At 42.3% G+C, this 72,089-nt stretch overlaps 1 protein-coding gene across 3 annotated transcripts; it reads left to right on the top strand.

Moving 5' to 3' along the window:
- Positions 1-24,480: 24,480 nt before the first annotated feature.
- PAQR8 (progestin and adipoQ receptor family member 8) lies at positions 24,481-71,353 on the top strand. 3 transcript variants are annotated; one of them, XR_009245204.1, is made up of 4 exons: positions 24,484-24,586; positions 36,655-36,701; positions 69,239-70,722; positions 70,827-71,353. XR_009245204.1 is itself a non-coding variant. In XM_058662226.1 (3 exons), the coding sequence occupies exons 2-3, from the start codon at positions 36,697-36,699 to the stop codon at positions 70,356-70,358; spliced, it is 1,125 nt and encodes a 374-aa protein (XP_058518209.1). In that variant the 5' UTR covers positions 24,484-24,586; positions 36,655-36,696; the 3' UTR covers positions 70,359-71,353. The 3 variants fall into 3 exon arrangements, 2 of the variants coding, with proteins under 2 accessions (XP_058518210.1, XP_058518209.1); XM_058662226.1 differs by having other exon boundaries at positions 69,239-71,353; XM_058662227.1 differs by lacking the exon at positions 36,655-36,701 and having other exon boundaries at positions 24,481-24,586; positions 69,239-71,353.
- Positions 71,354-72,089: the final 736 nt, after the last annotated feature.

The following is a 72,089-nucleotide window of genomic DNA, read 5'->3' as shown; positions in this document are numbered from 1 at the left end:
ATTCTGTAGGTCTCAGCCAAGAACACTGTAACTGAAACATAAAAGATGCAGCAGAACAATACTTGGGCATCTGACCTAAGAAAGCCCTCTCAGTCACTTAGTGGGATTGATGTCTAGATTCAGTTCAAAGTCCACTTGGCTTGCTAAGTTAAGGAGAAAATTAATCATGATGCTGGGCACAATCTTTACCAAAATTCTTCCAAAACCAAAGTATATATTTGAGAAGCACAGAGAGATGACTGAGACAGAGAGAGAAAGCTCCCACCTGCTTGCTCACTCAAATTTCTGCACAACGTAGGGGCAGTGGCCAACAGATAATGAACCCAATACAGATTTCCCAAATGTATGGCCAGAATCCAGTCACTTAAGCCACCATCATAGCCTCCCAGTGTCTGTATTATCAGGAATATAGGGTGGAGAATAAGTGAAATATTGAAAGCAGGCACTGATATGTGATGTGGACATTTTAACTGGAATATAATCAATAGGCAAAATGGCCATCCAGTCACCCTCTGAGGGCTTGCTTGGAGGAAAGAAGGAGACAGAACTCATGTAGAGAGACAAAGAGAAGGTGGGGGGGATGAGTAATCATGTTGTACATGTAACTTTGATGTACAACAGCTCTTTCTGATGGGTACTTTAAAATAACCACATATCCTTCCAAGCTGTGGCAGCCAGTACCTGAGTTTGAGTAGCATTTTTGTCGTTCACACTGAAAGAATCCCAGGTAATAAGCTTTCTCTCTTGCCCTCCTAATACCTGCAGTAAATTTTTCTACTCTATTTCTCACTAGCTGCTGCCTCTCATCCCTCTCATTCCTTTTATGCTTTTGATTGTTATTATTTCCCTCCTGGACTCCCTAGGGCACCCGGAGGAAGGCAGCTTTGGATCTGAATTTCTCATGTTGACATCACAGCCTAGTCCTGACACTTTTTCATCATCTTCTGCTATGGTGTTTCTTAGACTTTTCACTTTTTTATCATCACTCACAATAAGAAATATAATGTATATAGTATATATATTTTGTGTGTGGAAATTTTATTTTTAAAACTTTATTTATTTATTTATTTGAAAGGCAGAGTTACAGAGCCAAGAAGAGAGAGAGAGAGAGAGAGAGAGAGAGAGAGAGAACTTCCCATCTGTTGGTTTATTTTCCAAATGGCAACAAGGTTCAGTCCAAAGCCAGAAGGCAGGAGCTTATTCTGGGTCTCCCACATAGGAACAGAGGTCCAAGCACTTGGGCCATCCTCTGCTGTATCCCCAGGCACATCAATAAGGAAGCTGAATTGAAAGTAGAGCAGCCAGGACTTGAATCAAGATCTGTATATATAAATAGACATTTTTAATGTTATATTCAACTGAGCAAAAATATTGAGAACTTTTACTGTACCTTGAAATGCACCATAGTAATAAGCTTTCACATCTTTTTTTCCTTAATACCAATAATTAGTTATTTAATGACTTGGATGGAATATTTTGGGAAGTTTCCCTTTTTCTTTATATCTATATATGACAACGGAATAAAGTATGTGGTATATTCAATATAGTCAATATACTTATTGCTTCAAAATTTTTCACAAAAAGAGCTCCTTTTTAAAATCAAAGGAAGTCAGTAAAGAATGTTCTGTTGAATTGCTTGAAAGGTAACAGGTCCTTGTCCTTGAAAGAGAATTAGTTGACTATAAAGGAAATTTGCAATAATATTTATATATTTTTTGCCAAGTTGGCTTGCCAACCATCAATATTCTCAGCACTCTTCATCTCTGTTTTGAACACTTTTCTCTCAGTCTTTAATATCTTGTATCATTTTTCACATAGGCTATGCCAAGTTCAAGCTACTGTTCTCTTTTTACTTCTTTTTCAACTTTTTATTTTGACATACTTGTAGATTCATATGCGTACATTTATAAGAACCAGTAGCAATCAGATCTCAGAAATGCGTCATTCAGTTCCCCTCAATTGTAGCATGTCGCATAATTTTAGCACAGTATCATAAGCAGGAAATTGATACTTTGTTCAGAACCCAGCAGCTTGAGGTGTACCGTGTGTGTGTTTACTTCTATTTAGTATATTACATACTTCTAGTATGGTCAGGATTTAGAAAAGCTTCTTCACAGGAATACCTCACACTGACCTTTAAAACCATGGCCATCCCCTGTACTTCTTCCACACTAACCCTTGATATCCACCAATCTGCTTTCCATACATAATATTTCTATTTCAGTGATATTACATAAATTCAAAAATCACATTTTGAAATTAGTTTTCTCACTCAGTATGATTCCTTTGAGATTCATGAAAACTCTTGCTTGCAGCAATATTTCTTTTTCATTACTGGGTAATGTTTCCTAATTAAATGACATGTGGGTTGTTTCTAGTTTTGAGTTTTCAATTAATAAAACTGCTTTGAATATTTCTGCAATGATAAGTGCTTGATGCAGTCATTCGGCCTTGCTTGGGACATTCTATATTAGAGCACCCGAGTTCAAGTTTCTGCTCCCCATGCCAGCTTTGTACTGATGCACATCCTGGAATGTATTGTCATCTCAGTTTGTTGAGTTCCTGCCACCCATGTGAGAGACCTGGGTTGAGTTCCTGGCTTCCAGATTTGGCATGTCCCAGCCCTGTCTGTGGGCATGTCAGTGCCCCAGTGACATCATTCCTGTGTATCCTACTTTACTCCTGAAGAACCTGATCATACCAACTTGGTTAGCTGATCAGAGGCAAAGTGACTTTTGAGGTCACCAACTCCTGCACTGAGAATCTACCACTGTGTCCCATAGTTTTTAAAATCAGAGTGGCACCCAGCCAGCTGTAGGTTTTGACCACACATAACTGACCACTGACTTGGGAGGCAAGAAATAGAAGCAGAAAGGGCAGGCAAAGACAGATTCCTTGCTTTGTCTTTACCACTCACAGTACCATACTGTGTAGGCAGTATTTCTGAGGCACACAAACCTAGTTCTGTCACAAAGGCTACAATTTTCCATTCTGTGTAGAGCAAGGTGATTGTTAGTTGTTGTTTGACTGTCTCAAATATATCAGGACTGACATTGCTGTGATTCCATCATAGTCTGAAACATTTGCAAAGTCAGTAGGGAGGAAAAATAGAAGGGACCCTGGTTGTCTCCTTTACTAGCAGAAGTTCTTCCTCAGTTATATCCAAAAGATTTTCTTTAAATTACTTGTGCCAGAACCAAGTCTGTTACTTTATGCTCATCTACTGCCTCTCAAAATAGTGCTCTGCATGCCAATGATAGGAGCAGATTGGCATCGTCTTTTCTAGGGAGTTGGTATAGAGAAAAGTCTTATCTCTTTACTAGTGATTCCTACCAGTCTTGTAGAAAACACCAGTCTGGTTTGTGCTACATTTCCATTCCTATGGCCAACAGGATAAGAAACTTTGATTGGCCAGGATTCACTTTGTAAGTCAGGGGATGTGATTGCCACATGAAGGAAAGTATGTCCTGAATAAAAAGATGGCCACGAGAAACAAATATGACCCCAGAAGGCAGTTAGTACACTTTCGCTGGTTAAAGCATGATTATGAGGTCATTAAACATATATCTAATATGTTTTTATGTTTTTAAATGCTGCTATTCTGGCAGCATTCTGGGAAGAATGCAAAATAGCTGATAATATTTATGTTCAAGAATTATGTAGCCAAGGATAGACAGTTCAATATAGTTATTATACTAACAAATAGAAAATATTTAATATGTAGCATAGATAAATCTATGAGATGCTGAATGATAGACTCAAAAGTAAGTCAGCAGTACATTTTGAATAAACGAACTGAAATGGAAAAAAAATCGAATGATGTATGGACAGGTGCAGTGATAGCTGTGATGGAGGTAAGATTAAAATATAAAGTCCTTCTCTTAGACAGACTGATTAAACTTCCTGAGCTTTTCCAGCTTGGAGTTTTAGAATGTACCCCTAGATGAAAGGCATTCCATCCTGGCAGACATGGGAAGTGCCTACAGACTGTGATCACGTTCCCTTGGCACACCCCAAAGCATCTGGCTACACTTTAGGCATTTGTTCCTGGCGGGAGGCACATTATCTTCAACCTGGTTGGCACTCACCCAATGAAACAACTGTTGTAAAGCCAACCAGCGATGCAGGACATACTTGATGGCTCAAGGCAATTTTAGGCTTCCTTATATTCCTTTACTAAGTTTAGATTTGGCTAAGGGATGCTGAAGGTGACACTTGAAACCACACTAAAATGAGAAGGTAGTTGCTAACTAGTCACAATTAGGTGGAACTGTCAGATGAAGAAGGTTGTAGGGCATGGAAAGAGTAGAAAATCTTCTCACTTTGTCCTTGAAAGTTAACTGTTGTTTTCATTTAATAATTACTGAATTATGGGGCAGCTGTTGTAACATGGTGGATTAAGCCATCACTGTTTCCTTTGTGGGAACCAGTTTGAGTCTCAGCTGGTCCACTTCTGATCCTGCTTTCTGATAATATGAAAGCAGCAGAGGATGGCCCAAGTTCTTGCACCCTTGAACTATTGTGGGAAACTTGGATGAAGCTCCTGACTTAGATGCCCCAGCCATACTGGCCTTTGTAGCCATTTGGGGAATGAACCAGCAGATTTCTCTCTCATGCGCGCGCTCTCTCTCTCTCTAATATTGTCTTTCAAATAAATGAAATTAATCTTTAAAAGTAAACTATAAAATAATAATTATGAAATTAAACCACCAAACTAAAGTATGCATCAATTTTTACTAGTCAACCATAGTGAAAATCTCTTAGCAAGTCAATAAGAATTGAGTAAAGGGCCACACACTCTTCCTGAAATGAATTGATGCTCTTCTTAGTAGTGACAGTAATCTGAGCAAATAGTACAAGCACTAATTAACATTTCTTCTGCTGTTAAATAATGTAAGAATCTTCCATATTTGTTTTATTTAATTTTAAAGGTTTATATATTTTTACTTGAGATTTACAGATAGAAGGAGGAGAGACAGAGAAAGAGCTTCCATCCACTAGTTCGCTCCCCAAATGACCACACAACCAACCTGAGCCAGTCTGAAGCCAGGAGCCAGGAGCCAGGAAACTCTTCTCAGTCTCCCTCTTCTGGGTGCAGGGTTTGAAGAATCTAGGCTTAGTTGCCCTCTCAGGCCATAACTAGGAATAGCATTGGAAATGCAGCAGCTAGGATACAAACTCGTGTCCATATGGAATGCTGGTGCTTGCAGATAGAGGATTAGTCTGTTGAGCCACAGTGCCAGCCTAGTACCTTCCATATTTGTACGAATCGTGGGTGTCAGATTGTTCCTTTAACAGAAATAACCCTGGAGTAAATCTGGGGAGACCAAGAGTCTTCACTCAGACACATTTGAGTCATATCAGCTTTAGCTTCCTGGATCTCAGTTTCCTCATCTGTCACATAATGAAACAATTTCTAAGATATTTTCCAACTCTACCTTAAGAAATCTTTATGTCTATATTAAAAGCATAATGAATGCTGTTTTATTTACTCTTTTAGTTATTAGTAACAGAAACTCACTTGAACTCATTAACACTGAAAGGAATTATTTGTAAGAAACTCTTGTGCAATTAATGACCCATTAGTAAATTTTTTTTATTCAAAATCTAATGATGTCCCTCCATCCCATGATATTGGTGGGAACTTGTTGGACTAAGTATATGCAGTTGTATAGGTTAGGTTTGAGCTGCAGGGATGGTATCTAGAACATTCAACGGTTGCTCTAGCTAAGCATCACCTTGGGTAAAAGAAGGAGGAAGTTGGTAGAAGGAGGGGAAGGGGTTTAAGTAAGAGACTAAAACAGAATTACCTCTTCTCCTTTCTGATTCTTTTTTCTGCATAATAAGATTTTTCGTGCCCTAATTCAATAATTCAGCACCTAAACATCGCTGGGGACTTACTTAAGAGCAGAGATGCAGTCATCCTGCATGAATGAAAACCAGGGCCCTGAGTATCCCAAAGATTAAGTCCATGCTTACAGCTTCTCTTCTCTTTAAGACTACCTCATTGTTTTTTTTTTTTTATTGTCTGCTCAGAATGAATTTATCTGGTTTTAAATTTTGCATGCTGTTGTTATTCAAAATATCACAGAGACAAGAGTTGAGCCAAACCCAAAGTCCTCACAAAGGGCATCTAATTGGCAAAGCCTGAGTCAGGTGCTCTTATCTGAACAACCTAATTGTGACGAGGGAGGCATACTCATATCAGAAAAAAATAGCTGCTGGATTCCATTGTTATTACCAAGTGGATGATGGCACAGGAGTCTTATTGAAAAAATGTCACAATTGGAATGCTGTAGACAGCAACCACTAAGAATGGACATCACCCATAAGCAACCTGCTGGTCCTATTGCTGGACCTTTACATTCTAGCTGGATGTCAGCCTTGGATGGGAAAGAAAGAGGATTATTTCCTAGAAAATGCAGAGTAATTATTGTGGATTTGGCTGTTGACCCATGAGAAGTATTTCACAGAGTCTAAGGGGGAAAATAGTCAAACTTATTTTTAAAAATTTTAATAATGTTCCTTAAAACTTTAGAAATTAAAGGGGTTAGGTGCCATTTTGTTTTCTATTTTAATTGTAAGAATTTCATATAGCAATGTACTAAGTATGTATTACAAACTATAAAAGAAAAATACAGCAAGAGATACAACCTAGACTTTGTCCCTCAAGATTTTGAGAAACAAGGCATGGGAAAAATTTATAGCACTGGACATTTAATGATGTAGCACACACCATGAGGGCTTTAGGAGTCAGAGAAAAGAGAGATTCCTGTAGGTGGGAACAGCTGGGGACACCTCAAGGATACTTTCTACAGCTCCTTTCACATTAAGGTTTTCCAAGTTTCTTATAGATTCATGAAGGGCTCCACCATCTGAACTTTGAAGAATGTATTCAAAGGTGAGGGAGGAAAGGTGGGAATGCAAAAAACTTAGCTAATGATCAAGTATCCATTTCTGAATGAAGTACTGCCACTTTCTACAGCATGGACGAACCTTCTGGACATCTGGAGCGTGAACCACTGTATGGAAGATTCTTAACATCCGCATGTCTTTTTCTTTCTATGTTCCTTTGCTTTTTAAAAGGTTTCTTAATGTATTTGAAAGTTAGCATACAAAAGAAACAGGCCTTTCATTCCCCCAAAATGTCCCCAGTAGCTATGGGGCTGAGCCAGGCAGAAGCCAGGAAATTCCATCTACGTCTCCCATGTGGATGGCAGGGACCCAAGTATTGGAGTTATCATCTGCAAATTAGCAAGGAGCTGAATGGAGAACAGAACAACCTGGACTCGATCCAGCATTCCATCATGGAACGCTAGTGTCTCAAGCTGCGGCTTAATCGTCTGCATCACAAAACAAGCAACCCACCTCCCAAATGTTGTAAAATTCTAATAGAAATCTTAGGACTTTCAAACCATAGCAGTAAGAAATATAACACCTGAGAGCAATAACATACTATCCTTCAGGACAGAGCCTGATAAAAACAAGTTCTTGTTAGAATGAAGGAAATTGGTCCCTCTTCCCTTCCTGACTACAGGAAAATCTTTATATACTGTAAGTTCCTTCCTAGGTTGCCAAAGTCTTTCATTGCATGACTATTGCTTACTTCTCGAGTCTCATGCCATGTTGTGGTTCTTCCCATTTGGAAGGATAGATTTACTTTTCTTCAGTCTCCCCCAGTCTCCATGGTATACACATCACCAAACTGAGGATGCACCACAATCCAGAGAAATTCAACATTTTTCCTTTCCTTTTTTGAATTGATTTAAATTCAGGGAAAAAATGAGTGAGCAAGACAGACAGAAAGACAGGCAGACACATACACATATGCAGAATGAGAACTAGGAAGTTCCTGCCCAGTGATTTACTCTCCAATTGTGCTATGACCAGGGCTGAGTCTGGCAGCAGCCAAGAACTGGGAGTACTGACCACATGGCTGGTGCAAGATGTCCCACATGGGTGGCAGAGACACAGCTATGTGATACATCCCTTGCTGCCTCCTAAGGGCATTAATAGAAAGCTGAAGTTGGGAGCTAAAACCAGGACTCAAACCCAGGCACTTTGGTATGGTTCCCAGGCATCTTAATGGCTAGGACAAAGGCCCATCCCCAGATTTTCTTTAAATATAATAATTTGTAAATGCTTAGCCTGCACGTAGATAAATCAGACTACATTAAGACCTGAGATTTTTTGATACTTGACCCTGGGATCAGTTCATGAGCTCTAGCCTCCCATCTACTTTGCTGAATCCCCTGATGTAGTCCAGCTGCCAAAAATGCATGGAATTGAGTGATTTAGAACCTACCAAACATTGAGCACAAGAGGCAGACACTGGAAAGAGGTAAAGGAGGAAATAAAGAAATGGGGCATGAGGGATTAGACAGAAAGAAGCCAAAGAGGAGAGCTGACTGTTTTGCTATTGCTATACAAACTGCAAACTGCATGGCCACTGTGAGATGTTAAAATCTTGGTGCTAATAAGAGGAACTGTGATGGGGAAGGGAGGCTGAAACAGAGAAGAGGAATAGCTCCCAAATATCTCTCTTCCTGAGGATTTAATCTGAGTCAGAACGTGCACATAGAGCCGAGCAGAGGATGTGTTTACTTTCTTATTCATACTCTGTGGGTATGGTTAAGTGACTAACGTTACAACTGTTTGGTTACATACTGTACTCTCGTTCTTCCATGCTGAGGGGAGTAGGCAGGGGCTGCGCTGTATGTGTCCCAACATTGTACATCATCATTGCAAGTGTTGTGCTGTTCTGAACCTCTGTACTTTTGGTCCTGCAGTTTGCTCAGCCTGGAAACTTTCCTTTTCCACTTCTCTGTACATTAAACTCAGCCTTCGTGACTCACCTCAGAGCTGTTGCTGACCCCTCCCACAAGAAAAAGCTGGGTAGAGAGCTTTTTTTTTTTTTTTAGAGAACTAAGCGCCTGCCTTCAGCTTTTCTGTAACAGCCCCAGTAGTTCTCTTCTGGCCCTTTGTAACACTGTGTTGTTATTATTTGTTTACATATATCATCACTAGGTAGTGGGGCTGAGGACATCATTGTGTTCATCTCTACTCTCAGGTCTTAGCGAAGCACTCTTAGTACCTAGGTGATTTTCAATAAATATTCTCTGAGTAGATGCAAAAATTAATAATAAACCATTTTGTATTGAGTAATGGGAATGTGTTTCTTTGTCCCCAGACTAAGTCTTGTTAAGTGTCTCACAGCATCCCAATAAGATACTCTCTTGTGACCTAAACAATTGACTGGTCTTCTTGTCAGAAATGTGGAGGCATCAGGAGAAATGGGATTTGTCTAAAGAGAAAAGTACAGAGATGTAAAACAACCAGCTCCCACCCTGCTGCAAAGTTTGCTCAATCTTAACAAAATTGGATCAGTTAGCTGGCACAGTTCTCTTCTAGCCCTGATTTATTAGATGAGACAGGGATGTCAACTGTACTGTCAAAGAGGATCTTGGTAGAGTGAGAGGTCAGATGCAAAACAGCTGGTAGAAGAAGAATATGTGCCCATTAGTGACTGTTAAGAGAGGAGACCCATTGTCTATATACTCAGAGACCCCTCCAAGAACTTAGGGTTCCTGAAAATCTGAGCATGCTGAGGTCCCTCCTACTGAACAGTAACAGAGAAGATCTAACAGTAATGAATACGTGTAGCAGGTTGCTTCTTTTAACATCTAATTTAGAAAGGGAATAAAGATTCTTGTTTGTTGTTCCTGTGAGCTCAGAAGCACATCACCATCACATTTACCTTCATTACTTTTTTGTCCTATAATAAGCTATAATTAATATAACCCACTACAATTGAATGCAGATACAAAGCAATGAACGATAGCCATTAACTTCCGTATTTATTTTGTTAGGTTTATTTTGAAAAATGGTGACAAAAAATTTAAAAAAATGACATGGAGATTATGAATAACTTTCATGTACTATATATATATATATATATATGTATATATATATATATATATGATCACACATATATAGGATCACAATGCATGCTAACCTGCTGCTTTCTTTCTCTTTAAGATTTTTATTTATTATTATTGTAAAGGCAGATATACAGACAGAAGGATAGATAGAAAGATCTCCCATCCGCTGGTTCACTTCCAAGTGACCGCAACAGCTGAAGCTGAACCTATTTGAAGCTAGGAGCCTAGAGCTTCCTCTGGGTCTCCCACACAGTACAGGGTCCTAAGGCTTTGGGCCATCTTCAGGTGTTTTCACAGTCCATAAGCAGGGAGCTGGATGGGAAGTGGAGCAGCCAGAACACAAACCCACACCCATATGGAATCCCAGCGGATACTGGGTGAGGATTTAGTCACTAGGCTATCACAGTCGGCCCAACCCACTGCTTTCTAAACCCCATTAATTACAGATTAAATTTATCTCTGTGTCAATATGTCTCCCTAATTTTTAAAAATTGTATAATAGTCTACTACCTGCAAAGACCCTAGTCCTTAGTCATTGCTACCTAAATGCAAGAACTATTTGCCTTGTGAGCTTCCTGCTGAAACATCCCTTTGTTATTGCCAGAATTCTAAGGCTCTGATCCAAATCCCCAGGCTGTCAAGTGATGTTTAGAGGCTCTCAAAGTACTTGCATTAAAAGATCCAATAAAGTTGTGTCCCTACTCTTGGAGTTTTTTCTTGCAATCAGGGCCCAAGAGCACCAAGGGGTGAGGAGATGGTGTTCTTCAGCTGCAAGAACCACCAGGGACAGTCTGGTAGGGCATGTCTGTTTATCGTAAAACAAGCACAAACTTATATAGAATAGGAAAGGGGAAGGCAGAAGGGTGTCTCCCAACAGTCCTCCCACCCAATGATGGCACTTTAATTGGCTAAAGGGCCAATTTAGACCCTCCAGTCATGTCACAGGTCATGTAGGCTGAGTGATAAGCTGTGGGTCATGTCCACCAGGTAGCAAGCAGAGATCCAGAGGAAGTCTCCCACATTCCATACCTGGAGTGACCTCCAAGGTCCATCCTGGATGTTCCCAGATCCAGAGGAATCCCAGTTGGTAGGAAGGGCTACAGAGAAATCTAATTTAATTGAAACAGAGAGTGAAGGAGACTTTTACTGTAGTTGGGACTCCTTCAGTAGGTCAGGTTCTTGCTACTCATCTTCCTTCCATTTAATTTGATCTGACACTTTAAAAAAATGGAATGTGCTATTACTGTAGCACAACCCACTAGGGACCCATAATCACTGCAGCTCATGCTTTTTCCTTCTCAGGTGTAAAGGCCTACTTCTCCTTCATTGCTTTTTCTTGTCTTCATCCCTGGAGCACAGTCCCTTCTAGTCCATTTTTTTCTTGACTCTTTTTTTTTAAAGATTTGTTCATCTTATTTGAAAGAATTACAAAGAGAGACAGAGAAAAACAGAAAGAGATAGGTTATCTGCTGGTTTACTTCTCAAATGACCACAATGGCCAGGGCTAGGCTAGGCTGAAACCAGCAGCCAGGGACTCAGTTGGGTTTCCCACATGGGTGACAGGGGTTCAACTTCAGGTCATCCTCCACTGCCTTCCCAGGCATATCAACTGGGACTTGGTTCTGAAATAGAGCAGCTAGGACTTGAACCAGTGCTCCTGTTTCAGGTGGCAGCTTAACCCACTATGCTGCAATCTTGGCCCCCTTTTATCCATTTCCAAATCATTCTGGCATCCTCTAGGGTTCTCAAATAAATGATCACAAACTCTAAGACAAAGTCCCAATGTGCTAAGCATTTATTTTACTTGGTTCAGTCATTCAGCAAATTTTTGGATTTACTTGAAGGAGTGACAGAGAGGAGGAAGGAAGAGAGAGATAGAGAGAGAGAGAGAGAGATTGTCCAGCTGCTAGTTTATTCCCCCAAATGGCCACAATAGCCATGGCAGGAGCCAACTCAAAGCTGGGAGTTCAGAACTCCCTCCAGGTCTCCCACATGGCTGACAGAGGCCAAGCACTTGGGACTGTCTCTGCTGCCTTCCAAGATGCCTTAGCAGGAAACTGAATTGAAAGGAGAGCATATTCTGCCAGCTCTACCTTCAGATCAGAGATGGTCTCCCCAGGAAACTATTGAATTTATCTGGACAATAAGATGCTGAACTGTATGCTTGGTATATGTTTGCAACGAAAGAATCTTGACTTAATTTGAACTGTAATACTGCAACAAGGTGGAGGAATCCACCATGGGGGGGAGGGCATGGGGATGGGTTGGGGGGAATCCCAGAGCCTATGAAACTGTGTCACATAATGCAACATAATTAATAATAAAAAAAGAGAGCAGTCACATTTGAAGCAGCCCTCCAATGTCAAAATCAAAAATTATGCTTAACCCACTGCACCACAAAGCTGGTCACTAAGCAAATATTTTTTGTGTCCATATTATACACTGTGTCATATGGACATGAAAGTGAGTATTATATACACCAACCTTATTCTTTAGAAGCTTTCAGTCTACTATAGAAGCCAAAGGAGTAGAAAAAATTACAATGGTTCAATTACACAAAAGGAGTCAGCACAAGTTGCTAGAAAGTCACTCTTGATCAAACCCACAACTTCAAGCCTAACCCAGCACTCAAGTCCCCAAGAAACACCGATTTATCTGTTTCTGTCCCAATGCCTGGGCTGTCATTCAGGAAATTTTTAGATTTATTTGAAGGAGTGACAGAGAGAAGGAGGAAGGAAGAGAGAAAGGGAGGGAAGAGGAAGAGAGAGAGAATAGAGGTCTCTTCTATTCTGAGGCCTTCCAGGTGAACACAGGTCTGTCACTCACCCTCCTAGAGTAAAAACAGGCATAATAAACATGAGCTGAATTAAGCTGGTCAGATGTTACATTGATTTTTTTCTTTTTTAATTATTAAAACTCTGAAACCAAGCCAGAATCTAGCATGAATAATGCAGTTGTTACTGGTCTTGTCCCAGATTACTGTTTTCATCTCTCCATCCTATTTAAAGGAACTGCGAGCCAAGATAAATCTCACTGAGACAGGCTTCAAATAAAGAGTTGTAGACAGAACTCTTCGTCACTTCAGGGGAGTCTTATTCCTTCCTATACAAAAGAATCTGGCCTGTGCCTTTATTAATTAACTTAATGTAGGTGATAGATGATAGACTAAAAGGAGTCGTGGGAATTTGTGCACATCTAGTCAGCCATCATCACACTAGATAGGTTTGTGGCAAATTCTAGAGCTCCAAGCCTGTTTTCCATCCTAGGTGAATTCACATGGGTCTTTCTGTCTCTCTAATGACCTAATTACGTCATTATTTTTACAAAAAGCAAAGTTAGTGATATGGAGAGACACAAGAGGGCAAGAGAGAATCTTCTGTCACTGGTTCCATTTTGGGAACTGGCCAAAGCCATGGGTGGCAGGATCCTAAATACTTTGCCACGTTCCTCTGCTTACCCAGAGCTGGTCAGAAATGGAGCAGCCAGGACTTGCACAGGAGCTCATGTGGGATTATTGATGTCACAGGATGGGGCCTAATGTGCTATGCCACAACACCTGCCCCTTTCTCTGCTCTTAAGACTGGGAAATTATCCATCAGATTCTTCTTTTGGAATAAAGTAAAGATAAAATTGGAGATAAGCAGAGTGACAAATGTTTGCATCTCAAAATTTTTGGCTTCAGTTTGAAGTTCAAATCTTTCTGATTTTCTGAATTCTCAGGGATTGTCCACTTGCCTCTTTCACCCAGGACATGGTGACCAAGCATCAGGAGCAAAGTTGAGTTCCAGAAACCAAATTGTTGGGACCTTTTAAGAAGGGAGCAACCAGAGCCATTTACTCTGAGACTTTTGAGCTGCAGATGTGTCTGTTGAAATACAAAGGAAGGTTTCATAGTTTAAAATCTATTTTCATTTGCCATTACATTACTATGATCTAACCTATGTACTGTTTTTTTCTACATGTAGATTTTGTTTAGGAGCAGTGTGAAAATTAAAACACACGCCAAATGTTGCTGGAGCTTAGGAATTCATATTGTTTTATTGATAAAAGACAAGGTTCCTGGCTGGTCATTATATCATTCATCCTTGCAGGTTTTGTGTAAAACTCTTCAACCAGGAAATGTTTACATCAGAGAATGGAGATGAAATGCAAGGCCTGGCAACCTCAAATCTGTCCACACTTACTAAACACCCAGAAGCAATTTCTGCATCTTCTCTCTTCATCTATATGTGTTGATGTGTTTATTGAATTATCAATTGTTTACTACTTAAAAATGAAAAATGCAGTGGGAAGTGCAGGAAACTCCAGATGAAAACCAAATTATCTGAGTGGCTGTTTGGGCTGGCAGTGTAGATATCTCTTGGGGCACCTACATTCCATGTCAGAGTACCTGCATTTGAGTTCCAGCTCCACTCCTAATGTCAACTTCCACCTAATGTGCACCCTGAGAGGCAAGAGGTGAGAACTCTAGTATTTGGGCCCCTGGAACCCACACAGGAAACCCAGGTTGAGTTCCCCAACTGTGGCTTCAGCCTGCCCCACCCCTAGCTACTGTGGGCATTTTAGGAAGGAACCAGCACATGGGAGATCTGCCTCATCCTCTTTTTGTTCTCTTTCAAGTGAACAAAATAGATGAATACATTTTTAAATTAAAAAATGCGTTAGCAAGCATCTATCTTTATTAAATGAAATGAAAGGCAATAAATACAGAAAACAATTCTTCTTCTTTAAAGATTATCTTATTTGAAAGACCAAGTGACATCCCACACAGAAAGAGTTGAGAGAGAGAGATTCCATCTACCCATTTACTCCCTAAATAGTTGCAACAGCCAGAGCTGGTCTAACCAGAAGCCTGGAGCCAGGAATTCCATCCAGAACCCCCACGCAGGTGGCAGAAGTGTGATCTACAGCTTTCTCAGGCAGATTAGCAAGGAGCTGGATCAGAAGCAGAGCAGCTGACACTCCAGCCATCACTCTGATACCAAATGCCAGTGTCAGCAGCAGCAGCTTAACGTGCTATACCACAATGCAGGCCTCTAATTAACTGTTTAATTATAGTTCTTTAGCATCCTATATTTGAAATTAGTGAAGTTAGTTTCAGAGTCTGCATACTGCTGCCAAAGGAGTCTAAGCAGAAAAACTAAGTATGTGTGGCTACATGCTGACAGAATGTCAAGGAATGGGTAGCTTTTATTTAGCATTAAGAAATACAGATAGTCAGGCTTTCCCAAATCATTCCCATATAATCAACTGGAACAGGATACCTTTTTCTCAGTCAGGGAAGTGCTGGAACAAAGATCCTAAAAACAATCACTTAACTAAAGTTCTTGCCTTTTTGCTGATGTTTATCCAGACCTCATTATGCAGCAAGTAGAATGCTAAATGTGTAATGTGTATCATTTCATTTCATTTTAGCAGCACCCAGATGAAGTGGGCAGCTATTGTTCACACATTATATATGTGGATCCTGAAGCCCAATAAAATAGATCTGTTCACCAAAGGCTCAAAGTGGTGGCCCTGGGTCTCAGACTTTTAGGGCCACACTTTCAACCACTGTGTGAAGACCCTTTTCAGTCCTTTTCTTCTGCCCTAATAGTGAATACATTAAAGGCCCTCAGTCCTTGTATAGGATGTGAAAACACAGCAGTAATACCTGCAGCTTTGAAACGATTTTACTTGTTAAGTGAGTATTCACAGGTGAATGTTGTGGATCTTTTCAAATCTGTATATGTAAGGAAAAAATCTATGGGAAAAAAAAATCTATGGGAAAAAATCTTGAAAAAATCTGTGGGAAAATCAAAAGATAAGTATTTGGGCCAAAAAAATTGTGAAATTCTTGCATTTTGTCATAGCTTGCATTTCCATGAATTTTTTTCAAAAATCTATCTTCAGGATTTATTTGAAAGGCAATTACAAAAAGCAAGACCAAAAGCAAGGATGAGAATGAGTGTCTTCCATTTCCTAGCTCACTCTCCAAATAGCTATAATGGCCGGGGCTAGGCTAAACAGAAGCCAAGAGTCTGAAACTTCATCTGAGTTTCTCAGAGGAGTGGCAGGAACCACTTGGGACAATTTCTTTTGTTTTCACTGGAACATTGGCAAGGAGTTGGTTCTGAAGCAGAGCAGTTGGGACTCCCTCACATAGGATCCTGGCACTGCAAGGTGAAGCTTAATATACTGTGCAACTGCTGGCTCCTACATGAGCATTTTTTGGAATATTTGTTTATTTATTTGTTAAAGATTTATTTATTTTTATTGGAAAGGCAGATCTACAGAGATAAGGAGCCATAGACAGAAAGATCTTCCATCTACTGCTTCACTCCCCAAGTGGCCACAGTGGCTAGATTTGATACTCACTTAACTGATCTGAAGCCAGGAGCTTTTTCCAGGTCTCCTATGTGGATGCAGGGTCCCAAGGCTTTGGACCATCTGACACTGCTTCTTAGGTCATAAGCAGAGAGCTGGATAGGAAGTGAATCAGCCAGGACAGAAACCGGTGCCCATATGGGATACTAGCACTTAAAGAGGAAGGATTAGCAAATTGAGCCATTGTGCTGTGCTCGTTTATTTATTTGAAGAAGTGTGACAAAGAGGGAGAGACAGAAAAAAAGAGATCATTTGTCAGCTCATTCATTCCCCCAAAGTATGTCATAACCAGTACTGTGCCAGGGTGAAACCAAGACTCAGGAACTCCATTCAAGGTCTCCCACATAGGTAGCAGCTATCCAAGTGCTTGGTTAGTATCTGCTGTGTCCCAGGTGCATTTGCCAGGAATCTCAATCAGAAGGGAAGCAGTCAGAACTCAAACTGGAACTCCTATATGGGATGCAGGCATTCCCAGCACTCACTTAACTTGCTGTGCCACAATGCTCACCCCTCCGAGAGGTATTTCAAAAACTGGAGTATATTCCAGGCAAATGATGTTAACTATGCCATGTTTGCCTTTCTCCATGTTACTGTAAGGCTAACAGTCCTTACTCTTTCACCACTTCACATAAATATATTGAGTTTAGTAAGATGATGTCATCATATGCACTATGAGCTTCTTGGAAAAGCAATGCTATGTAAACACAAAGTAGAAGTTTTATAAAAACAGTGTCAGTGTGGTATGTATACAACATAAAATAGGCCAAGCTATTTCATTAGAGATTGGGGCAAAATAGCTCCTTAACTTTGTATCCTACACTTCACTCATTTTATATACCATCCTTAAGTGTGGCTTTCCAGGACACTTAATAAAAAGAGATGATTCCTGAAAGAATGTTGATTGAATCAAAAGTTCAGCATTCTCCTTTATTAACAAAGCACTGCATGTTCAAGTTCTTTCATGCTTCCAGCTTTTAGGAAAATAGGCAGGTATTTGGCCTAGTAGTTAAGACATCAGGTAGGGTGTCCATGTCCCATGCTGATGTGTCTGGGCTCAAGTTCCAACCGATCCTCCCAAATTTAGCTTCCTACTGGTGCATATTCTGGGAGGCAGCCAGTGATGGTTAAGTAATTGGGACCCTGCTATCTGAATGGAGGCTTGACTTGAAGTCTCCACTCCCACCTTCAGCCTGGCCCTGGCTTACCCTAGCTATTGTGGGCATTTGGACATTGGGCCAAAAAGATGGGAGCTTTGTGTGTTTCTTTGCCTCTCAAAAAAAATTTTTTTAAATATTGCCAGATTCATGTATTATATAGATGGAAGTTGACTATGCATTGTTTAGAAAAATATTTTTTATTGGAAAGGCAGATTTACAGCAAGGAGAGATAAAGAGAGAAAGGTCTTCCATCTGCATGTTCACTTCCCAAATGATCTCAACAGCCAGGGCTCAGCCAATCTTAACCCAGCAGTCAGGAGCTCCCTCTGGGTCCCCTATAAGGGTATGGGCCCCAAGGCTTTGTGCATCCTCTACTGGTTTTCCAGGCTATAAGCAGGGAGCTGGATCAGAAGTAGAGTGACCAGGATACAAACTGGTACTTGATATGTGATGCCAGTGCTTGCAGGCAGAAAATTAGCCAGTTGAGCCATTGCGCTACCCCCAAACTGGGGCATTTTTTATACTGAAGGAATTCATCAAGAACTCAAAAGGTTCTTTGGATGTTTTAAAAAATAAATTATTTATTGGGTCTGGCGCAGTGGCCTAGCAGTAAAATCCTTGCCTTTTACTCGCTGAGATCCCATATGGAAGCCAGTTCCAATCCCAGCAGCTTCACTTCCCATCCAGCTCCCTGTTTGTGGCCTGGGAAAGCAGTCGAGGATGGCCCAAAGCCTTGGGACCGTGCACCTGGAGGAAGTTCCTGGCTCCTGGCTTCAGATTGGCGCAGCACCAGCCGTTGCGGTCACTTGGGGAGTGAACCATTGGATGGAAGATCTTCCTCTCTGTCTCTCCTCCTCAGTGTATATCTGACTTTGCAATAAAAATAAATAAATCTGTAAAAGAATTATTTATTTGAAAGACAGGATCACAGAGAAAGAGAGAGAGATCTTCCATCCACTGGTTCATTCTTCAAATGATAATAGCCAGGGCGAAGCAAGGCTAAAGCCAGAAGCCAAGGACTTTTTCTGGGTCTGTCTTATGGGCACCAGGGAACAGTTGCAGGGATCTGGACTAAAAGAACAGAGCAGGGGCCAGCGTTTGCAAAGTAGATAAAACCACCACCTGTGAAGTCATTTTCCTAAAAGCTGGAAGCATCCCATTCCAACCCAACTCCCTGCTAATGCATCTGGGAGAGCAGTGGAGAATGGTCCAAAAGCTTGAGGCCCCACAGCCACGTGAGAGACCGTGAGAGACCCAGAAGAAATTTCTGGTTCCTGTGCCCAGTCCTGGAAGACATGAAAGAATATCCTGGCTCCTGACTTTGCTCTGGCCCAATCCTGGCTGTTACGGTCATTTGGTAAGTGAACCAACAGACGGCAGATCTCTCTCTCTTTCTCACTTTGGAAGTCTTCCTTTCAAATAAACAATCTTTTTTTAATTTTTAAAAAAACATTTAAAAATTATTGAAAAAAATGGTCAATACCGTTCACACAGTTGAGAGGGATGCATGCCCATGTAGGCCCTTGATTTGGGTGGAGAGGATCAGGCATGGAAGAAGGCAGGTGGGACACATGCTTCAGTTTTTTTCTCCTGTGTCCATGGGCAGGTGGGGTGAAAGTCCTTTGATGATGCCCTAGAGACTCTGAGGCAGAGAAGAGTGTTCCAAGGATGTAACCTGAGCTGGATGGGAAGCAGGGCTGCCAGGATTAGAACCAGTGCCCATATAGAATCCCAGTGCATGCAAGGCAAGGACTTTAGTTATTAGGCTACCATGTTGGGCCACTGGAGTGGTTTGATAGTTCTGAGAAGTTGTTGGATTCATTGCAGCAGGATGGAAAAAATCCTTTCAAGGTCTACTGGTTTACAAAGTTCACCTTAGTACATCCACACATCCAGGAAAATGCTGCAAAACTTGTCCGGAATTATCCAACCTGTTCTACTTTCTATCCTCTGATGAGGCAGCTGATGTCCCCTACTGGTCTAGATGAGATGGCTGTGATGTCCCCTGTATACATCTGGATATGCAGTCCACTGCACAGGCATCAGCAACTGAGGAGGTTCAGTCCCAATAAGTGTATTAAAAGGTCAGACCACACATCTTGTGATCTTCCCTGTGGTTAGTGTCTGAGTCCAGTGGTCCTGTCAGAGAATTCCCCAAGAAATCTCACCTGTGGTGACCTCAGACTTGACTCTTAATGTTCATTGGTCAGTGCAGGCTCAAGTTCAGTTCATCACCTGCACCAGTCAATGCACATTCTGGTGGATGCAACTTGGTCAGTTCTGTCCCAGCTCCATATTGCACATGAACCCGCAGGTGCTATGGACCAGCTTAGCCAGCTCACTACAGACCTGGTCCTCACACATACCAGCAGATGCTGAGGTCTAGTTGGGTTGATCCCTAATAACCCCCACCAGGCCCACTACCCAACCGCAGTTTGCAAATGTGCCAGCCTCTTTTGTGATTTAGCCCAGCCCAGCCCACATCCCATCTGGTTTTCATGCACACTCTTAGCTCACCCAACTCACCCCCAGACCCAGTCCTCACATATGTTAACAGAAACTGTCACCTTCCCAACCTGACCTGCCCTAATCCCTGCTTCTCAGATTCACCAGCAGTAGGTACAGCCTAGCAGGAAAGTTCCCACCATTCCCCTGCCAGTTATGTTCTCAGCACTGAATCTTGTGCCTTGTCAGGGGGTACTGAGGGCTACCCTGACATGACTCGCACCCAGTCCTGGCACTTGCCAGTTGGTGCTATAGCTTAATTCAGCTGGCCTACAACCATTCTAGCTCATGTGTGTGCCACTAGAGGAAGCAGCGTAGCTCAACCTGGACCACTTCAAGACTGGCACACCCCCAGTCCCAGCTCTTACGCTCATCAGTGAAAGCAGCAGCTCAGCAAGGAATTCCCTGAAGTTCTCCTACCTGGCCTACTTCCAGCACCTTGTCTTGTGTGTATAAGCTGGTGCTGTGGCCCAGTCTGAGATTGCCCACCCCATCTTGGCATTCACCAACAGGTGCTACAGCTCAGCTTAACTTGACTTTACCTCAGTCCTAACTCATGCCAGTGAGTGTAGCAACCTAGCCCAGATGGTAGATGTCACAGTTCAAAACAGCCTAGCCTGCACCCTGTCTTGCTCTCAATCCTCTGCTGTCCCTAGCAGAGGAGTTCCTCAAGTTTCTCTGCCAGGCCTGCTCCAAGCAATGGATCTTGCATGTGCTGATGGGTGCTGCTGCCCAGAATGACATTGCCAGCCCCCAGTCTTGGCACTCACTGGTGGGTACTGCAGTCAAGCTCAACTGGCATACCCATTCTGACTCACTGGTGCGTGTTACAGAATAGGCCAGCCTGACCCACCCCCAGATCGGCTCTTATCTTATGTGACCCGGAGGAAGCTGCAGCCTAGCCTGGCCTGTCCCACACACATTCTGGCTCTTGTGAGTACCAGTGGATGCTGCAACCCAGTCCTGTCTGGCTTGCTCCCAGACCCAGCCCACATACATGTTGATGGGTGCTGCATCCTTGCAAGCCTGGTCATCCCACAGCCCTTACTCTTGCAATCACCAGTGGGAGCTGCAGCCCAGCAAGGGAGTCCCCTAGAGTTCCCCTATCAGGCCTGTTCCAAGCCTTTGATCTTACATGTGCTGGTGAGTGCCTCTTCCCATCCTGGCATGGCCCGCCTGTAGGCTCAGCTCTTACTGGCAGGTATTGCAGCCCAGCTTAGCTTGCCATGGCCCACACTCTGTCCTGTCTCTTGTGCATGCCAGAGGTTACTAAGGCCTGGTCTAGCCCAGCCCACACAAATGTTGGCAGTGCTGTAGACTTGCCTGGCCTAGCCCACCCCCAACCCAGCTCCTTTGTGCCCCCAGAGGGAGTTGTGGACTAATAGGACGTTCCCCGAATTCCCCCACCAGGCTTGCTCCCAGCCCTGGATCTCATGCATGCTAATGGAAGCAGTGGTCCTACTTAGCCTGATTTTCCCTCAGTCCAAGTCCTGGTATGTGCTTGTGGGTATGTGCTGGCATGTTCTGCAGCCTGGCCCCATCCAGCCTTCTCTCAGACCCAGTCCCAGCGAGTGTCAGGTATGTTTCTACCAGGTGAGTTTTGTGGTTTAGCCTGGCTCAGCCCTTCACTGCCCCAGCTCTCTTCATAAATTGCCGAGTGCTGCAGAGTGCTGCAATCCCACAGAGGTGAACCCACAATTCCCCTACAGAATCTACCCCCGAGATCTGCCTCTTTTGTGTTCTGGTGGGTACCTGATATGGCTACCCACTGACATTCATGGGCGGGTGCTGTGGCCTAACTCAGCTAGGCATATCCCCCAGCCCCAGCTTTTGCAAGTGCCAGCAGGTGGCAGGTGATGCTATTTAACTCAGCCCAGCTTTCCCACATGGATGGGTACCTTAGCCTGACCCAGACATGCCCTACAGTTTCCCTTCTTTAAACCACTCTGTCTCAGTCGCTTGCCTACTTGTGAGTGCAGTGGCCCAGTCTGTGTAAGATCCCAGAAATCATTCCTCCCCTGTCAAACATGCCCTCAGCCACTCCCACTCTAATACCTCCCCAGACCCCTTTCTCTGGGCAATCTGCGGCACCCCCACACTACTACTTAAGGTCTAGGGTAGTGTTTCACAGCCTGGAGTTTCCTGCTTTTCCTACTGTCTTTAAAAAAAAAAAAGAAAGAAAACGAAATGGAAATAGTAATAGACAACTATGCTAGCATACTGGTATAGTTCATACAAATTTGGCATTAACCAGGCTCAGAATGCCCACCAGCTATTGGCTGCTTTTCTCCCAGAATTGGAACACTTGCCTAGGTACCAGGCAACCCAGGCAGTTGCCTACAGCTGGCGCACACACAGACATACAGAATTGTAACACTTGCCTAAGTACCAGGCAACCCAGGCAGTTGCCTACAGCTCACACACACACACACACACACACACACACACACACACAGAAGAGAACAGCTGGACTCACTCGAACCAGCAGTCTGATACGGGATGAAATGGCACTGTGTTATACCCAGCCCCTCTAGGATGCTTTTTCCCAGGCATTGAAACATGACTTTAAAACTGAAGTAGGCTAGAAACTCATAGCAGAAAATGGGAGAAGCTAGCTTGAGGCCAGCATAGTTCTAAAAGGAAACCACCATTCTTATCTAGTTACTCCTGACAGCAGAGAGAACATGGTGCCACATGTAAACAGACCCAGCACAGATAACAATGCCTAACGCACGTTACAGTTCTTAGCACATTCACACCTGCCCTTTAGATAAAGAGGGAGAAGAAAGGAACCCATAACACTGAGAAAGGATTAAGGGCTTTATTAGTTGCCTCATAAGGCTATTCATATTTCCCGTGGAATAAGCCTTGGGGAAGAAAAATCTGCAAGAACCATCAGCACTGCCCAGGCTCAGCAGTTCCTGCGTGACACTCTGGTTGGACTGAGCCTGTGGGTGGAACTTCAGTTTGCTGATCTGTAGTTTTATTTCTAGAAGGACTCAGAGCAGGGCAAGAGGGGAGCTTACACCTGTTCTCAATCATCTCTGTTGTACAATTGTGATCTCTGGACTGAAAAATAAATGCCTGCTAACATTGAGGGTCTGCATCTGTAAGAATGCAGAATTCCCTGACATCTCTGCCATCAGCCTGCAATGATTTCCCACCAGTATCTGTGCGCTGGTGACACTGTGTGGGGAAAAGCAGAGGCCCTGAGAACAGCCCGTGGTGCTTTCTTGCTTCTAAGTCTGCCTGCCATGGGACCGCTCCAGTCTCCACACTTCACTTACACACTAGCAATCCTCCTAGATAACCTACTTTCTTGGCTTCATGATGTTCTGCTGAACATAAACAAAATAACGTATTCCAGAATGTTTTGAAAAGTGAAAACATTTGGCAAGTGTGAGATGGTTTAGACATGCTTGCTGAAACAGGGAGTACAGAGGAAACACTACTGGGAATTAATGAAGCAGAATTAGGCCTGATTAGGATGAAGCAGACGGACCTCTCACAGCAACGCTGGTACAGGCCTGATGACTTCTTCTCTTGTTTATCAATAGGCCCCTATTTCAAGCATATGTTTCCCATGGCAAAATACCTGGAGTATCACGGATAAAGAACAAGTTGGGTAACTGTTGCCAGCGCCTACCAGAGTGCTGTGGATTGGCCGTATAGGGCTATATAATGTAGCCTGTAGCAGTTAGGTGCAGGAACAAGGGCAGGGAATCGGAAGCACTTTACAGCTTGATTTTTTTCTTGGAGAACCTTCCAGGAAAGTTCATCTGACAACACTGTACTCAGATAGGACCAGACCACCATGGTTGCCAGACACCAGTCTGAGCACACTTTTAAATGATGTTTGTGGCTGAGCAGAAAAGGCCCTTCAGTACCTTGGATGTACTCTGCAAGCAGCAAGGACCCTCTCATGCCCCCTTTTGTACAAGCTGGACCCGTCCCCAACCCTTTCTGTTTCTTAGGGAGGCACAGTTTTTTAGGTAACTATACCGTCCCACTGTCTCCTAAAGTAAATAGGGTTTTCTCCTCTCTAGCTCCAGCTTGAGAGGGTTTGGGGCACGCCCCAATGCAGCCAACAGGCAAAAGCGTGTTTCTTCAATAAAGAGGAGTGTCTGCGGGACGCCCAACCACGACAGACACATAAGTCTGGCACAGGTGTACTTCAGGAATAGGAAAGTGTGTGTCCAAGGGTAGGTTACAACGTGATGGACTACATGGACATGATCCGGAGCGTTCACAGGACGGTGGGCAGACAAGTGTCTCATTCCCCTCCCCTCCAGAGAGACTGGGTAAATGAGCCCCTGGCGTGGAATTTTTCCCATAGCACTCGCTGGGTGTTTCGATGCAGCTGACGGTGCGTGTGGGGGAGCGGTGCGCGATTCGGGGCCCGCGCGTGGAAGGACTAGGCGTCAGCGGCGAGCGCGGCCTTGGTGCGCGCGGGTCTACGCATCCCGCCCCGCGGCCGGGAAGGGGCGGAGCCGGGCGTCCCCCGCCCCGGCGGTCCCCTCCTCCGACCGAGCTCGCTGCGGTCACAGCGGCGGGCGGGAGGCGCGCAGCCGGCAGCCGGAGCTGGGAGTGCGCACCCGGGCTCGGCCGCCTCCGTGGGTGAGTCCCAGTCGCGGGAGGACGGGATGGGGCGGGCTTGGCATCTGGGGCTCGATGTTGAGGTGCCCCCGAGGTTCAAGGTAGGGAGGAGGGCATGGTGAGGACGCGACTGCTGGGGAGCCCCGGAACCGATCCTGCTCGGGGAGGGTGCAGAATTGCAGTGTGGAGGAAACCTAGCCCGAGGACGGGGCGGAGGGGGCGCGTTGGGGAAAGTGAGGGTCAGGGCCCCGATGTTAAAGGGTAGTCTCCATAACAGAATCCGAGACTGGACGGCGGGTCAGGACTGTGATGTTGGGAAGCCCTGTGGCTCTGAAGGAGTGTGTGTGTGTGTGTGTGTGTGTGTGTCCGGCCGCGATGTTGGGGAGCTCCTGCGACTGAGTCTGGAGAGACAGGATAGGCATCAAGACCGCAATGTTGGGGCCCCCGGAGCTCAGACAGCGGAAGGATCGGTCCGGAGGTGGCTCCCTGCCGGCATTCTTGGGGCGCCCTCCGCAGGACAGCGAAGGGAAACCGGGAGGAAGCCCCTGGCGGGAGGGGGAGCCCGAGGGAGGGGAACCCCGGGAAGAGCCGGGAGAGGCTGGCGACTTTTCCCTAGAGATGGCAGGAGCTCCTCCGATAGGGTGGGCTCTGAGAGCAGAGGTTGGGGCGCTCTGAATGCCGCGGCAGGGATCAGAGGTGGCAGGTGGGCTGGGACACTGCCTCAACCATGGGAACGCTGCCCCTTAGGTGTAATGGGCTAGCCTCCATTCGGGAGCAAACCTGGGCAATCACCCTTCAACCCTCAGAGATCCCAGGGAGTGTTCGGAACCAGCCGTAGGAGTACACCTTGCTGATCTGGTGTTGGGCACCTGGAGGGCAGCTGTGGCCACTGAGCTAACCCACGATCCCGGTGGGCTCTTTATCTTGCCCTAAAAGTCGCGTCATTTTTCTGAACTAAATTAAAAGTGATTCTAACCAGGGACCCAAGATGAGTAAAGCTAGGCTAAAAAGAATAGTTGTGGGGCGAGAAAGTGTGTGTGTGTGTGTGTGTGTGTGTGGTTTTTAATTGTATCATTTAATTAAAAAAAACACACTTATTTGAGAGGTAAAGAGTCCTAAATTCCGTGGTTCACTCCTGAAATGTCTTGGAGCTAGAACTCAACCAGGTCTCCCATGAGGGTGGCAGGGACCCAACTGACCCAGGCATTGCATGTTGCCTAGTAGGGTGCGTACTCCTAGGAAGTCAGGATGAGGAGCAGAGCTAGAACTGGAATTCAGGAACCTGTGTGGGATGGGGCATCCCCTGAGGCACCCCCTAGGTCATTCTTCGATCTATAGTACTGTTTACTGCTGCTGTAAGCTGTGAGAGGCAGAATGAAAACAGAAAGAAAACACAGATCAAAAACGACGATAGGTACATGGCACCCCACAGTCGAATATTACACAGTTCAAGGTTATTTGTATCAATCAACGCTCCCGTTGCTGAAGTTAATGGCAAGCTCCCTGCATGGAAGGTAGTAGACTGACCTTGATTCCCTTTTAAGATCATGCCCCAACTGCTGCACACTTGACCAATGCAACCAGGAGAGAGTCAGATTGAACAGGGCTTCAGTGGGTGGGTTTCCAAGCAAGTATTTAAACAACAAAACAATGAGTGGAGCAGTCTGAGTGTTTTTGGTTTGCATTTATTTCTGTTGTTTGTCCCTGGTATGTGACTCCTGTATTAATTGTCGCGCATATATATATATATATATTAAGGTTAATTTAAAATTAAATCTTAAGATACACTTATTTCCATTTGAAAGAAAGATTTTACAGAGAAGGAGAGAGAGAGCTTTCAATTCGCCGATTCACTCCCCAAATGACCACAAGGGCCAGAGCTGAGCTGATCTAAGGCTGGAAGCCAGCAGCCTCCCCTGCGTCTCCCACTTGGATACTAGGACGTAAGGACGTGGAGCATCCCCCCACTGCTTTCCCAGGCCATAAGCAGAGAACTGGATCAGATGTGGATCAGCCATGTCACAAACCGGCGCTCAAAGGGATGCCAGCACCACAGGGCAGAGGACTTGCCCTCTGTGCTGGCTCCATATTTATATTAACTTATCACTGCATTGTAAATTGTGCATAGCAATGAATTTAATTTGGAAAACTCAGGGCATGAAAATCGTACTAAATGGATTTCTCCATTTGCACATCTTGGGAGAGTGGGGGGAGAATGCCTTCTTACCCTTACCTTCTGGAGCGTGCATACAGGCCCATCATCTAACACTGAGATTTGAACTTCCTTTCAGGAAGTTCAACTTGCTTTTTCTTTTTTTCCCTTTCATGGGAAGGAAATATCTTCAATTGTGCAAGCTAATGGCACAGTGGTTGTTTTTTTTTTTTAATTTTATAAGTATCATTTCAGGACAACCTTTTCTCATTAAGGGTGTATACACTTTATGGAGTGGGCAGGGGCCAGCACTAAAATCTGCAGCAGCCTATTCATTCACTTGGACATAAAGCTAGCTGATGCTGCCAATGCTTTATCCAAATATTGAAATAAATATGCCAGTATTTATACACTCAAGTGAGTGTCTTACATCTTTAGAAGCACCGCCTTGGCAGGCTGTGTGGTAGTTCTGGTGGCGCAGTCGGACGCTGAGTAGCTGGAGTGGCGCAACAGACTGGCCAGCTCCCTCGGTGATAGCAGACCAGTGACAGCAGACCCTCCTCAGCTACAGAGAGCTATGCATGAGCCAACCTGACTAAAGTACAGCACTGACAACACCTTGAAAATGCAGCAGCTCTACAGGGACATCCAGGAGAGGAATGGTAATATGTGTTCAGGACTGGGACTTAACTGATCTGGAGTGTGACTATCCTTTTCATGTTAGTGCTGTGAGTTGTGTGTAAGACAGTTGATCCCCTCACTTCGTTGTTAATACCTTATGGCATCCTAGGCTGAAGAAATCAAGTCTTTTTTTTTTCCTTTCCTGATCAGCTTTGACAAGTCATGTCTGTCACTGTGGACTTTTCTGGAAAGCAAAACAAACACAAGACTGGTATTCACACCAAGAAAGCAAAGCAGAAAACTCCTACATCCTAAATGTAGGTAATGTAGGTAATATCTGGTGCATTACTATATGATAAGATTTATATAGAGGGAAGGAGAAGAGAGTTCTTTTTGGAAATTCGTGTGAACTTTGGGATTCCTGGGCACATAGTTTGAAAAATTAATGGACTATATCCCTTTTGAAGGGATGTATTTCTGTTTTATTTCGTGATACATACAGTAGAAAGCATCAGACAGACATGGCTTTAGTCTTGATCTCTCTGTGGTGTTAGGCAAATGGTTTCCCCTCTTGCAACTTACAATGAAGATACTAGTCGACTCCAGGGAGGGGCTGTGATAAAAATTAAAAAGGCTTGTAGCTGTAGAACATCAAGTTCAGTGCTCCACACACGATGAGTACTCAATAGTGGTTAGCTGTTTCTGTTAGTAATTGATAATTTATATTACAGTTGGTTTGAGGTCAGGCACAATTCACAATTTTTCAGGTAATGATATTCCCTACAGCTGGCTTTGCTGAATTTCTGAACAAGAGCTTGTTTTACGCTCGTGGCCTTTTTTTTTTTTTTTTTTTTTGAAGGGTTTTTAAATGGTAATCTTAAAAACAACCATGGTTACTTATTTTTAATTCAAACTTTTTGAAAACTGAGTATGCTTGTTATGACTGTGTATTAGGTATAATAGTTAGGTTTTGTACTGAAAATCTGAAGAAAAAAAGAGTTGAAAGCCTTTCTTCTAAGTTTTCTCCTTGATGCAATGAAAATATTATTCTAGCAAAATGCTACAGTTCTCTTGGCACACATTGAAAGGGGTGATTCTGGGAAACATTCCTTTCAGTTCAAATGTGAGTTTTGCTCCAATTTGTTTTTTAAACAATAGGAAAGAATAGCCCCATGCTACGTTGTTACCTCTTTTGTAAATGTAGACATTAAATTTTTTTTTTTTTTGCATTTGGGAGATGAGAAGATAGTTTTAAGTCTAATGGTTAGGGATTGTGTGATTAGATAGGATCTCATGAAATGTGTGCCAATTCATGAGCATTCTCTGTATATTGGATGAGCTAGTGCTGGGGACACAAAGGGTGCCAAGATACAGGCTGCACCCTCTGGAAGTTCACTGGAAGTTCATTATTTGCTGTCCTGATTGTGCATTAGCAAAAGTTTCTTCCCCTAAGGGCTCACAGGGCTAAGGATTAATAAGGATTTCCCTGCATGCCTTTTCCCCTCAATTTCTTGGAGAAGGTTAAATAGGTAGATCTGTTAATCATGTTCCTATTTTTGAAGTTGATGAACTTCAGCAGTAGGTTCTGATGTACACTCCCTTGCTATGGAAAGAGGTAATAGCTGTAAAATTACTTAATTGAGTTGTAAAGTGATTTATAACTGGAGGAGAGGATGATATTAATGTTGTGTCACACTTTCAGGTTGAGTTAAGTTATTCCTTCCCTCTTCTGAGTGGAAGTTTGTATGCTTATAAAGTCCTGGGAAATAGTAATTTGTGTAGTGGCTTAGTTAATGAGCAGGGGAAATTGATTTTGCCTCTCTTCCCCATAGGGGACTTTTGACAATGTCTGGAACATTTTTGATTGCTCTTTCTTGGGATTGTGAAGGGCGCCCAGTGTTGTGGTACACTGCACATTCATCTACTGTTTGCCACACCAGCCTCCCATTTTGGAGTTCCTAGTTCAGTGTCTGCTATATTCTATTCTTTTTAAAGATTTATTTATTTTTATTAGAAAGGTGGTTATACAGAGAGGAGGAGAGACAGAGGAAGATCTTCTGTCCAATGGTTCACTCCCCAAGTGAGCACAATGGCTGGAGCTGCGCCAACCCGAAGCCAGGAGCCAGGAGCTCTTTCGGGTTTCCCATGCGGGTGCAGGGTCCCAAGTCTTTGGGCCATCCTTGATTGCTTTCCCAGGCCACAAGCAAGGAGCTGGATGGGAAGTGGAGCTGCCAGGATTAGAACTGGCACCCATATGGGATCCTGGCACATTCAGTGTGAGGACTTTAGCTGCTATGTCACGCTGCCGGGCCCCTGCTACTCTATTTCTGATCAAACTTCATGCCAATACACTTGGGAAAGCAGCAGATAATAGCTCAAGTATTTAGAGCCTGGCCACCCTTGTGGGAGACCTGAATAGTGTTTCTAACTCCTGACTTTGGCCTGCCAGTCTGGGCTGTTGTAGACTTTGGGGAGTAAACCAGAGAATGGAAGTCTCTCTCTCTCTCTCTCTCTCTTCATGTCTCCTTCTCCCTTTCTGTCTCCATCTCTTTCCTTGTCACTCTGCTTTTCAAATAATAAAATAAATCTTTTAAAATTGTGATTTTTATAACTGCAAAAGGGAGTAACATTACTGGGATCCAGTAGATGGAGGCCAGAGATGCCACTAAGTGATGTAACAGAAAAGCCCCTCAACACAGAAGTTGTCTGATCTGAACACGTCAGAAATATTGACAAAACTGGTCTTGATGCATACTGTTGGATGAAACTAAACTTAAACTAGCATTCTGACACCACCAGCTATTAACTGTACCAACCAAAGTGATTTAGTTAACCCCAGTATCTATAAAATATACTTATGGAGAGAAATTTTGAAATTAAAATAGAATGGATATGAAGTGCTTACCACACAGTAACTACCCAGTAAATGCTATCTCAGGGTTAAGGCTGGTAAGTAGATCTTGGTCAAAAACCAGGGACTGTGCCTCAGACATGGCTTTATAGTTTTTGATCCATTCTGTACAGAAAGAATTCAGATTTTCTTTTTAAAGGTCAAGATTTTTATTTTTATGAGGGTTTTTTGTTTGATTATTTGTTTGTTTTTAGTTTTAATTTATCTGAGGGATAGGCAGACAGCTCCCAACCATTACTGGTCCATTCCTCAGATGTCCAGAGTCTTAGAATTTGGTACAGGTCTCCTACTCCTACAACGGTAGCAGGGACCAACAACGTGAACCATACTCTGCTGCCTTCTAGGGTATGCAGTAGTGGGAAGCTGGAGTTAGGACATGAATCCAGGTACTTCAAAATGGGACTCAGGCATCCCACCTGGCACTCTAGCCACTAGGCCGAACACCTATCAAGAATCTAGGTTTCCTAATGCTACCCATGTAGCCATGCTAGGGCAGGAGCATAGGCTTACAGCCTCTAGCATGTATACTTTTCCCCACACCTTGGCCCTGGTTCTGCCAGACAGCTGAGTGTGGTCAACAAATCATTCCAAGCAAGCAAACAGCACAGGATCCAGATCTCCCTGCGGAGTGGAGAGGTGAGCTGAGGATAACAGAGCTCCCTGTTCCCTCTAGGCTACACTTGGAAGCAGGAGATCACCAGGCAGAGGGCCACAGAGGTTATGTCTCAGGCTTCAGGAAGCACCATCATAATCTTCTGCAAATGTTTTCTCTGTTGTGCGAACAGGCAAGGAGGTCTGGGAGTTTTTCCGCTTGTCCTCAGCCTCTCCTGCCCGTAGAATCCTTGTAAGAGTACCTTCATATTTAGCAAAATGCTCCAAAGCCAGTTTTTGTTGTACCCGGGATTATCTTGCAATCTGGAAGGGAAAGCCCACACTCCACTTCCATCTTCATTCCTTTCTGTGTTTTCCTCCCTCTAGAGTCATAAGAACATCCACAGCAGGATGGAAGTTTAAGTGAAGCCTGAGTCTGCTTTTGGCAACATAAAGATTGTTATCAAACTCACTTACATTTAGCAATGTAAAAGTCATCGTGATGATGTCAGGAAACATAATGACATTGCCTCATTTAGCTCCTAGAATAATCCTGTAATGTGCATACTATTATTCATTCTCTTCCACACAAAAGGAGACTTAAGGTACAGAGAGGATGTGACTAGCCCAAAGAGCCAGAGCTCTGCTCAACTAAACTCTTTCCTTGTGCTCTTTGTTGCCTTCATGCTAGCTTTAGACTCCTGTCAGTAGGGACAGTTTAAGCAGAAGAGGAATGGGTCTAGTTACCTGTGGCTTTCACTCAACTCTCCTTGTTTGTGTGACTGAAATCCTCTGTCCCCAAGTAATTGAGAGAGAGAAGTCCTTGTTTGTTCAGACCTATTTGTGAAAACTTCTCTGGGCCATTTGTCCATACTGGATGCGGTGAGTTGCTGAAATTTGTGGGTGACTTGGAAAGTCTTGCCTGAAGAAAAACCTGCACACTAACATTTTTTTTACATTTTATTATTATTACTATCATTTTATAATACAACTCCATATTCCCTGATCCCCTCCCCAATTCCCTCCCCCCCACCAAGTTCCTCTATATCATTACTAACATATAGTTCTTCATATTCAGTCATATGTCCATCATTGTGGGCATGGACAATGGCAGAGAGTCCAGCATCCTATTGTTAAGATAAAGTAAACTGTTTCATTGTAAGTTCATCTTTGTCTGGAAGCAGAAATGCATACCACACTGCATCCTCACATCTGGATGTTAGTCTCCATTTCACAGCTACTAAAAATCCTCTTAAATGAAAAGTCATGATACAAAATCAACAATAGAAAGAAAAATAGAAATTTACAATGCCATGAAGTTAAATGACACATTACTAGATATGACAGTTTCCATGACACAGCTACTATACATCCCCTTAAATGAAGAGCCACAAAACAAAATCAACATCCGGGAGAAAAAAGAAATTAACGACACCAAGAAGTTAAATAACATGCTATTAAATGACTAACGTGTAGCTGAGGAAATAAAATCAAGAACCTTCTTGAAGAAAATGATGCCACTGCATGATCTACGAGTCATTGAATGATTTAATCAGAAGAAACTGTTTTGAAGAGATGAAGCTAACAGAAAACAGCAAAACCCATGTGATATAGTTTCCACTGATCTTTGTTGAAGTGTGTCGCCTCCAGACAATAAACAGATGGGTCTTGTTTTTAATCCAGTCTACTAATGTATGACGTTTGATTGAGGTTAAGCCATTTACATTCAGAGTTTAATATACATGGATGTTACTTTGGTCCTGTCATTTTAGGAATGGTTGTTCATTGGTTTAGTCTTCTGTTGTCATTTTACTGGGATGTTCTTCCCATTTGCCTTTGGTTTTGGTAGGTGCTATCCCTCTTCTCTGCCAAGAGAACATCTTTAAGTATCATTTGTAGGGCAGGTTTGGAAGAGGCAAATTCTTTTAACTTTTCTTTACTGTGGAAGAATTTTATTTCATTTTCAAAGACAAAAGAAAGCTTTGCTGGATATGTTATCCTAGGCTGACAATTTTTTTCTTTTAGAATCTGGAATATGTCACTCCATTCTCTTCTTGCCTGTAGAGTTTCCTATGAGAGATCTCCTGTGAGCTTAATTGGCATTCCTTTATATGTCAATTGACTTTTTTGACGTGCACATTTAAGGATCTTTTCCTTATGTTCAATTGAAGAGAGCTTGATTATCATATGTCGTGGTGAAGATCGCTTTTGATCAAGCCTGTTGGGAGTTCTGTGCCCCTCCTGGATCTTGTTTCTCAATTCTTTCTCCAGATTAGGGAAATTTTCCTTTATTATTTCATTAAATACATTTGCAAACTCAGCTTCTCTTTCTGCACCTTCTGGAACTTCCATAACTCTTATATTTGGCCTCTTAATAGTGTCTTTCAATTCTTGTTGACTTTTTTTTTGGCCTGATCCAGCTCTACTTCCAGCTTTTTGTTTGCTTCCCCCTGGTGACAGGAAATATCTTCCAGTTCTGAGATTCTTTCTTCTGCTTGCTTCATTCTATTTTGGAGACTCTCCACTGTACTTTTAATTTGCTCTACTGTGTTCTTAATTTCTGATCTACCAGCCTTGATTTGCTTTGTTGCTTCCTTAAATTCTTTGCATGAGCTTCTCATTTTTTATCAGAATCTTTAAAATGATTCTTGTGGATTCTATGTGCCCCATTTTCTCGATGTCTTCCTCAGTTAATTCTGGGGTTGGCATAGGGTTTTGCCCCTTTGCAGGGGAGTTTTCGATAATATTCATTGTGCCTTTGTCTCTTCTTTTGCTCTTGGTACTTCTGGTTAGCAGAGTCTTCTCCTTGGGGTAGGTTTCTAAGCTGTGTCACCCACAGATCTACAATGCGATTTTACTTATTGCAGTTGGTACACACCTTTTTGCTTTTAGCCACTTGTGCCACAACCTCCAGCAAGTTCCAGGTCTGGGTTCTTATGTCAGATTTGCACCGTGGTCTCCACAGCCCCAGCTCTTGGCTCACCACTCTCCACCTCCTGTGATACCGTGCTGAGGCTGCACTGTTGTCTCTGCAACCTTTCTCCCACTTCCAGTTGGAGCAGGTTCCAGGATTAGAGACACCAGGTGTCCTATATAATTAGGTTGTTGGTGGTGCTGATCTGTTCAGAACCTGTTGGACGTTAGGTCTGGGTGCCACACAGACCTATTTTGGCCGGTATGATGCCACAGTCGGTATTATTCTCCTGCGGGACCAGTGCAATCCACGGACCTCAGCGAGTTCTCGCCAGCTCAGCACATGCGCAGTTCACTGTTGTCCCTCACAGTCCCAAAGCTATTGCCACAGTGAACAAAATGGCGCCTGATATACCATCACTACAGTTCTTGATCTGCTGGCCTTCAGATCCGAGGGCTACCCAGACCTGCTCCGGGTGGAACCCGTAGAATGCCACGTCGTTGCAGTTCACCGAGTCAGAAATGAGCTCACTCCCAGCTCAGCGCATGCTCCGTCCTTTCCCTTGCCCTTTTCCCCCTTACACAAAATGCTGCCCAATTCAGCTCTAGGGGGCTGACTGGACTGTGAAATCCGCCCTGTTCTCACACTGCTTGTCTGGGATCTGCTGCTTTGTCTCTGCTCCTGGTCAAATCAAATGGACCAACAGGCAGGACAGATCTTTGTCTGGGTTCACTTCCCAAGCTCCCAGTGAAAGTCCCTTCCCACCTGGTTGCTGGTGGAGTTTCGGCTGCTAGTGGAGTTCAGATCATTGTGCTGGAGTATCAGTCACTGCAACACCACACTGCTGTGCCCGCTGCTTTCCTGTGTCTGTCAGTCTCCAGGTACCCCTCTGCTGTTGTTCTGTCCTTTCCTGTTTCCTGAAATATGTCCTCTCTGCTTCATCCTGATTAAATGTTTTTCCGTCCGTTTAAATGTGTCCTTACCCTATTCCGCTATCTTGATTCTCTCGCACATTAACATTTATGGAATGAGATCTTGATGGGCTTACCAGCATTTTAGGAACTGAAGGATACCTTCATTCATTCATTCATTCATTAGCCCTATGAAGGACTTACAAGGCAATTGGAACTATGCTAGTTACTTAGGATAAAATGATGAGCAAAAAATGCTATCCCTGCCTTTATGGCAGTTACAGCATAGAGGTAAGTTTTAGACATAACACTTTCATCAATGATTGAAGAACATAACTTTGGCTTCTTAAAAAAGATTTATTATATTTTTATTTGGAAGACAGACTTACAGAGAGAAGGAGAGAAAGAGAGAGATCTTCCACCAACTGCTCACTCTGCAAATGAGCACAATAATCGGGGCTGAGCCACTCCGAACTCAGGAGCCAGGAGCTTCCTTCTTGTCTCTCACATGGGTGCAAGGACCCAAGCACATGAGCCTCCTTCTCTGATTTGCCAGGCCATAAGCAGGGAGCTGGATTGGAAGAGAGGCATCTAGGACTCCAACTGGCACCCATGGGATGCTAACACTGCAGAAAGTCTTAGGCTACTATGCCATGGATCTGCCCTATAATTTTAGCTTTTTCATGCTCACGCACAGTGCTAAAATCAGGCTCTGACCGTGTGTAAATAAGAGACTTCTTATTTACATGTGACTTCTCTACTTCTCAGAATCTTAGAATGGAGGAATTAGACTTAATGCTGTCCCACACATCATTCAAAACTGACACCTTCCCCTTGGTGAGAAATTGTTCTCTACATTAAGTCAACCTAATTGGATGACAAGGATGATTAACCCATAGGTGTAAGGAAGGTCTTTCTTGGCAGGTCTGGAAGAGCTGTACAAACTTCCACACCAACTAGGTGGCAATCAGCTATCTCTGTTTTTATATGTGAGAAGGATTTAATACCATAGCAGAGCAGTATTTGTTGAGTGAGTAATTAAAATGTTGATGAATGTTATCTTATAATTGAAGTAACAGGTAACATCAAAATATGTTATTTTTATTGAAAAGGCAAATTTACATAGAGGAGAGACAGAGAGAAGGAGCTTCCATCTGCTGGTTCACTCCCTGAATGGCAGCAAAGTTTAAATGACTGCCCATGATGCTGACATCCCATATGGAGACCAGTTCAAGTCCCAGCTGCTCCAGTTCTTGATCCAGCTTCCTGCTAATGCCCTGGGAAAGTAGAAGAAGATGGCCCAAAGCCTTGTGGGAGACCTAGAAGAAGTGCCCAGTTCCCAGGCTTTGGATTGCCCCACTTCTGGCCATAGCAGCCAATTGGGGAGTGAAACAGAAGGTGGAAGATCTCTGTCTTTCTCTCTTCGTGTCGCTTGTAGTGCTGACTTCCCAGGTAAATAAATTATTTTTTAAGAAAAGAAAATTGTTCATTTTTACCCATTATTCATGAGACAGACTGACATATACACAGGGAAGGAGGGAAAACTTCCATCTGCTTGTCGGGTCCACAAAAGCCCACAGCAGCCAGGCCTGGAGCAGGGCAAAGCCAGGAGCCTAGAATTCCATAGATGGCAGGCTCTCAAGCACTTAAACTATAATCTGCTGCCTCCCAGACACATTTGCAAGAAGGTGGAAAGCAAGTAAGTACCTGGGACTCAAACTGGCACTCTGATATGGGATTCATGTATCTCAAGTAGCTGCTTAACCAACTGCATTTATTGCCTATCCTACCACCTGCTTTCTTGAGTCCAAGAGAATATCCAAAGATTTCAGTTATGTCTGCAGTCAAGAAATTGAAGAACTACATTTATACAAACTTATGAAAATGGAAATAAATTATATGTTTTACTAAATATTACCCCTAGGTCACGATTTTCTGAGAAATAGAACATTTCTGTTAGTGAAAACTATCTCACTATTTCCTTTTCAGATTCATTGTAAAGAGGATTGATAAAGCTGTATAAGAAAGTAGATGAGGTAAAGTGGTGGAATGTAAGGCTCTTGAATTACAAAATTTATATTTGTCACGATGCAGTCATTGTATAAATATCTTTATAGGTTTTCCACTGCTGTGCTTAAGATAAAGGTGTTAATAGTATTCCCTTGAGTTGCTAGAAAGTGGAATTCGTGAGGTAGATATTTTGTGCAGGGGTTAAAGTTGCTACATTGGATGCGCACATCCCATATTAGAGTGCCTAGTTTAAGTCCTGGTTCCTCTGCTTCTGATCCAGCTTCTTGTTAGTGCATATTCTGGGGAACAAATGGTGGCTTAAGCATTTAGGTCCCTACCACCCATGTGAGAAATCCATATTCAGATTCAGGTTCTTGGTTTTGGTTTTGGTCTTGGCTAGCCTTGGTCATTTTTGCTGTTTTAGTAGATGGAAGATCTTTCTGTCTCTCTATTTTCAAAGAAAATGAAATACAAATAAATTTTTTTTTAATTTTAAAAAGAAAATGGAATTAGTTCCACACATGGCCTAACATGAATTGGCTGCAGTACTAAAATGTCTTTTGGACACATTCAAGAATGTCATTGAAACTGGTAGCCTGTCAGGAAGACACAGACAGATTTCATCAAATCTCATTTGGAAGTGGTTCAGGTTAATTCCTGAAGTGCATGATTCTTTTCTCTCTCTCTCTCTCTCTCTCTCTCTCTCTCTCTCTCTCTCTCTCTCTCTTTTAAAGATGCGTTTTATTTATTTGAAAGGGAGAGAGAACTTTCACCCAGTGGATCACCACACAAATGGCTACAACAGCCAGGGCTGGGCTAGGCTCAAAGCTGGAGCCAGGAGCTTCTCCCAGGTCTTCCATGTGAGTTCGGGGGTCTAAGCACTTGGACCATCTTCTGCTTTCTTTCCCAGGCGTGTTAGCAGGAAGCTGGATTTCTTTCCCAGATGCATTAGCAGGACTCAAACTGGTGACCATGTGTGATGCTACCATCGCAGGCAGCAGCTTTACTAACATGCCACAGTATCAGCTTCTCATATTCTTCTTTAAAGCATTGTGAATGACAGCTTGTTTATAACTTCTATTTTGGGAAAGATTGCCACCTTCTGAGATGCTAATGTTAACTTACAGATTCCTAACAATTTTTTGTCTCATCTGGGATGTTAATATTTTAGATCTTTGCAATTATAGAGTCAGTCTAACATTGAGGAGCACTTTGGAGAGAAGATAGAAAAAGGTTGTTGATGTTTTGGGATATAAATGGAGTCAGGCAAGGGCGACAGAATTTGGGTTCAGATAGAAAAACTGTCAGCTCATCTGCAGGAATTTTTTGGGCAAGTATTTGACCTAGCAGTTAAGATACCCATGTCCTACTTTGTTCAATACTTGGTGCTAGCTTCTGATTCCAGCTTTTGGTAATATAGATGCTGAGAGCAGCAGAGACGGCTCAAGTAATTGGCTCTCCACCACCATTATAAGAAATCTAGGTTGAGTTCTCAGATCCTGCCTCAATGTCTGCTCAGTCCTGGCCATTGCAGACATTTGGGGAAAAAAAATCCATGATTGGAACTATCTCTATTATAAATAAATGGTAAATTAAAACAAAAAAACACAGTTACAAAATGTTTGCGGAAGTGTGGGTTACATAGAAGAGCACAAATTGATAATAGTAATATAGTTATCCATACATCAACTACAGGATATTAAGTGTAGCTGCATCAACATCTTGTCATACGAGATAGAAAATGTTAAACTGGTTATAATTATCTGCCCACTCTGTCTCATGGCCTAGAGAACCACTGGGTCTGAATATTAAGCAAACTCCAAAGAGATAATAATATATCTGTGTATACTTAAAGGCATAGCCACATAAACTAGCTATCATATGTTGAGCAGTTGCTGTGTTTTAGGTATTGTGTTATGTATTTTACTTGCAATATTTTTAATTGTTGCAACACCCTTAAGAGGAAGATACTGTTCCTGTTTACAGATGATAAAACAGAGATAAAGTAGCTAGCCAGTTAGAGTCAGAAAACTGGAAGGCAAATTTCTTGATTGTGAGGGGCAGAAGGTAGAGTTTGCAAACCCTGGTTTAATGAAGGGCTCTTTTGGAGTGCTCGTGTAGCCTATAATTAGAGCAGGGTAGGGTTTCCTGTGTGCAGCTCAGCACCTTGTCTCAGGACGGCAGAAGCTGGGACTTTCTGGGACTGAATTAATCTAAGTGGTTCCTGAACTAGAGAGTGAGGGAGTGTATTGAGCAGGTTCTTGTTTCATATTCCTATAAAAATGCACATATGGGTGTAAGACAGGTGCAACACATTAAAATGTGGAAGTACTTGGCCTTCGACTTAGGTAATAGCTCAGTGTGGAACCTCCCACCGGTTCATTTAAAGCTGACTGTGATTATGTGTGTCATTAATATATGGGGCAATGGATATTTAATTATGTGGTTGGTTTAGTAAACTTGCACAGCACAGAGAATGTATAATAGTCAACTTATTATTATTATCGATGTTGAAAAGGCTGGGTAGTCAGTCCCGGCACAGTAGCGTAGTGGCTGAAGTCCTCGCCTTGCACGCCTGGGATCTGGTTCTAATCATGACAGCCGTGCTTCCCAACCAGCTCCCTGCCTGTGGCCTGCGAAGGGAGTTGAGGATGGGCCAAAGCCTTGGGACTCTGCACCTGCATAGGAGGCCCGTGAGAGATTCTGGGCACCTGGCTTTGGATCGGCGCTGTTCTGGTCATTGCAGCCACTTGGGGAGTGAATCAGCAGATGTAAGAATTTTTTTCTCTGTGTCTTGTCCTCTCTGTATAACTGACTTTCCAATAAAAAGAAAATAAATCTCTCTCTAAATAAAAAAGTCTGGGTAGTAGTGCATGGCTCCAGTGACAGTGAAGTCCTCAGTGTGTTGCATCCCTACCCCTTCATGCTGATCCCATAACAGACTCAGGCCTCAAGAAAGCAAGCTCTTCTCACATAACTTTATGTCCTAAAATAATGCCTTTAACACCTTCTCTGATCGATAACACATTACATGATTGAGCAATATTGTATTGCAAGAGTTTTGTTATATTGTCTTCTCGCTCAAACTTTCTGCTGCAGAAAGCTTCAAACAGACAAAAGTGGACTGAATGGTACAATAAACTTTTTTTTCATTTTTAAATTTTTGTTATCAATTTATGATATAGTTTCATAGGCCCTGGGATTTTCTTTATCCCCTCACTAAGTTCACTCCTCCCTCACTGAGTTCCTCTATATTATTACAATAGTATAGTTCTTCATAAGTTCATCAGTGCAGTCATGGACAATGGCAGAGAGTCCAGCATCCTATTGTCAACATATAGTAAACGGTTTCATTGGGAGGCCATCTTTGATCTGGAAGTAGAGATTCATAATGCATTGTGTCCTCAGTCTCCATTACAGTTACTATACATCCCCTTAAATGAAAAGCCACAAAACACATCAACAACAGGAAGAAAAATAGAAATGTTCCATGCCATTAAAATAATTAACGTGCTACTGAATGACTAATGTGTCACTGATGAAATGAAAAAGAAAATCAAGATTCTTCTGGAAGAAAATTATGCTAGTGTATGATCTATGAGTCAGTGAAGAATTTAATGAGAAAAAAGTGTTTTGAAGAAATGAAACTAAAATCAAAAACATCAAAATCCAGGAAATACAGTTTTCGCTGATCATTGTTGGTGAAATGGATCTTCTGTAGGCAACAGATAGATGGGTTTTGTTATTTTAATACAGTCTACTAATCTATTACATTTGGTTGATGGGTTTAAGCCATTTACACTCAGGGTTAATAGGAATAGGCAGTAATTTGGTTCTGTCATTTTAGCAATGGGTTGTTCATTGATTTAGTTATTTTACTGGGATGGTCTTCGCATTTGCCTTTCTTTTTGGTGCTATTCCTTTTTTCTGTCAAGAGAACATCTTTAAGTATTATTTATAGGGCAAGTTTGGAAGAGGCGTATTCTTTGAGTTTTTCTTTACTGTGGAAGAATTTTATTTCCTTTTCAGCGACAGAGGAAAGCTTTGGTGGGTACATTATTCTGGGCTGACAATTTTTTGCTTTTAAAATCTAGAATCTGTCACTCCATTCTCCTGGCCTGTAAGGTTTCCTATGAGAGATCAATTGTGAATCTGATTGATTCCTCTATATGTCAATCAATTTTTTTTCACATGCACATTTAAGGATCTTTTCCTTATGTTTGATTGAAGACCTTGATTATCATGTGTCGTAATGAAGATCGCTTTTGGTCAAACCTGTTGGGAGTCTGTGCCCCTCCTGTATTCTATTTCCCAATTCTTCAGATTAGTGAAATTTTCCTTTATTATTTCATTCAGTATATTTTTAAACATAGTTTCTTTTTCTGCACTTTCTGAAATTCCCATAACTCTTTTATGTGACCTTTTAATAGTGTCTCTTAATTTTGGATAATTTTTTTAGCTTGACCCAGCTATACTTCCAGCTTTCTGATTGTTTACCCATTGTGACAATAAATATCTTCCAATTCTGAAATTCTTTCTTCTGCTTCTTTTATTCTATTTTGGAGACTTTCCAATTAATTTTTTAAAGATTTATTTTTATTATAAAGTCAGATATAAAGAGAGGAGGAGAGACAGAGAAGCAGATCTTCCATCTGATGATTCACTCCGTAAGTGGCCATTATCTTCAGAACTGAGCCGATCTGAAGCCAGGAACCCGGAACCTCTTCTGGGTCTCCCACACAGATATAGTGTTCCAAGGGTTTGGGCCATTCTCAACTACTTTCCCAAGACACAAATAGGGAGCTGGATGGGAAGCAGGGCTGCTTGAAATAAAACTGGCACCCATATGAAATCCAGCAAGTGCAAGACAAGGACCTGAGCTGCTGTGCTACTGTACTGGACCTTCTACTGAATTTTTAATTTACTCTACTGCTTCCTTCATTTCCAATAATTCTGCTTGATTATGTTTCTGTGTTGCTAATTCCTGTGTGACATATTCCTTAAATTTCTTGAGCTCCTGTATGTACTTCTCATTGTTGATAAGAAGCTTTATAATGAGTTTTCTGAATTCTTTATCCCCCATTTTCTCAATGTATTCCTCAGTTAACTCTGAGGTTGGCAAAGACTTTTGCTTCTTTGCAGGAGAGTCTTCAGTAATATTCTTTGTGCCTCTGCCTCTTCTTTTGCTCTTGGTCATTGTACTTCTGTTTAGCAGATTCTTCTCCCTAGGGCAGGCTTATAAACTGTGTCACCCATAGGTCTACAGTTGGTACATGGTTGTTTGTTTGCAGTCACTTGTGCCACTGCCGCCAGTGAATTTCAGATATGGGCTCTCACGTTAGATTTCCACCATGGTCTCTGTAGCCCTAGATCCTGGCTTTCCATTTTCCCACCTCCCATGATCCCATGCTGAGGCTACACCCATTGTCTGTACTAGCTTTCTCCTACTTCTGGCTTGAGCAATTCCCAGGATTAGGGAGACACCATGTATCCTAAATAGTTATGTTGTTGGCAGTGCTGATTTTGCTGTTACCTGTTGGCCGTTAGGTCTGAGGGCTACCCACACAGACCTATTTTGAGTTGTAATATGCCAAAATCAGTATTATTTTCCGTGCAGGACCAGTGAAATGCACTGAGCTCAAAGAGTTTGCTCCCAGCTCAGCGCATGTGCAGCTCACTGTTGTCCAGGCAGTCTAAAAACCTTTGCCACACTGTGCAAAATGGTGCCTGATGTGTCACTATCAGAGTTCTTGATCTGCTGGCCATTTGGTCTGGAAGCTACCCAGACTTACCTTGGGTGGAACCTGTAGGATGCCACATTGGTGCAGTTCACTGAGCCAGAAATGAGTCTGCTCCCAGCTTAGTGCATGCATAGTCCTTTCCCATAGCCTTTGCTTCCCTACACAAAATGGCACATGATGTGGCTCTGCTGTGGGTCTGAATCATACAACCCACCTTTTACCTGCACCACATGTTTGGGATCTACTGCCTCCTGGTCACATCAAATAAATCAGCAGGACAGGCAGTTCTTTGTCTGGGTTTACCTGAGCTCCTAGTGAACTCCCCTTCCCACCTGGTTGCTGGTGGAGCTCCCGCCGGCAGTGGAGTTCAGACTGCTGCACTGACTGCCACGGGGGTGTCTGGTCACTGCAGCACCACACCATTGTCTCTGCTGCTGCTTTCCCATGTCTGTCGGTCTCCAGGTGCTGCTCTGCTGTTGGTTTGTCCCCTCTTGTCTGGAATGTGCCCTCTCTAGCTTCATACTGGCCAATGTTTCTCTGTTTAAACGTTCCCCTATCCTTTTTCACCATCTTGAATCAGTACAATAAACTTTTATATGCCCATCTCCCAGCTTCAAGAACTAACAACTCATGAACAATTTTATTTACATTTACCTTCTTCCAGATTATTTTTGAAGCCATCCAGCATCATATTTACTAATATTCCAGAATCTGTATTTAGAAACACAAGACTTTTATTCTCAAACTTCACAGCAATTCTATTAGTTCTAGGGTACCTCTCTCTGTCTCTCTCTCTCGGTAGATAAAGACAATGAGATATAAGGAGCTTAAATAACTTACCCCGGTCACCCACCTAGTAAGTAGCAGAGTCAGGATTCAGACTGAGGCTGTTCAACTGCAGAGGCAGTTTGGTTGGCTAATGTGCTTTGTGTTACTGCCACTAGATTCCTGTGCTATAGCTGGCGCACAACAGAATTGGATCCTTATACTCGAAGGGCAAACTTTCAGCAATGTGACTATTGATTTCTCTGCATGCAATTGCCTGATCATTGCCGCAAATTGGGTCTATTTAAGTGTGAAGGGCCTGGAGCTATCATCTCTGGGAATGAAAGGATCAGCCTGAAATATTAATGGCTGGTATTTAGCAAGCACAACTGATGAAGCCGTCAAACTAATATTGTAACAGTATTTGAAATGTTGGAGAAATCCACAATGAGAAGCCATTAAAAGCATAGGACTGTTACTGAGCTATGGATACTAAGGGAGTTAGAAAATTTCTTTTACAATGACATTTTCTTTTGTTTCTCTCTTGGCAGAAGGAATCATGACTCTTCCAAGTGAGTCTTTTCAGTTTGTTTCTAGAACAGCTAATTGTGTTTATTTGTCTCGGAAATCACATGCCTGCCTCCCCTCCCTTGCCATTTCTTAAGCTCTCTGGCCTTCTGCGTACTGCTTTTACTGCCAGAAATGCTCCCCTCACCTGGAAGCCAGTTGACTGACAACACAAAACGGATGTGGAGAGGCAAATTCTGCCTCTGCAGAGATCTGATCTGCTGCTCTGGCATGCAGACTTGCTTTAAGGGAGAGAGATAGAAAGATAGAGGGAGGGAGAGAGAGAGAGAATAGCTAAGCTAGCTTGAAAGGAACCATTTCTTTTGCCTTTTTTGCTTACAGTTTTTTCATTTAGTCTATTTTTGCTGTTAAAGAAACAGAAAGCAACTAAATACTATTGATTAATTGATCAACAGAGCTGTGCTAGTTCAAGGAATTGATTCTGCCCTTTTCCAGTCTAAACCTCACCAGCCTTTGTGTTTAACATGTTCTTTTGGCAGTGAGATTATGGACATTGCTTGATTCTTTTTTTTTTTAAAGTCTATCATTTTTCTTTTTTTATTTTATTTTATTTTTATTACAAAGTCAGATATACTGAGAGGAGGAGAGATAGAGAGGAAGTGGAGCTGCCGGGATTAGAACCAGCGGCCATATGGGATCAAGGGAGGACCTTAGCCACTAGGCCACGCTGCCGAGCCCCATTGCTTGATTCTTAAACCTCAGCTGATTTTCTTCTCCCTTGCTGGCCCAGTCACATCACAGAAGCCATAGAACTGGAACTGCCCTGCTCCTTCTTGACCCTGTTACTCAGGGAGCACCGAAGATGGTATGATGAAATTTGGAGAGATTACAATAAGATCAAGAAGCAACAGGACTCCTCTGTCAGAAGATGTCTGTGACATGATGTATTGTTATTTTATACTTGGTGGATTTGGTCGTGGAAATGTCACAGAAATCATTTCCAGCTGATACGCTGTGCAGGCAGACTGCACTGACTGCTTTAGGCTTGACTGTCCCCAGGAAGATTGACAGAGTGCTAGGCTGCCATTTTGTTGGGTAAGACAAAGTTGCATGCATGGGCAGGTTTTCTTTTGTTGCACAGTCTAGTCCTCTGCAAGGAAATGTCTTACTTACCAAGGTTCTTTTAGAATGCTTCTAGTTTAACAACAAGGATAGACATAGTGCATTTCCATTTCAGAAGTCCCAACTGGCCACTGGAGAAGGGAAAAAGGAGGAGGAAACATTCAGATAGGTCAGACACAGCATTAGATTGACCAAATATTTGAAGAATTAAAATAAATCAGTTAAGATTTCTGGTAAGTGCATACTTTTACCTACTAATGCTCAATTAAAAATATCTGCTGGATTAACATTCCTTATTTTCTGTGTATTTTTGGATATCATATAAGAGGTCAGAAAATATATTTGCTTCTTCTTTGGAAATGTCAAAGTAACTGAATTCTTTGGAGCAATGGGTGACAGGTGAGGCTGGAGTAGTGAGTTGAGGAATGAATTCAATTTTTTCAGTAGATGCCACAGTCCTTTGTCAGAGAGAGAGAGGGAGAGGGAGAAAGAGTGAGTGTGCACTGGAGCACTGGGGGTGGTGGAAATGAAGCTGCAGGCTCTGACCTTCATTTCTAGCAACACTTAGTGCTTTTTTCTAGCCCATATGGTTTGTGAACTCGCCCAGCTAGCGTCTTGCTAGCACTTTATCCTTTATTTTCAAGAGGCATTATGAGGACTTTAGAATATACCAGTTTGCTTTAAAATGTATCTTAGTTACTTGAACATTAATTCCATTTTTTTGTTTTCTTTTTTTCCTGAACATCAATTTCATGAGAAACTTGTGTAATATTTGCTGTTAAACACTGAATAAACTCAAAACTTAAAGTGACACTTTCTGGACCTGCAGTCCTCTTAACACTTACAATTGCATTTTTTTTTCAACTTGAATTCAGAAATCTCATTTGTTATTCTCTTCAGTTTATAGATGGTACCACTGGTGCCAGAAGGATTGTGGTTTAATTTTAAGCATGTGATTCATTTAATTTGATTAGAGTAGAGCTTGGGCAGTCTGCCTTCCAACACTGTTTGCCTCCAAGATCAATATGACATTAAGGAAGGAAAAAGTTCTCTGCTTTTAATGGCACTTATAATGGATGGGCCTTGTTGGTATTAATGACCGTATCTACCACAATATAGCTGTTATTAATCACAAGTCTTCAATTAAGCTAACTTTCACTGATCTATTCCACTTTGGAGGAAAAACAGCAGAACACAGGAAACTCAAGGGCAATTAGAGCAATCTCCAAGAAAAGTCCTGCATTCACTTAGGCACAGCACAATCTTCTGACCAACTGGCACTTCTGTTTGCCATGCCACATAATCAAAAGAAAGCTCTAAGCTATCAAAATCATTTTTGCTTATCCTTTTAAAAACATGAACTTACACATTTTAGGGAGTTTTCCCAACAAGTGATGTTGAAACAAGGAAAGTACTTCCTAAGTAGTGTGAATGTTTAGCACATGGCTTTTGGAGCCAGACTTTCTGTGTACCATTTCTTGTCTGGGAAGGGACTTAGTGCATTCCCGCATCCAACCGATAGCTAAAAGTGCTTATATTCTAGTTCAATGAGTTTCAAAGAATGAGTTAATATGTACAATGAACTTAAAACTGTGCCTAGCAGAGATTCAATATATGACATGCATCATTGTGTTAATTATTACTGGCAATGGGATATAAAGGAGCATTGGGTGAAGAAGATGAAAAATATATCTCTGGCTTCTGCCTTAACTACCTCATTCACTGATGTAGGAACAAGGTTCACAGGACAGAAGGGGATATAGTGGAGGAAGCTTCATCCTCTTTGGGGAGTATTCATTCTGAGATATTTTTGTTACAAACTCAACAGAGATAAAAAGTGGGTATTGGATATACTCCATTCCAGATAACTAAGTATTCTGTGTAGCACATATTATCTCATTAGTTTTTCTGTGGATTTCTTGTGAGAGCTCTCAAGAAAATTAATTCTATGTGGTTCAATCTTAAACATAATGTGCTGGGACACAGTAGAATTATGGCAAATACTTGTGAAAGGGATAATTGCTTTCTGAAGGTCCTATCTTGATATATAGAGGCCATCTGTAAATATCACAAATATTAGGATCAAAACCAGATTAACATTTTAACAAAAATAAGCAAGGAAAGGAAAGGCAACTATACCTTCAGCATATCTTTTATCCATTCATTTGTTTTTTAAAAAATTACTTATTTTGAAAGTCAAAGAGAGACAAAGAGACAGAGAGCTTCGATTCCCTCATTCAGTCCCCAGAAGGCCACAACAGCCAGCGGTGGGTCAGGCCAAAATCAGGAGCCAGGAGGTTAATCTGGATCTCTCACAAAACCGGTAAAGCCCTGACCACTTGGGCCATCTTCAGCTGCTTTTCCCAGGTTATGAGCAGGGAGCTGGATTGGAAGCAGGGCAGCTGGGACGAGAATAAGCACCCATATGGAATGCCGGTGTCACAGGTGGCAGCTTCACCTGCTACACTGCAATACTTGCCCCCATTCATTTATTCGTATGATGATATAAACACTTATCAGCACTTTCTGTATGCCAGGTACTGTTCTAGGTGTAGGGGGAAGAACAGTGAACAAAATAAAGATCCTTCTGCTTAGCAGAGAAACCAGGAAGAATAGTCAATAAACATAGTAAATAAAAACAGTTCAGTAACTTTAAATCACTTAATATGACTCACAAAACAAAATAAGAAATATTCTTAAGGATGTGAAGAAATTGAAATTCAGCCACCTGGAAAATGTAAGGGCAGTTCCCAAAAAGTTAGAATTACCATATGATCTACTGAGTTCACTTCTGGATATATACTCAAGAAACGGAAGGTATGGCATTAAAGAGATATTTTTATACCAATATTCGTGGAAGCATTATTTATAGTAATCAAAAGATGCAACTGAAGTCCATCAGTGGAATCGTGGATAAAAGGTATTACAGAAAAACTTTAAAAATAAAGAAAGTATGACACATTCTACTGCACAGATGGAGCTAAAGGACATTATTCTGTTAATGATAAAAACACTGTATGGTTCCAAGGATATAGCATTGCCTAGAGTAGTTAAATTTATTGAGACAAAAAAATAGCATGATGGTTTCCAGAGGCATGGAGAGGGGAATGGGGAGCTGATATTTAATAAGTATAGAACTTTAGTTTTGCCAGCTGAAAATAATCCTAGGGATTGGTTACCCCAAAATGTGAATATACAGAAAACTTCTGAATTGCACACTAAAAATGGTAAAGATGCATTGACTCAGCTGGCGAATTCTTTGAGCAAGCACCAGCATCCAATGTGGAAGCTAATCTGTGTCCCTGCTGCTCAGCTTCCCATCCAGCTCCCTGCTTGTCACCTGGGAGAGCAATGGAGAATGGCTCAAAGCCTTGGGACCCTGTACCTGTGTAAGAGACATGGAAGAAGCTCCTGGCTCTTGGCCTTGGATCACTTCAGCTCTGACCATTGCAGCCATTTGGGGAGTAAACCAGTGGATGGAAGATATTTCTCTCTGCAGCTCATTCTCTTTGTAAATCTGCCTCTCCAATAAAAACACGAATCTTTTATTTAAATTATTTTTCATGATTTTGTTCCATAGACACAGGGATTTTTTCTTCCATATTATTACGGAAGTATTGTCCTTCAACAAGAATCACAAGTCAAGCATTTTACTGTTTAGTGTATCATGGTTTAGTAGTTGTAGACAATGGTAGATAGTCTAGTATGCTATCGTCAAGGTATGTATTTTCAAGTTTCATTGGGAGTCCTCCTTTTGTTTAGGAGTAGAGATGCATGCTGCAACATATCTTCACTTCCTGGTATGCTAGTTTCCGCTATACAATTCACCTAAAAGAATATGTGCCCATACATATTTACCTATATCTATTTACCTTGTATTTTGCACGAATGTTGTCTTTTATCAGAGAGAACACAAATAAATCTTTTTTAAAAAAATGGCAAAGGTGAAAACTTTCATTTCATGTGTATTTTGCCTGAAAATTTTTGGAAAGAAAATATGAAGTCACAGGTGGTAAGTAATGTGGAAAAACAAGAAAATGGAGCAGCAGAGGAAGCCCTGAAGTGCTGGGGAGGGTACAAATGTTAAATCAATAGAGTAACTGGGAACACTTTTAAAAGGAGTGATGTGAGGAGGACCTGAAAGTTTGTCCCTTGACTGCTGTTATCATCTGTGAATAAATCTTGTTGGGCCCACCTGTGGTGTGGTAGTGCCTAAGTAATGATCAAGTAGTATATATCTGTAGAGTATATGTTTGTGTGTAGCTGATTGTAGACACTGGACATGAGCATCTCAGCTCAATTGGAAAAACAATCCGGGCACTCAGGTAGCACTTGCACAGACTATCATGTCATCTGAGACTTGAGATTATATTACACTGCAGATAAATGGTCATTTTAATACAGGACCCTTTCTAAAATCAAGCTGTAACCTAGAAACAAAAACTGGGAGTTTGATTATTTTGTTGTTTAGCCTGAGGAGTCTTGGATCCTTGGCAGCAGAGAGAACACTTCATTTCCGATATGAGTTTTAAAACTCCTACATAAAGCTAGGATTTTTAAGGCTTCATCTGACTTTCCTGTCAACTCATACGTAGGGAGGGCAGCTCAACCATTCTAACTTTAGTTATCCTCTGCCTGACAGATTGAATGGCATTTAATATGAGCTGCTTATAAAAATCCTGTGACCAGGATATGTTTTATTACCAATTTATGAGGCTGTTCTAAATATACCTTAGTTTCCCATCATTTAAGCCAATGCTTAGGGGGAAAAAAATGAAAGTAGTTTGCAGAATTGACTTTTTTTCTTTTTAAACTTGTTTTTTTTTATTTATATTTTGAATTTTATTGCACAATTCTGTACGATCTGGGATTCCCCTCCCCCCCATCACCCCCCCAACTGATTTTTCCCATATTGTCACAACAGTACATTTCTTCATAAGGAGTTACAATTATATCAGTGTGTTATTTAAGTGTGCCCTGACATTGCTGGTTAAGACAAAGTCAGTCCATCATCCCATTGTCTTGATATGTCCAACACTTTCACTGGGAGTCCATCTTTTGTTTGGAAGTAGGGATGCATGTTGCATTGTATCTTCACATCTGAATATGGTAGTCTCCATTACTCCATCATTTTACGTTCCAGTTTGCTTGATGGCTTGCTTATATTAGAGAGAAAATATGGTATTTGTCTTTTGGGGATTGACTTATTTTACTGAGCACAATGGTCGCTAGTTGGGACCATCTAGTTGCAAATGGTGTAATTTCATTCTTTTTAATGACTGAATAATATTCCATGGAGTAGATGAACCACAGTTTCTTCAACCACTCCTTTTTGGATGGGCATCTGGATTGTTTCCATGTCTTTGCTATTGTAGATTGTGCTGCTGTAAATATAGGATTATAGATCCCCTTCTCATATGTAGTTTTAATTTCATTTAGGTATATTCCTAGGAGCGGGATAACTGGGTCATATGGCAGGTTTATTTGCAATTCTCTAAGCACTCTCCATACTGACTTCCATTGTGGTTGTACTGGACTGCAAGCAATGGCTTTTGAACTGATTTTTTTGTAAATGTCATTTAAAGAAAAAAGTTGATAGAAGCAGACAAACGGAATTTCCATCCACTGTTTCATTCTCTAAATGCCTGCAATGCCAGGGCTGTGCCCATGCTAGAACCAGGAGCTGGGGATACAAAATTAGTCTCCTTTGTGGGTGGCAAGGACCTAATCACTGAGGTCATCACCACTGCTTGGCAGGAAACTGGAGTGAGGAGCCAAAGCCAGAGTTGAACACAGGTACATCAATATGGGACATGGGTGTCCTAACTACTAGGCTAAACTTCCAATTTCATATGTCATTGTAAAAAAAAAAAAAAGATTTGTTGTTTGAAAGGGTTACAGAAAAAAATAGAGAAATGAATAGAGAGAAAAGAGAGAGACATTTTGACCTTCCATCTGCTAGTTCACTTCCCAAATGATTGCAGTGGTTGGAAGTGGACCGGTCCAAAGCCAGGAACCAGGCATTTCTAAGATTCCTGTATGAGTTCAGGGGCCCAAGCACTTGGTCCATTTTCCACTGCTTTCCCAGGCATATAAGCAGAGAACTGGATCAGAGTGGAGCATCCGGTGCTCATATGGCAGTTCTATGCACTGTACAACATTGTCCCCAAATATGACATTTTGAACCTCACTTTCCACATCTGATTACACACACACACACACACACACACACACAGCATTAATCTTTGAGCCTTTCTCTCCTCTCTCATCCCATCAAGTTTGGCAGAAAGGCAAATTACTTTGCCTTCCAAAGTCCTGTCCCCTGACCAATGATTCTGAGCCATTCAAAACACAGTTGGCATGGTGGGCAACATGTAATAGCAAGTTAAGCCGCTGCTTGGGATGCCTATATCCCACCCTGGAGTTTCTGGGATCAAGTTCTGCCTCCTCTTCTAATTTAGCTTTCTGACTCCCTGGGAGACAGCAACTGATGGCTCAGGTATCTAGTCCCTGCCACCTACATGGAAGACCCAGATAGGGTTCCTGGCTTCCAGCATTGACTTGACTAGGTACCGGCTGTTGCTTTGGGGAAGTGAGCTAGTGGGTAAAAGCTCTCCTAACTCTCTTTGTAACTCTGCCTTTCAAATAGATAAAAATAAGTACACTTTTAAAAGAAACCCAAAGAACCCACTGTTCTGTGTGACTCTGACCAGACACAAGTATGCTAACATCACAGAAACTGTAGTTCTAGTTTCACTCAACATCTGCTGTTGATGTGGGAATGTTGCAGCTGTTCGGTGCATACCCTTGTCATTAGATTTCTATTATTATGAGGTGATAATGGCACATAGTAGTAAAGAAGGAAGTTCGGCAAAGTCAACAGACATCCACTGAGGGACCACAGCAGGCAAGCATCATGCTAGTGGCCCTAAATAGGGAGGAGAAGGAGTTCAGTGCCGTCCAACACAGCACTTACCTATAAGAAACAGTACCTATTTGCAACAATAGAAAAAGCACGCAGACAATTACAGTACAAAGTTGTGTGAGATTTGTGGGAAAATGGAACTAAAAGATGAGTTTATTTTGGTGCAAAAAGAAATTGAAAGCTACGCATAATGGATTTTTTCCCACAATCTGTATTTTTCCATGAGCTTTTTGATGCTTGGGACCGTATGTTTATCTGTTTTGTGTCACTGTAGCAAGATACCTGGGGCTGGGATGCTTTGTAAATTAGCCCACAGGTCTGGAGATTAAACAGTACAGCTTCAGCACCTGCTTGGCACTGGTGAGAGCCCCATACATAATGGATGGTATCACCATGGTAGGAGTGAGTGTGTGTGTGTGTGTGTGTGTGTGTGCGTAAGAGAGAGAGAGGGAGAGAGAGAAATCACATGGTGAGCCAGAAAACAAAAGACCAAGAAGGAATTAGGCTTACTCTTTTTAAAAGATTTATTTATTTTTATTTGAAAGGCAGATTTTATAGAAAGAAGGAAAGGCAGAGAGAGAGAGAGGGGGCGAGATCTTCCATCTGCTGATTTCACTCCCCAAGTGACCACAACTGCTGGAGCTGAGTTGATCCAAAGTAAGCAACCTGGAGTCACTTCTGGGTCTCCCACTTGGGTGCAGGGCCCCAAGGACTTCAGCCATCCTCCACTGCGTTCCAAGGCCACAAGCAGGGAGCTGGATCACAAATGCAGAAATCACGATAGGAACTGGATCCCATATGGGATCCAGGCACCACAGGCAGATATTCAGCACACTGTGCCACCTACAAGCCCCCAGGCTCATACTTTTTATACCAGTCATTATCTGCTGCTATCACAACTGAACAATTCCTTCAGGACAGCATTAATCTGTTCAGGAGGGTGGAGTCCCTAGCACCCAATTTCCTCCCATGAGGTCCACCTCTTACTGTTTCTTTCACTCAGCATTGTCAGTTGGGGCACCAAGCTTCTAGCAAATGAATTTTAGAGGGACAGTTGACACAACCATGGAAAAATGAAAAAACACCCAATTCAGTGTTTAGCGACTGCTGCTGGGGAAGGGGAGAGGGAATGGGTATGAACGCAGGAAGGAGATACAGATATAGATGATGGGCAGACGACAAATAAGCTCGGCCAGATGCAGCTTTGTATACATACATATGGTATGTATTTTAAAATCAGAAATAAATATGACATGTTGATATTTCATATGTGTTACATTAGTCTCTGCATTCTGTATACCTGAGATATTATGTTAAAAATAGAGCAATTTACAAGGCATGTTTAGGTAAAGAGCAATTGTTGTTAAACTTTTTCTTGAAAAGACTTACTTCTTTATTGGAAAGAATTCAAATGAGAAAATATCAAGAGAGAGTGAGAGAGAAAGATAGAGATCGATCCTCCATCTGCCCATTAACTCCCCAAATGGCTGCAATGGCCAGAACTGGACCAGTTTAGAGCCAGGAGCCTCTTCCGGGTCTCCCATTTGGGTGGCAGGGCCCAAGCACTTGGGCCATCTTCTTCTGCTTTCTCAGGTGAATTAATAGGCAGCTGGATTAGAAGTGACGCCACTAAGACTCTAATAGTGCCTGTATGGGATGCTGGAACAGCAAGTGGCAGCTTTACCAGCAATGCCACAGCACCAGCCTGTGTTATTAAACTTTGATATCATTATGGTACAAAATAAATTTTACCTTGGAAATACGGAATTTCATGAGAATATTTATCTTTATTATGAATATATGGGATGTACCCTGACATGTTTTATTTACTCCATTTTGACATTTTGTTTATTTACGGGACAAAGAGACAGAGACAGTCACAAAGTTGTCTTCACTGACCCACTCCCACAATGCCAGAGGCTGGGCTAGGTCAAAACTGGGAGTCCCAAATTCTATCTAAGGTCTCCACTCTGTGACAGAAACTCAATCTCTTGAGCCTTCGCCACTGACTTTCAGAAGCTCAAATTAGGAAACCAGAGCAGAGAATTCTGTCTCTCTCTGCTTCATTTTCCCTATGCCTCATTCTCTCTCTCTCTCTCTCTCTCTCTCTCTCTCTCTCTCCCTCTGTGTGTGTGTGTGTGTGTGTGTGTGTGTGTGTGTGTGTTAGTTTCTGCTTAAAATCAAGCAGCAGGTAAGGATGAAGTTATAGAAGGCTTCAGTTTCCAGGCTCAGGAATGAGCTTTGGAGTATGTTATCTGCATCAGCTTAACTTCGTAAAATGGAACTAGGGCCAGAGTTTGGAAGATACAAGATCAGTTAGAAGGTTAAAACCATTAGTGGGACAAGATGCAGATCTACAGTAGAAATGAAAAGGAAGAATACGTTTTGTATATACTGTGAATAGTTTTTAAATTTTGATATCTGAGATTTAAGAGAAAGGGGAAGAGATACATTTCATTCTTGATTTCAGGTCTTGTTGAACTAGAGATTGGTCACACAGTAATAGGACTGGGTGTATCATAAGTTTGGTTTTAAACACAGTATGTTCAAAGAGCCAATGGGGAATCCAAATGGATATGCTGAAATCCTGGTGGAAGTTAAAAGGCATGAATTCATTGTGATCTCATAGTGTTAGAACTTTGCTAGCAGTAGTTAGGTACGATCAATCACAGTGTGGTGCTGAGGGTGTTACACATGGGATATTTTCATACCTCCAAATTCTTTTGTTGAACTCTTAATCGCCAGTATGAGGAAATTAAGAGATAAGTCTTTGAGAGGTGATTAGATCACGAGAATGACCAGGATGAATGCTCTTACAGGAGAGAATCAGCAGTCCACCCTTTTCCCATGAGACATCACAGTGCTAAGAGCTGTGTGTGAGCCTGTGGGCCCTCTCCAGACGTGGAGTGGACAGTCTTGTAGTCTTGCACTTCCAGAACTGTAGGGAATGGATTTCTGTTGTTCATAAACTACCCAATCTATGCTGTTTTGTCCTGTGAGGAGACTTCTAAAACTTCATGGGAAAAAATGGGATTCAAAAATAATGCATATCTTCCATGAACTTTTTGAAGATCCCTGTTGCATACTGAATTTACTAAGATGGAGGAGATAACAGGGCAGAGTGAATGCTGCTTAGAGCTGTTGTTGAACTTCACAGAGGAAGTTTTATCTGAGCTTGAATTTAGGAGAAAAGCAGGTTTTGCCACGTGCAGCAGGAACAGTAACATTGGCCATGTCAAGGGAATCAGGACAGCCTGTTCTGCCTTCTCTATGCCACAAGAATAAAAAATGAGGTCTCCTAACTCTGGTCCAATTTTTTTTTCTGTCTGGTCTTTTCATTTTCTGATCTTCTTTTAGGTATTCTCGGGGTAAAAAAGTACTAATGGTAGGAGGTGACAGACCAAGACTGAAAAACAAACTGGGAACTGAAGATGAGAAATGTAGTTAGCAGTTTAGCTACTGTAGTGGATACCTACCAAGTAGATGAACCACATACAGAAACAACATCCTACTGAAAGGCTGTTTCCTTTTGAAAAATATCCCCACGTTTTCATTATCTAAGATCTCACTGATTCTACTTTTAAAAGCAGACAAAGTATAATCTTATTTCACTTGGTTTTTGCACAAATTATCTATTGACACATTCTGGGACACTTTTACTCTGATAGTTTGTGGATAAGAAATAAAGGATAGCTAAATCACTGTTCTTGTCTCAAGGCACTTGCAGCTCAATAGACAGCAGACAAAGCTCCCTACAGAAGCAGCAGTAAAGTGCATCAGATGTCCTACTTCCCATAGTCTGTGGAAAGGTAGGTAAGTATTCAGAGGAAAAAAGAAATCCAGATAGTCCAGAGAAGGCATTGTGGTGATTGGGAACTGAGCTAAGGCCCTGGGGACATCTAAAGAGAAACTGACAATGGAGTGACTCGCCTGACTCTTTGTAGCAAATAAAAAGCCTGGATCTTGGGACTATTGGAAAAACATTTTGTGTTAGCTTCCAAAGAGTTAATGTTAGGGTCCAGCATAGTAGGGTAGCAGCTAAAGTCCTTGCCTTGAACGCCTCTGGGATCCCATATGGGAACCGGTTCTAATCCTGGCAGCCCCACTTTCTATCCAGCTCTCTGCTTGTGGCCTGGGAAAGCAGTCGAAGATGGCCCAAAGCCTTGGGATGCTGTGCCTGCTGGGAGATCCGGAGGAAGCTTCTGGCCCTTGGCTTTGGATCGACTCAGCTCCAGCAGATGCGACCACTTGGGGAATGAATCAACAGATGAAAGATCTTCCTGTTTGTCTCTCCTCTTTTCTGTATATCTGAGTTTCCAATAAAAATAAGTCTTTTTCTTTTTTTTTTCTTTTTTTTTCTTTTTTTTTTTTTTTTTTTTTACAAAAGTTAATGTTAAACTTGACATTGCTAGGGAACAATGTGATGTTCCAAACCCCAGGTTAACTTATTACATTCTTCTGCTATGGAAAGGACATTTCCAGGATTGATTTCCTGCCGGCAGAAATTGGCATCTCTGTTGAGGGCTCACCTGAATTGACCCAGGTCTCAGCAGGTTTGTGAGTGGGTGATGAAGCTCCCTGCACAGGGAGAGGCTAGATCAAGCTCCGTTGCTATGTGTCTGAAGCCGATAGTTACACTTACATGGGAATTCCAGGGAAAGTCGTGTTCCTAAGCTTTAACTAATGGGAGTTTTTAGCCAACAGAGCTTTTCTTTACCCAAACAAGAAGACTCAGAAGAAATGTGAAGTTCATCCTCTTGACCTGTTGATTGTCATCAGACTGCTTTATGTGCTCAATTGGTCCCCTGAATTCTCCTACTGGATAGGTTAAGTACTGTTTATTGGGCTTGGCAGGGGCATTCTGTGTCTGTAATGATGGCTTTGGAAAACACTGGTTGGGCCGTGGTTCGATAGCATAGTGGCTCAAGTCCTCGCCTTGAATGCGCCAGGATCCCATAAGGGAACCAGTTCTAATCCCAGTGGCCCCACTTCCCATCCAGCTTCCTGATTGTGGCATGGGAAAGCAGTTGAGGCCAATCCAAAGCCTTGGGACCTTGCACTCACGTGGGAGACCCAGAAGAGCTCCTGGCTCCAGATCGGCTCAGCTCCAGCCATTGTGGCCACTTGGGGAGTGAACCATCGGACGGAAGATCTTCCTCTCTGTCTCTCCTCCTCTCTGTATATCCAACTTTCCAATAAAAATCAATAAATCTTAAAAAAAAAAAAACAGTGGTTGCTCAGGTGACATTAGCTGAGAAGTGACAGGTGCAGGAAGGAACAATGGGCAGCAGTCTGGAATCCCAGCTTAAAAGGTTCCTGTTGAAGGAGGATAAAACCACTTGGAAGAAATACCACCTGATTGTCTTCCCTAAGGGCACAGAAGAAAATTAAGGTTATCTTTTTTTCCCCCTGGTTTTAATATTACACAGTGGGCCAACAAGTTAGCTAAAGAGGCTAATTCTTCATCTTTTAGTGCCAGAATCCCATGTGGCTGCCAGTTTGTGTCCTATCTGTTCCACTTCCTAGCCAGCTCCGTGCATATGATCTGCGAAAGTGGAGGAGGATGTCTCAAGTCCTTGGCCCCCTGCACTGAGGTGGGAGACCTGGAAGAAACTCCTGGATCCTGGCTTTGGTTCAGCTCTGCTCCATCTATTGCAGCCATTTGGGGATTGAAGCAGCGGGTGAAAGATCTCTGTCCCTGTCTCTGCCAATCTGCCTTTCAAATAAATAATTATTAAACAAATAAAAAGACTATTACACAGAATCACAGTGGAAACGATTCAGAGGTGGACAAGGAACTGAGCCCAGAAGTTCATACATGTTCTGTCATGTCTGTGGCACACAGTGTATGTCATCTTTTAAAAAAGAAAATTTGGTTTATTCAGTTTTATTTATTTCAAAGGCTGGGTGACAGCGAGGACTTCCTTCCATGGGTTCACCCTCCAAATGTTCACATCAGCTGGGGCTGGGTCAGGCCAAAATCATTAGCAATGCGCTCTATCCAGGTCTCCCCGCTGGATGGCAGCCATCATGTACTGTCTCCTTGGTGCATTAGCAGGAAGGTGAAGGCAGAGGCAGGGTACCAGTCTAAGGCACTCTGATAGGGGATGTATGTGTCCTAGGCAATGGCTTTACCAGCCACACCACTATGCCTACACCTTTGACTTTATAATAAGCAGAGTTCAACCACACCAAAAACCCACACCCACATTATTAAGAATTAAATGTTTTTTCTTTATTTGTTTTTAAAGCAACTTTTTTTTGTAAAGGCAGATATACAGAAAAGCAGAGACAGACAAAAAGATTTTCCATTCGCTGATTCATTCCCCAAGTGGCTGCAATGACCTGAGCCAAACCCAGAATTCAAGAGCTTCTTCTAGGTCTCCCACATGGGTGCAGGATCCCAAGGCATTGGGCTGTCCTCTATTGCTTTCCCAGGCCACAAGCAGGGAGCTAGATAAGAAGTGGAACACCTGGGATATGAACTGACACCCATATAGGACCCCGGCACATGCAAGGAGAAGATATAAACCATTAGGCTATCATACCAAGCCAGGAATTAAATGTTTATTAAGGCCATTGGGTTATGTGCTTTGGGAAGTCTTTGACAGTACTGTGTATATACTTTTCCAAATAAGACAACTTTATAGTTAACTGCATTAGCAATAGATATTATATATTATTTCCCCTTTGCCATACCAGAGTAAGTTGAAATCAGCTTCTATTATGGTAAGTGTATGTAGGGTACTCCTGGTAATTTAATAATACGACATACTAACTAATTGAGTTCAAAATTCATAAAATGATGCAATGATGCTTATATTCTTATATAATGGTGGGACGGGGTGCTAAAACATCCATTTTTACCAATTAATAATATTTTACCAGTGTTGACATTTTTATGTCAAGTATTCTTATGTACAGAATAGAAAAATTATGTTTTTTCCAACAAAGTGGCACACATCATTACAAAGGCCTGTCATGACGAGCATGGGCACTTGGCCTAGGGGTTAAGATGCCAGCTGGGATCCTGCACACCTGGATTCAGTACCTGTCTGTGCTTCTGACTCCAGCTGCCTGCTAATAGACTCTGGGAAGTGGTGGTGAATGGATCTAGATGTTGGGTCCCTGCCATCCACAAAGATTCCTGGAGTGAGTCTCTTTCTCCTAATTTTGTCTCTGTTCATCCCTGGCCTTTATGGTCATTTAGGGAGTGAACTGGAGAATGGGATTTTCTCTTTCTCTCCCATAAATATAAAAAAAAAAAATTTTAAAGAGAACTATTGTGATAATAGCCACACCAGAAGAAAAAATTCTCCTTTATTTCCCCCACTTAGTAATAGAAGTATTGTTTTCATTATATGCCCCTCCATACTTTTTGTGTGCTCTATTTGTATATTTGCAAAATAGGGACATATGCTCATAACTTGTTTTTTCTCTGTAACAATGCCCTTTGTTCACTAACACATCTTTCTTGAGCATTATGAGGGTCTAGTTGGGCAGATGTCATGAAAAAGTGATAGAGCACACACTTGAAGTTACTTCAAGAAGATTACAGGAAAATGGGATTTAAAATATTTTGGTACAAAAGTATTGGAAATCTTTTTTGAGCATATATGAGATTTTAAGTACAGGAAAGATTCTGGTAAAAAAAAAATAGAGCACACATATGGGGTTGCATCAAGAAGTATGCAGAAAAAAATGAACTACAAAATGTTTATTTTGCTGCAAAATATTTTCAAATCCATGCATACAGAAATCTTCAAATGTTCATGAAAACCATGTATTATGGAAAAAAGCATGTATTGCAAAAAGATTTTTCTCTCATTCCATTTTCCATGAACTTTTTGAAATGTCTTTGGTGTATATGATGCATCTTTCTGTTATGATACATGTAAATATATCACATACCTATTTTAATAAGTGCATAGTAAGTGTTCTATTGTGTAACTTGTCATAATTTGCTCAATCAAATCTCCCATTTTTGCATGTGAAGATACTGATTGTTGAGTTTTGCCAAATATAAGCAAAAATATACATTGACCATTGGTGAATACAAACTGATGTTAAAGTTATCTCTGCCAATAACAGGATCCTGCTTTTAGTATTACTCTTCAAGTCAAGGCTTTATAACAGTGATATGATTCCTGGCAGCTGTAGCTACAGAGGTGAGTGTGGCCCCAGAAGTCTCTCCTGATAGATGACTGTGGGGACCTTGGCAGTATCTGACATTGCTTCTAACTACACCTCTGTCTCAAAGACTGAGCTGAGCCCAGTTCCAGTCCTGATAAATGGACACCCAATTGTTGTTTCAGCTGTGTATGGCTATGCAGGGATGTGGGAGGCTGAGCTTCTGTGGGTTCTGAAAGCATTTCTTCCTCCCTTTCAATGGGAATGGCTGCTCTTTTGTTCTCTGTCCAACAACCAGCAGGCTCCCTTCCTGCCCTCTGTGGGAGTCCTGCACACAGTGACATGAAATCATATCACGGCATCTGTTGGTGCTTTCAGCACACTGCTTGATATTCCATATAAAGCAAAACATAACCTAGATACAGTTTAACACTCATACAGATTATACCCTCATTTTATGGACAAGGGTTGTGTGGCACAGACTTTAAGTGATTTCCCTAAAGTGACATAGTTAGTGGCAGAGATTAAACTAGGAGTTAGGATATGTAATTTCTCTTCTAGTATTCATCTCAGGGAAATGAGCTATTTCAAGATGGTGATAGGTTCATGTGGGGTCCTTGTGCTGGATCAGGGAACACCATTGATTTGGAATGCTTCTATTTGGCTTCCAGTTAAAATATCTTCAGTAGCATACTATGCCAGTTTCTCAAATATGGAGCTTTTATGTAAGTCTTTGTTCATCTGTGAAAGGCTTTTTCGATGGCAGCCTATTTGTGTAGCAGAATTCAGTGATTATTCTCAGTGCCATTGCGCTTTCTGTTAAATGACCTCAGTCTGTAGGTGGGTGCTTGTTACATCTCATTGCACCAGCCGTGCAACGCCAACCACAAGCTGTGCGACTCTGTCAGATGAAAGTGCCCCATCAGGCTTATGATCACATTGATCTCCTTTGGACCGTCTGATAGATTCCACTTGCATTTTGTGGTAGTCACATTTTCTTCTAGACAGGATTGGAATCTGATTTACAAAGAAATCCATTGGCAAAGAACCGAGAAAACTTATAGTACTTGCTGTTTTTCTAAGGTCAACTGCGTATATTATCTTAGTTAATGGAGCAAACAGTTGTAACAATGTATGTTTAGAGTCAGAGCATCAAAAAATATTGAGATTTTTTCAAAAACCCACATTCTAAGACTAACAACTTAGGTTTTACATCCTGTATCATATTGCATTGTATCATATACAATATCACATATTGTATAGCCTTGGGCAAGTGATTTAATTTGTCTTCTCTTTCCTCATCTGTAAAACAGAGACAATGGTAATAAAGATGTCAGGAGGTTTAAATGAGTTAGTATTTGCAAAAGACCCATAACACTTCTGACATGTGGTGAAGACCATGCATTTGCTGTTGTTACTCTGACCTTTTTATTCCATTCATTCATCCATTTATTCAACAACAATTTATACATGCTCTGCACAATGCTAGGTTATAAATAGTCTCTTTCAGCCCTCAAAGTATCTTTCAGTATAGTGTGCTGAGAGGCTGGGAGACCTGTGATGCCAAACATTGACATTGTAGGTATATAGTAAGGAAAGTGCTATAATGGAGGACTGTTGCGTGCAGTAGTAGTCTAAGCAAAGGAGCACGTAAGAGGAAGGCTTCTGTGACATTTGAGCTGAAAAGAGAAAGAGGAACAGGAACAGGAGTTGGCCAATTAGAATCAGCAGCATAGGCATTCTAGGCATGTGCTTTGGCAGAAAGGCCTGAGGGAATGGCAGAATACTCGGACTACAAAATAAAGTGGCAGAATTGAGCATGATTCGGAGACAATCAAGAAGACATAGATAGAGACCATGAAGGCCTTTTAAATCCTACAGGTGCTCCTGTGAGAGATGGTGAAGACCAAAATTGGGCAGCAGCTGTGCCCCTGGGCATCCTCAGCCAGTAGGTACAGGAAGTACTGAGGAACAGTAAGGGCAGTGGGCATGCCTGTTGCACAGTGAAATGTGTTCTGTAGTTTTCAGGAAATACACATCCAAATACTATTCTGCTCCTCTCTAAAAAGTAGAGGTGTTTTGTTTTGTTTTGTTTTGTTTTTAATTTATGGGCATGTAATACTATGATACATAGTTATATTGTGGGTTTTGTCCACAGTTCCTGTTTATTAACTCCCTTAGCCTTTGTAATTTCCTCAGTGGCTAGAACGCAAAGGTTAAACAGTCTAGCCTTTTGTTCTTGGTTCCTGAAGCAGCTTTGAGACAGCTTCAGAGCAATAAAGGTGACATCACTGTATTGTTAGGATGTTGGAGCATTGTAGGCTTGGTCACAGACCTCACAAGTCTGTCTTTCTCCCTCTGGCTGTCTCCTGCCCTCCTTATGCTTGCTGCTCTTTCTCCTCTCAGAAAGTCATAGACATTAGGATTTCACTCCTCCAAGGCAGGTCATAAAAACTAGAATCCTCCTGCATCACTTTGGAGTCAATCATGAAGGAATTCTTTGACAGTAGAACCCTAAGACCTGGGGTCTTGTCTCATACTTGGGAGAAAAAAGTGTACCCAGATGCAAGTTTAGCCTGTGGGTTCCTGAGGAGGAGATATGACCAAAAAAAAAAAAAAAAATGGAGCACAATGCTCTCTTGGGGCAACTGACAAAGTTTATTTCTGGGGTTCAAGCTTATATACATTTCAGCAAAGCAACACTTTAAACATAGTTTTGTATACAAGTTTGATATACAACTCGTGTCAGGGAATTCTAGAAGAGCTAACAGGGTTAAAGCACCATTGGTGTGAGATATTGATAAGGAGCAGTACACTGCTCTAGGATAATTGGCTAACTAGAAAACAGATGTTCGCCATATATCAGGGAAGCATGAAAGTACATCCTACAATACACAGGGGGCAAGAGTGCACCCTGGGTGAAAGGCCCTCTACCTTCTCTTTCCTGGAACCTCTTCTCAACAGGACCCCACAGGCCTCCATCCCAGCTATCCTGTTGGTATTCTGGCTCCCAGAGAAGCCAAGAAGAATGTAAACAGGCCTTGCAGGTTTTCTACCCAGTCTACTAAGTTGATGGGCCATCTTGCCCAATAGCATTTCTCCATGACTTGGAGAATTATTGGACAGCTGAAAATATGGACATTTACAGGAAGGTGAGTAAGAAGCCAACCCCAACTTCATGGGACAGAAGCTTTGCACTCAGGCCCCTCCCAGGCCCTGCCCCATTTCTTCGTCTGATCATGACAATCTTTAAAACCTCCTTTATAAACTACCAGGAACCAGGTTTCTGTGAGTCTTATGAATCTGTCACATAATTGTGTCACATCTTAAGAATATGTGTGAAAATACTAAGTTGTAACTGGTTGGGCTGGAGTCCTGGACTTGCAATTGGTGTCTAAAGATGGGACAGTCTCAGAGGACTGAGCCCTCAACCTGCGAGATCCGACGCTTTGTCCAGGTAGATAGCCTTAGAATTACATTGATTAGATGTCCAGTTGGTATCCCCTGCCAAACCACTTGCCTGATTACTGCTGGAGAGAAATCCCCATGCATTATTAAATCATAGAAACTGTGAGTGTACAGCAGGTGTTGGATGTGCGCAGTAAGAGAAACTAAGTCTGTTTTTCCTCCTTATACATGGCACTTAACATATCTTTACAATATTTTCAGGGCATCACAACAGTCACCAGAAATGCCTGCTATGTTTCTTTTACTTAATGTTTCTGAAATGCAAATGCATTGTAGGTAGTTTTTCATCTGTCTAAACTATATCAAAACACCCTCAAGCCCTAAGAATAATTTGTTTAGCTCTGTGATTTCCTTTGGGAAAGCACATCTAAACACACTTGGCTAAAAGGTAGAATAGTTGCCCCACACATAGGATTTAACCTACTTTTCTCTTCCTGTTCTACCTGAATTAATCTTTAATTTCTCTAAATAATTTGAAAGGCTCCTCTAAGATAAAGCTTTAAAATTAGACCTTTGCAGAATCCACGGCAAGCTTTAATGTTGTATAACACATTCTGATAAATGTTAAATGAATATATGACACAGATTCAACACTAAGTACACAGAATTTTACTTCCAATTCTATTGCTGTCTGAATCTAGTTAAAAGTTGTTAAAGGGTTTGAGGAAGCAGACTGAGAATACCCAGGAGTATAATAAAAAAATTATATTCCTTTTAACTTTTAAAAATGCATTAAAACAAATTATAAGATATATATACACATATATAGTCATTCTTTATTATCCATAAGGGATTGTTCTGGGCTCCCACCCTTGCCTCGTATTCAGGGTCATAAAATATACAGTGCTCCTGTATATTTTAAATCACTTCTGGATTACTAACAATACCTAATATAATGTAAATAATTGCTAGACTGTCTTGGTTTAGGGAATAAAGATAGCCATCCACAGTTAGTTCAGTACGCAGATACAGAACCCATAGATTATGGAGGGCTGATTCTGTGTATATGTGTAGCCACATGAGTGTGAGTATAGTATGTGCGTGCGTGTGTGTGTGTGTGTGTGTGTACACATTCAAAAGGTTAATGGAAAAATAAGTATTTATCAGATGGGAAAGAGGTTTGAAATTTGTGTGTTATTTTTTCTTGATATTCATTTCCTGTGAACTTTCTAACCCACACTTAGGGTTGGTCTTGTGTTGTTTGTTTGTTTCCTCTACCAAGCTATGTCCTTTAGTAGGTTCTTTCTTCCAAATACTTCTAGGACTTTGATGTGCATATTTTACTTCTGAAAAGAATTTTCTACCACTGTCAAGTTATTTCTTTATTCTCCTTCTTTTACTGAGAAGTGAAGATATAGGAAATCACCTCTTCCCACCCGCTGCTTTTTAATAAGGACATTGAAACTGGGTAATTGGAACTGTTAGGCATGGTGATAGGCAAATGAGTGGAAGTTTCTGGGTTAGAGGTTACTCAGGTTGCATGCATGGGAGATGGAAAGTGGTGGCAGTTTTTAAGAACTCCCATGATGATCCAGGCCTGAGAAGAGTGTGGGCTTTGGGAGACGAGACGAGAAGAGAAAAGAGATATAAAAAAATCCAGTTTACTTGTGTGCTGCAGACATAGAGCTTGTATTCTCAACAAAGAGTAGGGAGTTATTGAGAAGTGTTTTTCAAGACCCTTGAAGAATTTACTGTGATTCAATATGCAGCAGACAGAGGCTAGTGAGGAATTTTGAGGAGGGGAGTTATGATGAGGTTTCTGATTTTTTTTAAGTTATTTTCATCTTATTTGAAAGACAAAGAACTTCCATCTGCTGGTTCATGCTTCTACTTACAAGAGTCTGTGCATGTAGCCTATGCTAAAACCAGGAGCCTGGAGTTCAAGCTCCATTTCCCAGGTGGATGGCAGGGACCCAAGTACTTGAGCTATTTTTTGTTGCCACCAAGTGCATCATAGGGAGCTGGATCAGAAGCTGAGGAGTCTAGACTCACACTAAGAATTCTGATGCAATTTGTGATCATTCCAAGTGGAAACTTAATTACATCCCTAAATACCTACCTCAGATTTCCATTTTAAACTGAAGTGGTCTGGAGAACAAAATGAGGGTAATGATGTGAGACAAGAAAACCATTATGTAAGGAAGAAAGATTAGTAATGAGGAGCGGATTAAGACACCACTTATATCCCCTATTGGAGAACCTGGGTCGAGTCCTGCCTCAGCTTCTTCTGCTTGCTAATGCGTGCCCTGGGAGTCATTGATTTGGATTCAAGTGTTTGGGTTCTTACTGTCCATGTGGGATACATGGGTTAAGTTCTGGGATTCTAGTTTCAGCCTGGCCCAGCCCCCACCGCCAAACAGTGGTATGCATTTTGGGAGTGAACCGGAGGATGGAAAAACTACTGGTCTCTCTGTATATATTTAAAATGTAATAAAAATTAAATTTTTTTTATAATCCAAAGAACATTTCTTTTTTTAAATTTATTTATTATTTTTAATTCATTAATTATATTGTATTATGTGACACAGTTTCATAGGTACTTGGATTCTTCCCACCCCTAATTTTAAAAAAATCACTGATCAGACTTCTGATGTTAACCTTGAAAGCCTGAATCAAGGGAGAGCAATAGAATTTAGAAAAACCAAATGATTCCAGAAATGTTTAGATATAATCAGCAGGTTCAGATGGCTACATAGATTCAGGGTAAGGATCACGTCTGTGCTGAAGGAGACATTTGAAAATGTTGAGTTTGAGGTGACCATGGGGCATTCAGTGGGACACAGTAAGCACACCTGAACAGATTTTAGATGCATGTGCTGTTGGTGCTAGCAGAAGCAAAAAGCCTAGGGAAGTGCCTGTGTAAGGAGTACCATGGACACTAAAGAGAAGGTAGAAGGTGGGACCCTCAGAACATAATTGATGAGAAGGGTGGGAGGAGAAAATCAAAGCAGGGTTTTAGAAGGTAGTACCACCCAAGGCAAGAGAAGAAGCATCAGTTAGTAGTGGACACCTACCGTGCTCAGGGGAAATGAACAGTGAAACAAGCTGAAAGGCTTGAAGATGAATTCCATCTCCCCTTCTGTAGCATTAAACTTAATCTTTCACCAATGCCACTATTCTTACCCCACTTCCTTCATCGTTACTCCTTTGTTCTTGGATCCAACAAGCAGCCACGTAATTTCTATGCTCATATTGGCCCCTTTACTGGGATGACCAGGCTTCTCTTGTCTAAGCTCTGTCGTGCCTTCTACAACTTCTCCAATCCATTTTCTCCATGGCTGTCCCAGTGTGCCCCTGAGCATGCTCTGAAGAGACCTGTTGGTATTTCACTCTACTGTACACTTGATTCTGTGCCATCCAGTGGGATGGATCATTGATTCATGAAGTCTGACTCTTCTCATAGGCTTCTTAAGGTAAGGGGCCTTATTCTCTATGGCCTTTGCAGCTTGAAATAGCATTGAGAAGATAATACTTGCTCTGAAAATGGTTGGTTAAGTTATTAAGCTTAAGAATCTAAGAGTCCTTATCAGCATCACTGTGTATAAGTTGCTATTGAAGGGATCATTTCACGCAAGGGGAAGAGGCTGCTAAGGAAAGAACAAAGAAATAACTCATATCTGACCACAAGCTTAGAATTCTTCATGACCTCATACTAATGGGGGATTTAGATCTTTGCAACTTTATTGCTGAGTTGGAGGCCCCTCGACCACGAAGTCCATCTGTGGGTACTCACACGCTCCAGAGGCTGTAGATACTAAAGAGTCCCTGACACTGGTGTGGCTATATTTGAAAGACCTCAGTTACAAGGGAAATATAATGATTCTGCCTAATAATTTTTTTCCTGTGTATCTTTTCCTTTGAAGTTAAAGTTCACATCTTCTTGGTCTTATAACTCTACTTCTTAGTTCTATAAACCTCTTCCCAACTCATTTTCTACAGGTGAGAAGTAGGAATAACTTTTGGAAAAGGACTTGTCAACAAAAAGCCAAGGGGCGGTGATGGTAGGAGAACTCCAGGAGCTGTCCTGGGTACAGCTCTGTAGCCACAGTTTTCTGGAGACCAGAATCTCTGGGTTCTTTCTTTTCTCCTTCAGAACATACAGGTTCTGATTGCTTTTCAGGTCTGAACTGTGATCCATCCAGAGCATTAAATAATTAACCCTCAGTTTCAATCTTTAGAAATTCAGCTGAGTTGTTGTTTCGTAAGATCCAGCTGTATGACAGATACCACATTTTAAAGGCTAGGTAGATAAATAGGAACTGTGCAGCTATATGCCAGGGGATTTCAAAAGTTTGTAGGAGATTGGAATCTAAGTCAAATTTGGTACAAGAAGTTGCAGATCCATACATAATTTCTTCATAGTAGGCATTCTCCATGAATTTTTAAAAGGACTCTTATATTATTTATCTCTGGATTTTCTTAGATTGGGGCTAACATTTGGGGGCTAGCATTTGACATATTGGTTAAGATACTGCTTATGATGCTTGAAATCCATGTGTAAGTGCTTGGGTTTGAGCCGTGGCTCCACTTCCAGTTCCAGCTTCCTACTAATGCACACCCTGGGATGGAACCAAGTGATGGCTCTAGTACTTGGGTCTATGACACCCACATGGGACACCAACCCAGGCTGTTTCAGAGTGTTCGCTTTGGCCTGGTCCAGCCCCAATGATTGCAGGCATTTGAGGAGTGAACCAGTAGATGAACGATCACTGTTTTTCTGTCTCTGCCTTTTAAATAAATAAGAATAATTTTTAAAAAGTTTGGGTCCAAAATTGATACAGGAATACCGTTATGTTAGCACACAGATGGAGCGTCCTTTCTTCTGTAGTTTTATTTCTGCAGTGATTCACTTTAGTTTCACCCAACCATAAACTCCAACTAGTGATTTCATCTGATTTCTTTACCTGCTGAATGGGAGAAACCTGTATCTAAAAAAAAAATTGAACCCCTTCATTCCCCATAGCTCCAACAAACGCATCCCTCTCCACCACCACCTCCCCCCCCAACTCCATTATTCGTTGTTAACAGCAACAGGACAGCTTGAAAAATCATCCCATGTCCCTGGCATAAACCTGCAGTTCATCCACTACCTCTCAGGGACTCGGATCCCTCTGCTGGTTAAGAGTGGAAGTGCAAGCACTGTGTAGCTTTTTGCTTTTTTTTTCCTCCCTTCTTTTTTTTTTTTTTTTTAATTTTATATATTTTTATTTTGAATTTTTTACTTATGTGGTACAATTTCTTATAGTCTGGGATGCCCCCCCAAACTCCCACCCCCAACAGATGTTCCCCATTTTACTACAATGGTATAGTCCTTCATAAGGAATCACAATTGTATCAGTCTCTTACTTAGGTGTACCCCGATGTTGCTGGTACAATGTCAGACAGCCCAGCATCCCATTGTCTACACATTTCTAACAGTTTCATTTTTTTAAAAACTGTAGATTTTAAAAGCAAAATTGTTTTGAGAGGCAGACAGGTAAGACACAGCTTGTATCTGAGGGCTCACTAGCCAAATGACCACAACGGCCAGGGTGGGCCAAAGCTGAAGCCAGGAGTTGGGTACTTGATTTTGGTGGGTGGCAGGAGCCTAAAGACTTGAGCCATCACTGCTCCCTCCTAAGGTCTGCGTAGGCCAGAGCTGGAAATGGAAACCACTGTGGTGGGACATGGGCATCTTAACTGTCAGACACATAACATTGGGGGCAGTAAGGGATCATCATTCCACAGATGAAAAGGGGCTCTGGTTGTCTGCAGTACCCTCCTTTCTGCACAGCACTACAAAACCACATTACATACAGTAAGAAAAAAAGCTGCAGTTCCCTTGCCTTTGTAGCTAGGCCCACACCTCACTGTGGCTTTGCCGATTTTCCTTTCTTTTCTTCAGGTCGCACTTCCATCCTTCGGTGCAGTGTGGAAGGCAGTTCCCCCAGGCCGCCGCAATGACCACCGCCATCCTGGAGCGCCTGAGCACCCTGTCTGTGAGCGGGCAGCAGCTGCGCCGCCTGCCCAAGATCTTAGAAGATGGGCTTCCCAAGATGCCTTGCACCGTACCAGAGACAGACGTGCCTCAGCTCTTCCGTGAGCCTTACATCCGCGCTGGATACCGCCCGACGGGACACGAGTGGCGCTACTATTTTTTCAGCCTCTTTCAGAAACACAACGAGGTGGTCAACGTCTGGACCCACTTGCTGGCGGCCCTGGCTGTCCTCTTGCGCTTCTGGGCCTTCACCGAGGCCGAGGCCTTGCTGTGGAGCTCTCCCCACTCCCTGCCCCTGCTCCTCTTCATCCTGTCCTCAATCACTTACCTCACCTGCAGCCTGCTGGCCCACCTGCTGCAGTCCAAGTCGGAACTCTCCCACTACACCTTCTATTTTGTGGACTATGTTGGTGTGAGCGTGTACCAATATGGCAGTGCCTTGGCCCACTTCTTCTACAGCTCCGACCAGGCCTGGTACGAGCGATTCTGGCTTTTCTTCCTCCCTGCGGCTGCCTTTTGTGGCTGGTTATCTTGTGCGGGCTGTTGCTATGCCAAGTACCGTTACCGGCGGCCTTATCCTGTCATGAGGAAGATCTGCCAGGTGGTGCCGGCAGGGCTGGCTTTCGTCCTAGACATCAGCCCTGTGGCACATCGGGTGGCCCTTTGCCACCTGGCCGGCTGCCAGGAACAAGCAGCCTGGTACCACACCCTCCAGATCCTCTTCTTTCTGGTCAGCGCCTACTTTTTTTCCTGCCCGGTACCTGAGAAGTATTTCCCGGGCGCCTGTGACATCGTGGGCCATGGACACCAGATCTTTCATGCATTTCTGTCCATCTGCACACTCTCTCAGCTGGAGGCCATCCTCCTGGATTACCAGGGGCGGCAGGAGATCTTCCTGCAACGCCATGGGCCTCTGTCTGTCTACATGGCCTGTCTCTCCTTTTTCTTCCTGGCAGCCTGCAGTGCTGCCACCGCAGCCCTCCTGAGGCATAAAATCAAGACCAGACTGACCAAGAAAGATACCTGAAGCATGCAGGTAGGGCAAAGTGTGGAGGAGGCCCATGGAGATTTGAAGAAAACTTTATCCAACAGTAGAAAGTGACTTTTTATTTTTTAACAATTGGCTTTTAACACAATGTTTCCAAGGATATTCCATGGCTCCATGATTTGAAGGCAGAAGCAGTCAAGAGCTTTGCAGTCGTGAATAAAAGGAATATTCCTTTTTTCTTCTGGGTTCCAGCCTTACAAAGAAGGGAGATGATCTTAGCCAAGATGAATGGGACACTGATTTAAGGAGAACCATCTTCATGCCTGAAATTTTTGGAGAATCTTGATTGTCGTTTCCAGAGGCAAGGCATAAGGCTGAGCGCGTGATAAAATTGGACTGGAAAGTAAGTAGATGGCAGTTCCTCATTATGTTGCAATGGCCATCCTACTATGGCAGTGTTTTTGTCAGTGAAATTGTCCCAAGAATCTTTTCTCATTTGACTTTCAGATTGTCTAGGGTGGAAAACAGAATCTTGAAGATGAAGGTAAAACCATTAGACACAATGCAGCGTGCATTTCATCTGATTCCTGACCCCCTGCTCTCCTGTCCACTGTAACGGTGATTCTTCTCTCAGGATAACAGCTGTCTGCCTGTTTTGTCTAAAGTGCTGTTCACACCACGTTTTCTTTGCATGGTAGCATCAAAGATTATGAATCAGTTATAATTTCAGGAAATGCATGGAGCCATGTGGGGAATCAGGAAGCTTGTTCTCATATAATACTAACGTACACAGTACTAGAAAATACAGTGCCAAGAACCGCCAGGAAGCCCAGCCCAGGAGCACGAAGACTGTTTGGTGTGGTGGCACTCTTCTGCTTCATACCTGTGGGCTACAGGACTACATGAGCGACATTAGGGCTGCCTTACATAACAGGATATCTGGGAGTTGTTCGGGGGAATTTTCTTCAGACTAGATTGGCATGTTTAACAAGTCTTTGGTAAATTGGTCCTAAAGTCCTTCTGGGGTTCTGCTTATTTCACACACAACGCTGCTCTATGAAGAAACCATGTGAAGTCCCAGTTGAGGGACCTCAGGCACGTAGTCCTGAACGCTGGGAATCATCAAGCACGTGTGTTCACTGTGAAGTGGTCCCTGGAGTCTCCTTCGGGTGAGACTGTGCGGACCAGGTACCCTGTAGCTGAAATGCTCTGATTGGAAAGTTGCTGCTCAGCATCTTCTGTGAGATGGGAGGTGCTCGCCGTCCGTGGGTCCTGCCGCGGCGCTCTCTGAGGAGTGACTTCTGCACTAATCAGGGTGAAGGAGGCTGTGTCAGGGATGGCTGGAAAGACTCCTGAGACCGCATCTGTCCTATCGGGATAAGGTTCCCTATTTGCTAAAGAACAAAGTGGTTTAACTCAATTTCAATGAATTTACTCGGTTGCTAGGTTACAATTTCTCACTTCAAATTTTTGTTTCTTAGCTTTCTGTGAGATGTTTGTGAGTTTTGTGCCTTATAAATGGAAATGTATGAACACTTCACTCAATGTATGTGCATGTGGGATTTTTCTGCTGTGAGTTATTGAGGTAAGAAAATAATTAATTGCTGTTAGGCCAGTGAATGCAAGAAATTTCAGAAAGCTAGATTTGCTTATCAGTCAAGACTGTCTATCTGTGTTTGGCCAAAAAAGGGGGGAAAAAAAGGAACACTTCAACTCAATCTATCATATACTCTTTAGATCAAGAAAGCATGTGTCTTGTGAACTACATTT

Source organism: Ochotona princeps, chromosome 1, assembly GCF_030435755.1.
Source record: "Ochotona princeps isolate mOchPri1 chromosome 1, mOchPri1.hap1, whole genome shotgun sequence".
Classification (NCBI taxonomy): domain Eukaryota; kingdom Metazoa; phylum Chordata; class Mammalia; order Lagomorpha; family Ochotonidae; genus Ochotona; species Ochotona princeps.
Note: the sequence above shows the minus strand (reverse complement) of the source record. Positions and strands in the feature narration are given on the sequence as shown.